This window comes from Ipomoea nil, unplaced genomic scaffold (genome assembly GCF_001879475.1).
Source record: "Ipomoea nil cultivar Tokyo-kokei standard unplaced genomic scaffold, Asagao_1.1 scaffold0465, whole genome shotgun sequence".
Taxonomy (NCBI): Eukaryota; Viridiplantae; Streptophyta; class Magnoliopsida; order Solanales; family Convolvulaceae; genus Ipomoea; species Ipomoea nil.
The window spans coordinates 1,167,918-1,240,006 of record NW_017616893.1 but is presented as its reverse complement, the minus strand read 5'-3'; the positions used below and the strand labels follow the sequence as shown (position 1 = coordinate 1,240,006).

The window sequence follows — 72,089 nt, the reverse complement described above, 5'->3', positions numbered from 1 at the left end:
TCTACAAAATACATTTGGCTCATTAAAACTTCTACAATATATTCCTAACATGGATGTATGTGCATGGTAACAATAGTGGAAAAGATAACAGAAGTTATAACGGTAGGGGTATGCTTGTCCAAAATATTGTAAAGTACAACTTTTATACCATAATGTATAAAAAAAACTTAACGGAAAAAACGGACATAAATGAAGGGTATAACCATCATCCACACTTATTATGTTTTTAGATAATAATTTAGTAGCTAAAACAAAAAATAATACATATGCATTTCTTTAATTTAGAATTATCGGTCTACAATGTCTTTATTCAAAAAAATTATTCATTATCAATAAATTAAATAAGATAAATAATTTCATAAGTTATATTCTCTTTATTTTTCTCCAATATAAAAATTCTTTACATTCAAATTCATCAATTGATTATATTCGCTACATTGTCCATACAATGTCTTTATTAAAAAAAAAAATTATTCATTATCAATAAATTAATTAAGAGAAATAATTTTATTAGTTATATTGTCTTTATTTTTCTCCAATGTAAAAATTCTTTACATTCAAATTCATCAATTTATTATATTTATTATATTGTTTATTATCTTTTTTGTGCACTATTTTTTTAAATTAAATATCAAAGTTATAATACAAAATAATGCTATATATTTATTTACCAAGTATTTTATTAATACCATGAAAAAATTTAAAAAATATAATTAATAAAGCCAATCATATTAACTATTTGAGGAATTTGTTGACAAAGAGAGTATTCAAATCACACAAGAAATTGAAGTAAGAACTATCTCGCAATGTCCTTGTTTGACAATCAGTAGTTAGCGGTTAACGTTAGCGGATTTAACCAGCGAATTATATCAACGGTTGGTAAAAAGATATTTGAAAAAATTAGATGTTTAGATTAACATGTAAAATGACCTAAGGGTATACATATATTAAATAATAATAATAATAATAATAATAATAATAATAATAATAATAATAATAATAATAATAATAATAATAATTGTTTTAAAAAAATAAAAAAAAATATATATATATAATTAAGTCAATCATATTAACTATTTGGGGGATTTATTGATAAAAAGAGTATTCAAATCACACAACAAATTGAAGTGAGAAACTACCTCGCAATGTCTTTGTTTGGCAATCAGCAGTTAGCTCTTTTTTTTTTTTTTTTTTTTGAAAACCAAAACCAACGAAATGTCATTAAACAATCAAATGAGCAATGGACTCAGGTGGGTAAACATCCCACACCCGAGTAACAGTTGAGTTAATAGTATCTGTTGCAAGAATATGAGAAATTCGGTTCGCAGACCGACGAATAAAGCTGATACGAGAAGAACCTAAATCATTAAGTAAAGCACAACTGGAATCATAAACAAAACCAAAGTAAGAAACAAATGAAAGACGTGATAAATTTGTACAAAGAACTTGGCAATCTGATTGGAAGAGCACGTTCGTAAGGTCCTTGTTCTTTACCCAAGAAAGTGCCTCTTTACAAGCTAAAGCCTCCGCCATGTGATCATCGTTGACCCCGTCCAAACGTCCGCTTATCGCCGCCATCCATTCCCCAGCCGAGGTCCGTAGCCAACAACCATATGTCGCAGTCTGCCGACGTAGTGCCACTAGCCTCCCCCCTTCGTTCCGCCACCTCCCTCCATTCCGTCCTACTGCGTTGCACAATCTTGGCCAAGACAGCCGGTGATTGCACAGTACAGTGGCTTCAAAGATAGCAGCATTCCTCACCGTCCACAACATATACAGCCCCACCGCCAACAATTCTGGCATATCAGTCCCTTGTAAATTCAATGCATGGTAAAGCCAGTCACCCCAACTTGTAGGCCCAGCTGGAATCACTACCTGGAGTTCATGCCACACCTTTTGGCATACAGACAATCAACAAATAAATGGTGTATAGTTTCCTCACCTTGCCTGCAAATGCAACATTCCGCCTCCACATCCACTCTCATTTGGCGTAAATTGTCAACTGTTGGGAGTACCTCCCTAGCCACCCACCACACAAGAGTATGACACTTAGGTAGCACATTCAAATGCCAAATTTTGTTCCATTGATTAAAAGTCGTATTTACCGCATCTAATTCTCCCATCAAATTACGGTATCCCCCTGTCACCGTATAGTTGCCTCTCAAATCCCCATGCTAAAACCACTGGTCTTCGATATGTAAATTAATCGGAGTACGTACTATAGCATCAACCTCCTAGTCATTAAATAAATCCCGTAATAAAGGCATGTTCCATTCACTAGAGTTAGGTATGAATAGATTGTATACCATGAGATCACGTACCTCCTGCGACTGTGGTGATTCAATCTTGCGGTTCACTAGACCTGCTAGCCAACTATGTTCCCAAACCTTTGTGTTTTGGCCATTCCCCACCCTCCGTCTGGCTCCGGACAACAATAAATCCTTTGCCTCCAAAGTGCTTCTCCAACAGTAGCTGGGATTACTTCCAATCGAAGCCTCCAGAAAGGAGCTACGAGGAAAATAACGAGCCTGAAATATACGGGCGACAAGAGAGTTCGGGTTAGAAAGAAAACGCCACCCCTACTTAGCCAGGAGTGCCAGGTTAAAGGCATGCAAACGCCTAAAACTGAGACCCCCAAGCCTCTTCGGCACGCTTAGTCTGTCCCATACCAACCAATGGATACCTTGAACTCGCCCACTTTCCCACCAGAAGTTGTTCATTCTCCTTTCCAACCCCATACAGAAAGTTTTCGGGATTAAGAACACACTCATGACATACAAAGGCATGGCCTGCGCCACTGTTTTTAGAAGGATCTCTTTTCCCGCCCGGGACAAGAATTTCTTATCCCATGCGCCGATCCGGTTGACTAGCTTCTCCTCAAAGTAAGCGAAAACTACCATCCGGTTTCTACCCACCACGGAAGGCAAACCCAATTACCGACCAATATCATCCGCCTGAGTGACCCCCAAAAGATTCGCCACCTGCGCCCTGGTATCAACCCTTGTGTTCTGACTAAAGCTGATGTTGGATTTATCAAAGTTAACCAATTGGTCAGATAACTCTTCATATTCCCACAAACAATTCCTAACCACCTTTGCCTCCTGCATGTTCGCCTTAAAGAACAATAAACTGTCGTCAGCAAAAAAGAGATGAGAGATCGGCGGAGCCCCCCTCGCTACCCTACACCCATGTATCCCTCCTCTGTCCTAGACCCGCTGTAACAATAAGGATAAGCCCTCAGCACAAAGGATGAACAAATAAGGTGATAGAGGATCACCCTGCCTTAGCCCTCTCGTAGGAACCACCTCCCCAACCACATTGCCATTAACCGTGATGTTATATTTGACCGTAGTCACACATAACATGATGAGTTGCACCCACCCCTCCCCAAACCCCAAACCCAGTAACATATGTCTGAGGAACTCCCACTCCATTCTGTCGTATGCATTGGCCATATCTAACTTCAACGCCGCCCAACCAACCTCCCTCGTCGTTTTCCTGTGTTCCTGTGTAAATAGTGGCCTACCTCCGCCGCCACTAAGATGTTGTCAGTTATCAGCCTCCCCGGTAAGAATGCACTTTGGGATTCTGAGACAATGTCTTTGAGCAGATTCTTCATCCAGTTAGCCAACATCTTAACTATCACCTTGTAAGTCACGTTACACAAGGCAATGATTCTGAGATCAGAAACCAGCTCGGGAACTTTCTTTTTCGGTATAAGAACAATATTCGCAGTGTTTAGCTCTGAAGGAAATTGACCCGATTTGAGGCATCCTAAGACAAACTCAGTTACATTCTCTCCCACCACCCCCCAAAAATTCTGAAAAAAATCACGGGTTCATACTGTTGGAAAAATAGCTTAAAATGACATGTTAAGTGGCTATTTTGTGGTACAATTATCAGTGGGATCCACTTCCGATTTGGGTCAGGTCAAAGTGGATTCAGATTCTTCGTAGTGAGACGAAGATATTGATATATTGTACACTCAAAACGGATGATGGGTGAATGAGATATTGATTCTCAAAGTATACCCATTTGAGTTGGAAAATGAAGGGAAAAAGTGAGTTTTTGTCCCACATTGGATTGGAAAGAGGATTTGCCCTCCTTATATACAAGAGCTCTTTTGAAGCTTGTAGAATTGTATAGCATAGATGCTCTCTTGCGCGGGGGGGGGGGGGGGGGATGCAAATCAAATTCTAACTAGACGAGATTGAAAAAGGCTTGATTCAAACCCCGAGCTCGTGTGCGCCAGCACCTGCGGGCACGAATGTCGTCCGGAAATTAGCAGGCCTTGCGAGCTTAGTTATGCCAAACTTCGGTATCATTTTCCAACCGGTATAGTTACTTGGTTCGGCCGAAACCGAGAGCACCACCCTCGTGCTACAGAGAGCACGAACTTTCGTGCAACGGTGACCACGAGAGGTGTAAAGGCCGAAACTGGGTAAGGTCGAAAGTTGAGACTCTGTAGCACGAACTTTCGTGCAACGGTGACCACGAGAGGTGTAAAGGCCGAAACTGGGTAAGGTCGAAAGTTGAGACCGAACCCTGCACGCCAACGGTCTGGAACCCGAAAGTTCTGACTCGGTATAGTTACTTGGTTCGGCCGAAACCAAGAGCACCACTCTCGTGCTACAGAGAGCACGAACTTTCGTGCAACGGTGACCACGAGAGGTGTAAAGGCCGAAACTGGGTAAGGTCGAAAGTTGAGACCGAACCCTGCACGCCAACGGTCTGGAACCCAAAAGTTCTGACTGTTATGGGGATTGAATTCATCTGTTACGGAATTAATATCCTATTAACTCCAATTTTGAATTCTGAATTCAATTCCCAGGTGCCTGCTGTTATAGCTGTTGGAAGTCATCTTTAATGTCAGTTTTCATTGCCATATTAAAAGCTATTGACTCCTCCACCCCTATATAAGAGAGGCAGTGAGAAGCAGATTTTTATACACATGAGCACAAGCACTCTACACGAAACTTTGAGTTTTCCAACCTTAAAAATTCTTCTTCTACTCCTTCTCTTTCTAAGCCTACTGTGTTCAAAACCTTGTCTTGCTCGCCGGATTCCTTGTCTGAGTGCTCAAACATTGAATCACTAGCAAGTTTTATCCTGGGAAGCCTAGGCCACAACGCTCCTAGCATCTTTGGGAGGTGGCAAATAAGGTTTTAAGGAAAGAGTGATCGCTTGACTCTTGCAAAAACCCAACACCAAACACGAGCCAAATTCTCCATCTTTCCTTCCCTTGTTTTTCCAAAAAATAATAATCTTATTTTTTATTATTATTTGTTTTTTCTACCAACGGTTCCAACACATACCATCCGGCCCAAGGACTTTGTCTGGGGCCATAGCAAAAATTGTCTTGCGCACTTCCTCCGCCCTAAAAGGCCGTAATAGCTCTTCATTCATGCCCTCTGTCACACATAGTCGTAGATTCTCAAAAAAATTGGCACCCCAACAACCCCCAGATGTGAAAATCCCCTCATAATAACTCACCACCAAGGATTCTAACCTTTGACCTTCCACCCAGCTACCCTCCCCATTCCTGAGTTTCAACAACCGATTCTTCATCTTTTTATTAAAAGCAGAAAGGTGGAAAAACCTGGGGGGCGTTTACTAACAGGAAATTTCTGTAAATTTAAAATAGAAAACAGTGGAGGTGTTTACCATTTTCTTTTCCCATTTCCAAATTAGAGAATTATTCTCTATTTTTGCAAGAAATCAGGAACACGCCTCTAAGTTGTTTTCAAAACAAGAAATAACACGTAAACAGTGAAAGATACCCGTGAACCACCCATCGACTCCAGCCAAGAGACCTTCTCCTTATTTTCTTCTTTCTTCCTCCTCCTCCTATTCTTCAGAGTTCAGAGAATAATGTCGGCATTTACTCTACCACCTACCACCCATATATTTTCCTTCTTTTCAGACCTTCACACCCACTCCTTCCTTTACATTTATTTCATTTTCCGATCTTAGTTGCTGCTGCTACCGGAGAAAGGTGCTGTCTGAGGATCCGTCGTCGTTGCCGACCTCCGGATCCACATCCTCTCGCCACCACGCCAGAAAACACACGAAAGAGATCACCGGAGTCCACAGACCACCGTTTGACACCCATCCGCCACTGTCAGTCTCACAGTCCACAAACCACCGCCAAGCTCCAAGTCCACCGCGAAGTGCTTCTGCCGGCCCGCCGACGCTCCAAGCGGGTAATTTTTTTATTTTTTTTGGTTTTTTGTTTTTCGATCTCTGTTGATTGATGTTTGTTTTGAAAATTTTTGCTTGTTTACCATAGTTGAATTGTGCTGCGAATTTAGCTCCTGCTTTTGCTATTCCATTTGCCTCTGATTTAGAGGCAACCTACCAAATTTATTAGCCTTATTACTTTATGAAAGGGAAAAAAATCACATAGTAGTGCACTGAAGCTAAAGGATTGACTATGATCCTGGTATGAAAATAGGAGCAAACATTTGCTGTAGTGTTTTGGATTTCTGGAATGCTTAAATGAACTTAGACTTTGTAGATAATTTTCTGTCCTAGATGAATTTTGGCACTTCCTATTATGCTAAATTTCAACCTTCTCTTATTTTATTTGTATTCATGTGGTGTTAAAGTGGATAACAACATTGAATGATCCAAGGATTTGTCTGATTTAGTTAAAGATTTGATATTGCTTTGCCTATGTGATTATTAGATTATGTGTAGAGGCACAATCACTTTAATTTGGAGTAAAATAGCATTGATTACTTCTGTTTGGTTGCATTTTAATGTGAAGATTAAAAGGAGTAGGGATGCTACTTACTTCCACCTGTTATTAATGCTTTATCTGTTCATCCTCTATGTGGTTTTCTGGTTTACATTTTCTAATTGTTTTAATGGAGCTAACTTGGATTTGATCAGCTGGCTTATCTCGTGATTATAAGATAGTTTATTCACTCCAAAAGACGGAGTCACCAAAATCATCGATTGGATCGTGCCCATCACCACGTTCCAGAGTAATGTCCTTTCTAAATCTGTTTTTTCTGTATGTATTTAGTTGTTGTTCTCTGGCATGTTATTTTTGTAATATGTTGATTGTGGATTATATTCTGTTGTTGCTAATATGTTGTTGTTGCTGTTTTTGTGAATATATTCTTGACTTAAAAAAATCGTATTGTCTTGGAAGAAATAGAGTAGAATATGGTAGCTAATATGGCAGCAGAATAGGTAGAATATGTTATGCCCGGTTTGCCTCTTCTTTAAGTATATTCTTTTTCTCAATTGAATAGGTTATTACTATGTTGTTGATGGTGGTTATCCAAATGCACCCAGTTTTTTGGCACCATACCGCGGGGAGCGCTATCACTTGAATGACTTTCGTGGGCAAGGGCGGATATGAAATAAGCAAGCCCTATTTAATTATCGATATTCATCATTGCGGAATGTGATTGAGTGTAAATGATACCATACAATTAGATATGACTATATGAGTCAACAAGACCAAATACAACAATTGCGTGAAGACATCGCAAATGCACTCTTCTGGATAAATTATAATCATTGATGGTGTATTCAATTTTATTTGCAATGTTTTGTAATAACATTTTGTCACGAAACAACTTATTTTAAATTACTGTACTTAATATGTTTTCTAATGACATTTTACTTTGTCACGAAATAACTTATAAATATATGTATGTAGTACATTTTTAATTTACTAAATGGATAATGGATTTCAAAAATAAGTACAGGCAAACAAAGTTTTCAATTTCAGTTTTCGAAAACAGAGAATTGAAAACAGAAAATTGAAAACAGAGAATAATTTCCTGTTAGTAAACGTGCCCCCTGATATTCCTGTCTCCCTCCCTCAGCCAGTGTTGTTTGGCCCTTTGTTTCCAATACACATCCTCCTGCTTCAACAGTAACTGCAATTCGTCTCCCGAGCCCCTGTACAACCCCTGAGTGGCCTCAATTGACGCCGGATCTCTTCAATCCTCTTGCCAAACCGATGGCACCGTTTCCCCCCCCCCCCCCCCCTCTCCCCAACTCACCAAACGCTCCCCCACACCAGGCCAGCTTCGCCTGTAAACCCCTGTTCCCTGTCTCACCCCATGCCTCCCTCACCACCCCTCCACACTCCTCATCCAGCAACCAGGAATTTTCAAACCTGAAGCCCTTATGTCCCCTCACCTCTCGAGTTTCATACACATCCAAAAACAGCACAGCATGATCAGACATAACGGTTTCTAAACAATAGACCCGAGCTCCCTTATGAAGACCCCTCCACTCCCCACTGGCCACCACCCTATCTAAACGCTCATCTATCCAATCCATAGTCCCCTTCCCTCGCTCCCAGGTGAAAGGATACCCCAGCGTGGGAAAACTACTCAAACCACAGTACTCTAATGTCTTAGAAAACCCCTGGAACAGGCCCAAAGGATGTGGTATACCCCCCATCTTCTCCGCCCAGGATTCCAAATCATTGGAATCCCCCACCATGACCCACGGTAGATTAGATCTGCCACACAAACCTCTTAACAGTTGCCATGCCTCTCTCCTCCTTCCTCTCTCAGGGAACCCATAGTAACACGTTAGCCTCCATCTCTCCTCCCCTTCCCTCCCCCTCACCTCTAAATCAATATGGTTCTTACTGTAACTCAAGAGACTCGCCATGTTATTCGTACACCACAACAAGGCTAATACCCCACTCCGTCCCACATTATCTACATGAAATAAACCCTCAAATCCCAGTCTCACCCTAAGTCTTTCTGCATGATCTCTGTTTACCTTCGTTTCCATTAAGTAAATAAAATCGGGTTTCTTAACGGCTGCAAGGGCCGCAACTTCCCAAACTGTCCGTGGATTACCCAAGCCACAGCAGTTCCAACTCAACACACTTATTGGGACAGGCGGTCCTGAGCCCCAGGACCCGCCAAAACAATGAAAGACCACTATCCCCCATAACCACATCCGCCTGTGACTCCCCATCTTCCCGGCGTCGTTTAGACGCTAATGAGATGCCAGTCTCCTCCTCACGAACCCGATCCCCACCCGTCCCTTCACCACTGCCCGAATACCCCAAAATCACACTAGCATTTCCTTTCACCCCTCCCAGCCCTTTCGAACCAGTAACCAGCCATTGGTCTCCAACCCCCCTCCCACCCCTACCACTGCCCGCCCTCAACCAATTCCCGAAGGGGAATTTGTCAGGTTCAACAGCTGCCCCCCTTGCGAGAGCACATAATCGATCAATGTGGCCAAGGATGCCACAATAAAAGCAGAATCAATGTAAATGCTCATATTTAAATAGGATCCAGGACCACATACCGTCACGTCGAATGAGTTTCATTCTGCACTTCACCGGTTTACGGACATCTAGGGCCACTCGAATCCGGAAAAAGCTTCTGCCCAAACCAGTGTTCACCGCGTCTAGCTTTTGAAATCCAGCAGTTAGCTCTTCAATATTAGTATATATTTAATATTTTATGCCCTAATTTTTATTTGTTCTCCCTTATGTCCCGTATTTGGTTTCAACCATACCTATACAATTATTTTATTGACAATTATAATCAATCTTGACTATATTATCTTGTATTTGTAAACTTAGAATTACCTATTTAAATACGCAAATTTGACATTCAATTATCTATGCATGAACAGTACAATTCCAATATAATCTTGCATTGATATACTTTAAAGTACTTATTTAAATTTAAAAAAAAAAAAAACATTGGGCATTATCCCAATCGCGCAATGCGCGTAAAAAACTAGTATATACTAATAAGAGCAAAGAGAGTTAGGCCTATAATGAGTAGAAAAAATGACAGTCAAATTTTTTAATCAAATGAATGGCTCAGATTGATTAGATTTTAATTTTTCCTTGAGATTTCCTAATTTATCCTTAATTATATGATTATCTATTAAATATTATCTTCTTCGTTAATTTTTGTTAGTTCGCCGTTAATTTACTCATTGATTTCAATAAGAAAGGTCTTAGGTTCGAACCCTATCCCAATCAAAGTTGGAATAATTAGTACTCTATTTTACTCTTATTAGATTATTATAGTTTTTTTTACGCGCTTTGCGCGAATGGGATAATGCCCAATGATTATTTTTAAATAAGTATTTCAAAGTATATCAATGCAATATTATATAGGAGATGTTTATGCATAGGTAAATAAATGTTCATATATAACATATTTTGTATTATATGATAACATATTTTGTATTATTTTATAATGAATATTTTTTTTTAATTAAAGGCATTATAGACATCTAATTTTAAATTACTTAAATACATATGTATTATTTTTTGTTGTAGCTACTAATTTATTTAATTTAATAAGAGTAATAAAGTTGTGTACATACTTTTCATCAACAATAATGAAATCATTGATTTTTTAAATTTCCATTCGTTGTTGAGACGAATTGTTTTGAGAGTTTGTCAAAATGGCAATTTTACTGTTACAATTCTTGTCAATAGAGGATGATAATAAATAATTTAAAATATATAGTTACAATAGATATTGTTATAATGATATAGTAAAAATTAACTTATAAATTTCTTTAGAAATTTTCATGCATTGATAAAATTTTGATGTGTAAACTTGTTCAATTGGAGCCAGTGGGATGTCAACATTGTCAATTCTTTGGAAATGGTTCTATCGTTTTAGAGTCCGGGTGTAATTATATTTATGATCAATAACTTTGTAGTTAGGTCGCGCATGTCTGACAATGATGTAAGAACAATTTTGTCCGATAAAAAAAATAATAGTCTAATATTTATAAAGTAATGTACAATTGTACCATTATAAAAATACATACAAAAAATATTAATACCATAACGACCTAAATCATTCAAATAATGCAAAATTATAATTGAAATATTAAGTTTTGTTCTAAATAATCAAAAAATTATTAATTAAACGAAGAAAAATAAAACTTAACCTAAATTTGTATATTATAATATGAAATATTATTAAGAAATAATAGTGATATATATATATATATATATATATATATATATATATATATAGTGAAAGGATCAGGTGCATTTGTTGCTTCCCGTGCGGATGTGCGGTGGACTAATGTGCGTGTGATTTGTACACAATGTGCGTGAGTGTTGTGTTTAATGTGCCTGAGATTTGTACTTAATGTGCGCGAATGTGTAAAATGCAGCAGAAACTATGAATGTCAGCTTCTTCTCCATCCCCAGTAGCCATTGCTCCCTCCCCGTTGATGATGATGTGGAGGCGGGCTATGGAGGTTAAGAATTATGGAAATAATACAACAGAAATCCACACTTAGCTACTGTGCAAATTTTACTGTGCGTGCGTCATTTATATAAACATTCAACTGCACTGGATGTAGCTGATAATGCAGAATCCATGGCCAAATTGAAGGAAGAAGTAACAAGAAGCCTGGGCGTTAATGTGCGTGAGTTTTCTGTTCTGCTTCCTTCTGAGCTCGTAATTCTGAAATACTCATGTACATTAAGCACAAATCTCACGCACATTAAACACAATACTCAGGCACATTAAGTACAAAACTCACGCATATTAACATGACGCACATTAAGTACAAATCTCAGGCACATTGAGTACAAATCTCACGCACATTAAGTATAAACCTCACGCACATTAATCCACCGCACATTCGCACGGGAAGCAACAAATGCACCTGATCTCTTCCCTATATATATATATATATATATATATATATATATATATATATATATATATATATATATATATAGAGAGAGAGAGAGAGAGAGAGAGAGTAATAAGAATTACTTTTCATTGACTTTAATTTTTTCTAATTACTCGAAAAGTAATTTTCAAAATCATTTTTCTAATTTTCATACACACAGAAAATAATAGAAAACCTATTACGGCTTTCCCTCGCAATCGTCCCCCAATAATAAAGATGGGGAATAATGAATAGAAACGTTGAAATTAAATATTATTAAAAACTTCTTTGTATACAACATTATTTGTGAATTGTGAAAGTACAATTGTGTTCAGTTTCATCACAAATTAATATCTTTAACCCATTGGGATTTGTTACTTTGGATGTAGTGACATACAACTGACCATGTCTAAAATACAAAGCTCTAAATTACATTGTTTGGTTGGAGGGAATTGCAATTGCAAATCTACATATTCTTTAGGGTTTCGACATGTTTATTTGTCATTTTAAAGTCTGATAATTATATTTTGCATTAAAAAAAAGATTTAATTTGAAAAAAATGACCCTTAAATATTCGTAATGTTAAACAAAAATTATTTAAACCTTTTATTTGAAAAAATAGACCATTTAAAAGTCTAATATTTATGTTTTCCCAAATAAATAATGATTTAATTTTTCCTTTTTTTCATGAAAAAAAAAAACTGTTAACTCTTTTATATTTGAAAATATAATGATATAATTTGAAAAAATTGAACCTTTAATTTTTGAAATTTTCCTTTTAATTTCGTAATAAATCTGTTAAACATACAAAATTTTAACCTTTTATTTGAAAAAAAAATAGATCATTAAAAAAACTGTTATTCGCCAATGGGAAAAGGGTCAAATAAGCCCCTGAACATTATACAAGGAGGCAATTAGGCCCCTAAACTTTTATAAGAAGCAATTAAACACATCAACTTTTGACTTTGGTGCAATTAGACCCAAAAACCTAATATTTACCTGTAATTGCAGGTAACCTCTTATGTGGCATCCTACGTGTCATTTTTATTTTAAAAATAATAATATTTAATTTTTTAAAAAATTAATAACTTAAAAAAAAAAAAAAAAAAAAAAAAAAAACGAACTAAACTTACCCGTCAAAGGCAGCCATGGCCGGCTGCCATGGCTGCCTTCCTCCTCCTTCGTCTCCAAATCTGGAGATGATGAAGGGTTCTTTTTCCCTTCTTTGCCTCCAGATCTGGAGACGAAGAATGAAATGATTGTTATTTTTTAAAGAAAAAAAAAAAAAAGTTGAAGCTTGAAGGCAGCCATGGCTGCCTTATTATGTGTTCCTTCTTCGTCTCTAAATCTGAAGATGAAGAAGGGTCCTCTTTCCTTTCTTCGTCTCCAGATCTGGAGACGAAGAAGGGAAAGATTTACACAAAAAAATAAATAAATAAATAAATAAAGGTTGATGGCAGCCATGGCCGATGGCTCGGCCATGGCTGCCTTGTTCTTCTCTCCTTCTTCGTCTCCATATTTGGAGACGAAGAAAGGAAAGATATTTTATAAAAAAAAAAAAAAAAAGAGAGAGAGAGAAGAGGATGAAGGCAGCCATGGTCATGGCTGCCTTCTTCTTTGGCTGCCGGCGGCGGCCGTTCGAACGGCGGAAATGTTTATTTATTATTATTATTATTATTTATTATTTATTTTGATTTTTAATTTTAATACTTTTTTTTTTAAGTTTGCATACGTGGCAAGCTCAAATGATGTCACATAAGAGGTTACCTGCAATTACAGGTAAATATTAGATTTTTGGGTCTAATTGCACCAAAGTCAAAAGTTGATGTGTTTAATTGTTACTTTTAAAAGTTTAAGGGCCTAATTGCCTCCTTGTATAATGTTCAGGGGCTTATTTGACCCTTTTTCCACCATCTTGAAAAGTTGTCTCGGCTCCAATTTGAACAGGGCGAGCAGCCAAGCTTGAGTCTTTGAGCATTTCTGGGAATCTGAAACCCATTTATGCACAAGTTAGATAGGGAAAATCACGCTGGCCATTTTCAACTCCCAAATGGTTGCATTCATCTCGCTCGATTTGCGTGTATCGGAAGAGAAAACAGAGCATGAAGAAGAACAAATGGTACAAGGATGGAAGAAATGACTTGAAATGACCAATTTGTCCTTAATGATTAAATAATTAAAAATGGATTACATTTTTCTCGCCGCAAGCAGGATTAAATCTGTTAATAATTGCCTAGTTAAAATATTAAATTGGGAGTTTTAAAAGTCAAGTACTTAAATTAACAACACCCCAATAGTCACAGGACTAAAAGTGCAATTTGTTCTAAATACAATTACACATGGACTCTAAAACGGTAGGACCATTTTCCAATTAATTGGCAATGTTGACATCCTATTAGCTCCAATTGAACAAGTTTACACATCATAATTTGATTAATGCATGAAAACTTTTAAAGAAATTCGTAAGTTAATTTTTACTATATCATTATAACAATATCTATTGTAATCTTATATTTTGAATTATTTATTATCATCCTATATTGACAGACAATAATTGTAGCATTTGTCATTGACAAACTCTCAAAACAATTTGTCTCAACAATGAATGTAAATTTAAAAAATCAATGATTTCATTATTTTTGGTGAAAAGTATGTACGCCACATTATTATTCTTATTAAATTAAATAAATTAGTAATTACAACAAAAAAAAATACATATGCATTCAATTAATTCAAAATTAGATGGCCAAACACCTTGTGCTCAGATGACATGTAGTGAGTCTCCCATATGGGAGGTCATGAGATCGATCAAGTCTCAGTGGAGGCTGTGTTGACTCTTTGTGCTTCAACAGGTTGAGAAAGTATAAATGAACAGATACTATCAGTAACATTCAAAAACAAATTTAAAATTAGCTGTCTATAATGTCTTTATTTTAAAAAAGTATTCATTATAATTTTTTTTAAAGAAATATAATTTCATTAGTTGTATTATCTTTATTTTTTACAATTACCTTCAAATTTATTAATTTATTATATTCACTATATTGTCAATTGTCTTCTTTTTATATTATATTATAATTAAATATTAAAATTATAATACAAAACATGTTAAATACTTTCACATGATAACCTACGACATACATCTCGCAACACATGAAACATGTAGGTAATGTAGGGGTAAACTACCACTACCAAATATCAATAGGTTCTTGTAAATTAAAGAGTTCATATTACAATTAAAATCTCAATCATATACACAACAAGACAAATCCAAAGCTTCATATACCATAATCTCATTACATGATAAATTTCTTTATGCTACCATCACTAACCTAATTGCACATGAGACACTACCAATAAAAAAAAAAAGAAGAGAACATGTACTGAAGATGAAGACAATGACAATGCTACCCAAATGAGAATTAAAAAGAATTAAAGAAATTTAAACTAAAAAAAATATTTATTTAAACTATCGCTTTAAGACTAAGTATTTAGATTAACATTATTACAAAGTTGCAAACATTTATTTTATGAATTAATACCCAAAATCGTCCTCGACTATAGTGGTTTTTCTCAATTTCGTCCTAACCGACTTTGGTGACCTAATATCATCCCAGACTTTTGTGTTTCGCTCAATTTAGTCCTAAATTTTTGTGTTTTTGCTCAATTTAGTTCCTCATTTGTTATTTTGTCCATTTGGTGTTAAATAAATAGACAATTCAGTAATTTTAATATTGGCATCTCTTTACTCATAGACATGTGAACTGCAAAATCCCTTTTTTTTTTTTTTTACGAATTACTTCCAGAATTACTCCTAAAACTGCAAATATAAAATTTGATTTGCAGGTCCGGGAGTATTTCTGGGTGTAATTCGTACAAGAAAGAGGAATTTCGCACTTCACAAGTTGAAAGTAAAGAGAGATCAATATTGACATTACTGAATTGTCCCTTTATTTAACACCAATTTGACGAAATAACAAATGGAGGACTAAATTGAGCGAAACACAAAAGCCTGGGACGATATTAGGTCACCAAAGTCGATTAGGATGAAATTGAGAAAAACCACTATAGTCGAGGACGATTTTGGGTATTAACTCTTTATTTTATTGACAATTATAATAAATCACTCATATATTATCTTGTATTTATATACTTTAAATTACCGATTTAAATAAACAAATTCGACATTTATTTACATATGCATAAACATCTCTTATATAATATTGCATTGATATACTGAAATACTTATTTTAAAAAAGTCATTGGGCATTATTTCATTCGCGCAAAACGCGTAAAAAAAATAGTACTTATCTAAACAGATATATAATTAGAGACTATATTAATCATGCAAAATTTTAATTTTAATATTTTATTCTCTAAAATACATACCTGACCAAATATATGTGAAATCTAATTATATTATTATAGTGTACATTTCAATATTTTTTATTTTAACATTTTTTATTTAAATTTATGATAACATAATTTCTTATGTTTCTTATATGGTAAAACACTAGTTAGTTTTGAAATAAAGGATTATTATTATTATTATTATTATTATTATTATTATTATTATTATTATTATTATTATTATTATTATTATTATTATTGTTTATTTATTTAATTACGGAGTATTATTTTTTTACTTACAACCTACTAACCGAGTAAATAGAGGGTCAGAATGTGTGAGTTTGGAGTTCCAATTTCATGGCCGCCTCCAAATTGCTGACTTTCTCCATAGCTCTTGGTTTAACTTCTCTCTCTGCATCCTCGGCCATCGCAGGTAAGTGTCTCCTCCACGGCTCCACCCATCCTCCCTCCCCCACCCTGCGACTTCACCCTACTCAATGAATCGTTTGAAACCTTGCCATTAATATGGCTTACAGTTTATTTCTGGATGAGAAAATGGAGGGTGGGTCCTGATGAGAAACTCCGAGCGCTTGAACAAGCTCTGCAAACTGCCTTAGAAAAGTGTGCTGCTGAAAGGCGAGGCCGCATTAGAGCTCAGCAGGTGCTTCTCCTTACCTTTTTTTTTTTTTTTTATTTCGGTGATTTTGAAGAAGATTTAAGAAAGGCCCAAATCAGGAAAAAGTAGTAAAAGAGAAAAATGGGCTGTTTTAAGGAGTAATCTTTGTCTTTATTTTTATTATCACATTCATTTCAATTCATGATTATGACTTGCATTGGAATCGTTAGCCATGAAGATATTAGAAATATATTCATAGAGGCAAAATGAATGGGTGATGGCAAATAATGGTTTTTAAATTTACTTGATTGAAAGAAAATACTATTTAATTGGTTGAATTTAGTGGTACAATTGTCTCTATAGCTCTGCAAATTTTACTGTGGACCGTTGTCCACGGAGCAACGTGGACTAGGTAGAAAAACAAAGTCGTTTAAAATTTTTTCTGTTGTAACAATGGTAGACGGCGAATTCTGTTATGGTCCATGTAGTAACCTCTCCCTTTAGTAGTTTTATTACATTACTACTAAAGTATAATTCTACTTTAACTACAGTTTCATTTGACAATATATACTCAATATGTGAGACATGCTATTCAAATTTCATTTTATACACAATATAGTTTTATTACAGCATCACTAAAGTATCATTATTATTCAACTATAGTTACCCTGTATCAGAATGTTTTGTTGACATTATTTATTTGAATTTTAAATCCTGCCTTGTAAAATCAGTCATATTGTATATTTTTTGGTCTTCTACCAATCTACCATGTTATGAACTTATGAATTATCGGCACTGAACCTTGAGGGGTGAATTGTCCATGCAACATTGCGAATTATTTTTATTGTTTTTGTCTTCTACCATATTATGAATTAAAGTTAATAGGCATTGAACCTCAAAATGTAAATTTTCCAGCCCTTGTTGAAATGGTATTTAGTTAAACTCATTCTATGGCAAACATAATAGTATGTCATAAATTATTGATGCTGTGATCTTCTACCATGTTATGATGAAGTTTTAAATAAAAATTGTAGGCATTGAGGGAAGAATTGGCTATGGTCTGTTCTAATGATTCTGAGTTAAAATCATATCCTATGACACCTATAGCTACCGTTCAGTCATGCTTCTCTACAAGGTAATCTTGGAGTGTCATTGTTAATACTATATAAAATATAAAATTTCCCTTGGCTAGAATCTTTGAAGTCAGGGTTGTTCTATTTTGTTCTCTCTCTTTTTATTTTTATTTTTGTCATCTATTGCTATTTTATTTATTTATTTATACATATTTTTTGTCATCACTCATCTCCTAAATGTAAATACTTTATAGAACTCTTTTGAGGTCATTCAACATTTTATTCATATGTAGATTCAATCATAGAAGCACCAAAGTTATGCATGTTTGGACAATAATACTTTAGGATGGGTCACATTACTTACTAATAAAATAAAAATTAGATTATTATTATATATTGGTGAACTGATTAATTAATTAAATTTCAACATTAGTCCTGCACTCTTTGTCTCAACTAGCTTTTAAGGGGCTCTAATTTGAATATAAAATCAATTACTCCGTAACCTTTATTTTTATATACTTGCAGTAGTTCTTGATGCATAAAGACAGCAAAAGCCTCAATATACTTATTTATTAGTCATGGATTGATCAAAGTGATACTTGTTGAACCACTTTGTATCTAAGTAAAGAAACAAATACTTTATCCTCATTTCCTTGTGTTCCACATATTTAAACTTTGTGTGCATTCCAAATTTTTTAATTTTATTTTCTTTTCTCATTTCAAATCACTGACCGCAAACTGTGTTGTTTTTGTGTCCTATTAATATTTTTGTATTTGTACAGAAATGGAACTCCAAGACAGCCTCTATTAGTACCTCTTTCTAGAGCATGCTTAGTGTTTAATACAACGCGGGTTCCCCCAGCTGCTCTTGAGGGTCTTGAAGGATATTCACATTGCTGGATCATTTATGTGTTTCACCTAAACACAGATCTTGAGAAGTTGTGGAAGAATCCATCACACTCAAAGTTCAAGGCAAAGGTCAGTTATGTGATTTTCAATTTATTAGTTTCTCCAGCACTGAGCCACTGACTGGTACAGATTTTATTAAATAAAATAGGTAAGGGTGCCAAGGCTAAAAGGAGGGAGGATGGGTGTCTTTGCAACAAGATCTCCACATCGTCCATGCCCTATTGGGCTCACAGTTGCGAAGGTACAATTGAATTCCTTACTTAAGATCTGCACCTCATCTGCTCTCATTCTTAACATTTTATTTTTGAACATTGGGAATATATTTTCATCAATTATAGTATAGGTTGGTGTTTGGTTACCCATAAAAAGAGATTGTATATTTGGAAAATGCATCCATTAGGAAATAGGAATTGTTGTAAATACCTTTTTTTTTTTTTAAACACTCATGATTTTTTACAAGGTAGTATCTGTTCTATACTTTCTCAAACATTCTCAACCCAACAAATCTATGCCCCCACCACTGGGCTTTGATCCTGTGACCACCCATTTGGAATGGTAACTGAGGTGCCATCACACTACATAGTAGTTGGCAATCGTTGTAAATAACTTAATATGGAGGTTTCTTGGAGTAGGGAATAAGTCTTGTATTCTACATAGCCTTGTCTTTCTAATGTTTCTCGCTTTCTTTTCAGAATTTTACTCTCTCAATTCTCATATTGATTTTGCACAAGTCTTGAGTGGGGAGGAATTATAATTGATATCTAGGAGTTCTCATTGCTGAGGCATTCTGTCCTCCCACCTTGTAAAACTAATCTAAAACTAGATAATGCGCATGCTGAACTTTTAATTCTCCAATAGTAACTGGTGTATAATTTTTATACAAGAAGGCTACTTTGTAAAATTAAGTCTTGTTATAATTTAAGATTGGGCAAGCTCACTCAATTGGGCTATAATGCACATGAGCCAAACCACACTAAAAGACTGAATCCAATCAATTAGCTAGTCTAACCCATGACCTTATAAAGTATAAACCCATATATTCTCTCTTATTTTTTCAATGTGGGAAGGACTCTTAACAAGTCCAATTGAAATTACGTAGAGAGTTAAGGTTTACAATGCATGGATTTGTTTGTTCTGGTTCAATATGCTAGTGATGGAATGTATTCAATTAATTGACCACCTGAAGCTCCATTTAGCAGTTATAGGAAATTCAAAATGCATTACCACTTGTTTTGTGTAGATATGCATGTATTTTGGTGCGTGCACAATTTTGACTGTGTAGGTCTAGTACTCTAACTTTGACCTCCAAGCTGGCCTAGGCTCAACCTAACCAAGGTTTGTGCCAGTGAATGAACAAGCCATGTCAATCTGTGTAGTCTTGCTTCCTAGTTGGTTCAACTGATGAATTGTGAATTGGGATCCAAGAATCATTGTTTGAAATTAAACTTTGAATCCCATAGTATGTTAGCTCAATTTCAAAAAAGAAAAAGCATGAAATTTTGAACTGTCAATGCTTCATTTGAGTTGATCACTTTCACTGAAATTCTTTATTCAACATTACACTTCTGTCGCAGTGAATATTAAATATTATGTATTACTTCATTTTCTCAAAAGGCAAGGTGAAATCATTTTGTGAGATGAGCTAGGTTTCCTTTTGTATAGGTGGAGTCAATACAGGGGAGTACTGTTATGCTTTCTGGCATAGATCTGGTTGATGGCACAGTAAGCATTCTCCTTTGCCTGTGATGTAGTTATAGATCTTTCTATTATCCTACCTTGTGTGATGCTATGTACCTATGTATGGTGTTTAGCTCTGCAACTCTTTTGTTTACTTGGTCTGTATGAACAGCCTGTTCTTGATGTTAAACCCTATCTTCCATACTGTGACAGCATCACTGGAGCAACAGTGCCCGATTGGGTAAAGGTATTAACTTCTTACTAATGCTTATACTTCACATCATTTGCGCAAGAACTTTAGATTTTATTATTAAATGCTATAATTTTCAGAGTATTATGGTTGTTTCATGTAAAAGGAAGTTTTTTTTTTTTTTTTTTTTTTTTTTTTTTTTTGAAATACTTATGATTCTTTACAAGGTAGTATATGTTCTATAGTGATCATTCTGTAGTGTAATAGATGTATAGCCTCGTGAGATATGGTATAAAAAACTGATATTCTCTCTAATTTATCCTGCACTACATAAGAAATAGCTAATCAAGAAGTGAAACTGGTGGCTTTGTCAGTAGTCTAATTAGAAACATTAACTGTATGTATATCGAAAAGGAGCAAAGATGTACGTGACCTGGACTGTACTTTATGGATGAGACCTTTTGAGCTAGTTGAACGATTTAGATCCTATTTCATGACCCATCCAAAATAAACAGACTACTATATTGTCCCTCCATCTGCCCAGATTGATTAGGGAGCTAGTAAAAAAAAGCACTCTAGTAATCAACATTTGGAGTTAAACATAATAAAGTTGCATGTGATACTTGAGGCTAACCTTATCGTTTTCTGAATGAACTCTGAATCTATCTTTTTCTTGTTGGATTAATTTTTCTAGAGCACTTATTGAATTCTCTGGACAGGTGGATAAGCTATTGGCTGTATCTTCTGTTATCTTCTCTGAGGACTTCTCCACTAGTCTGAGTGATTGTTGGTCAATCATGGTAATAATTGTGATGGAATCTGAAGTGTTCTCTATTATGGTTTTCTTCTATCAGTCTTCTGTATCAACTTTATTTTCCCGATTTAAAGTTGATATTCTCTTTGTTCTCCTGAAGTAATAGATTCTGATTGACTATTTAATTTAATTTTTTTTTTTTTTTGAATACGTTGTAGGGAGAAGTTAGTTGTCTTTTTTTTGGGGTTTTCAAAAGAAAGAACCATGATCTGTATCTCAGATTCAAACCAGGTTTGCCTGGGCTTAGAAAAGTGAAAAAAATGCAACATTTTCATGCTAATCAGAGGAAATTCCAATTTTTTTTTTTTTTTTTCTGAACATGAACTTGTGGAAATGATACTATTTGAATATGTGAGGAGTGTGATGGTTAAAACTGGACTTTACAGGTAAATTAATTAGTTAAGAGGACTTGATTCTCAGCAGAACCATAAGGAATCATAAAAATTATATTATAGGAACTGGAAATTAAAAAGGAAAATGCAATAAATGATGCACTTATTGACTTATATATCCATCTGCCCTCTTTGAGAAATTTTAGTTTGCTTGAGAGTTCATCTGTCAATGTGGTGTATTTCATGACCTAACTTATAAGAACTCTCTATATGCACTCTATGACTGTAAAGCATATTTGTTTTTCAGTCTATAAGAAATCACTAATACATTGTTCTCTAGACAACCCATAGAAGTGATATACTGATATCATACTTTAGTTTAGTTTTCAAATCAACGTTATCTTGCTCTTTTAATTTATTTTTGAAGTTTATTGCTCTGTTCTTTTCATGCTCTCTTTCATCTTCAATTTTCTTTCTACAAAATGACTGAACTCTTTTTTTTTTTTTCTTCAGGAAAAGAAGTCGCTCTATAAATCAGCTTGTGAATTCCAATGCTTGATTAAACAAGTGCTTTCTTGGGATATACGTTCGGTCTCTCAAAGAAGTAGACCTCAAATTTCCAGAATGAAGACCGATAATGGTATTACAGATTATGACATCCTGGAGCTGGAGAACAGCCCTGATAAAATGTCGGAAGAGAACAGTGAAGAAGTGAACTGTTCTTCCAGTGATACAATGTATCACCTTGTTTTGGAAAGCCTCGACGTTTCATACAGAATCGACTGCACTGGCAATGTTCTTGTTGAGAAAGTAAGCCTTTTGCCTCAATCTGAACTTCGTAGTGTGGACACTAAAATTTAGTAATGAGAAAAGTATTTTGGTCCTTAAATTGCTAAACCATTTTTGTCGTAGCTATATAGCATGTTATTGGGCCGTGGATCTTCCATTTGTGTGTTTCATACTTTACGTCGTGGATTATGTATGTAGGGATTGACTCATCACAAATGTGTAATTTGCCATTATCTGGTTTATGGTGCTTGACAAGTAGTTTTGGCCATTTTTACACAAGTGATTGTTGTATGCAAAGGTTTTTGGGTTTAATGGGTTGTGCCAGTATGTATATCTTTGAATGAATGAATGAATTATTTTGATGGATTGAATGTGTTTAAGATGTCTGTGAGATCCATGTCATTTTTCTTATATTTTTGGTACAATAGTGGAGGTCAGAATTTGAACTCAGGGGTTCATATTCCAATCTAATTTTTGCTTGTTTTTAATGTTGTAGAGGACAATTTCACTTCAGCTTCCCAAAGTATTAGAGGATAATAATTGAATCTTTATCTGATCTAAAAACATAATTAATAAGTCTCAATTCAAGTTATATCAGTGGTTTATGTCCCTTTTTTTATGCTAATAAATGTATACATTTTACTTACAAAATTATTTCTACTACATTTTTTTTTGAGAAATTTTTACTACTCCCTCCGTCTCATTTTTTGTGTTTGGTTTATTAACGAGGGAAGTTATTTTTAATTTAAATTTTCATAATATTAAGTTTAATATTAGTATACAAAATTTATATATTTAAAAATTACATTAAAAGTACTATTAAATTTAAAAATTAAATTTAAAAATAAGTAATAAAGAAAATAAATAAAAAAAGAAATAGTTGGCTTAACCAATGAATAGTAAGTAGGATAAATAAAATAGGACAAAGGGAGTACGTTTTTATTAAATAAAACTAGTATTTGCACCCGTGCGATGCACGGAATGAATTTGTTGTAATATATTAAGAATATATGAATCGATATATAATTATTTAAATTAGAACATCAAATATTATATAGTGTAATTAAATATATGGTTTGGATCGTTTATATATTTTGATGTTATCATTGCTTGAATTTGTGCAAATAATTGCTCAAATTAATAGCTAATGTCTAGATGTACGCATGCGGTGCTATAAGCTTATAATAACTTTGAAGATTTTATTTATCATTGTTTAGTATTTTCATAAATTAGGCAAATGTGCTCGTTCTCTAACAACTCAGTTATAGAAATGAATTGCTATCCTTCTTTCCAAACTTCACCTCTATGACCAGTTGAGCTGCCAATGCAGGCAATGAATTGCTATCCTTATTCATTTGTATGTAAGATACATTTTTTTGTCTAGATATATAGCAATTTTTTCATTTTAAAAAAACTTAATATCACCGATTATATTTACACATTATTGAAACCTCTTTGTAGAAGACATTGGTAGTGACAACACAATCTTGTTCATCTTCGTCTAAAGCTAACACCTTCCATCCATCAGAAAAGGTTACTTGGGTGAAAATATGTAATGGTAGAATATTAGTCAATTAATTATCCTTTTATATTTTCAGTCAATTAGTAATATCAGATTCATTTTCAACCAATTATTATTTTTTATTTTCAATCAATTAGTCAATTAGAATATCAAATGCAGTGATATTTTTACCTAATTTCCGTTCCATTTTTAATTGATGATGTAGATATTATTATTGAAATATTTCCGTTCCATTTTTAATGTACAATTACTATTGTTTAAAATATGCATTTACTATTGATAATGTAGAATATTATTATTAAAATATTTTCCTCTAATTTTAAATTTCCATTTCATTTTTAATTAAAATGCAATGATCTGGCCATTTTTTTTATTTTAGTCAATTATAAATCATTTGTTATTTGCAGTCAATTATTAATATTCATTTCTTTTTATAATTTTTCAGTCAATTAGTAATATTAGATTCATTTTCAGTCAATTATTTTAGCCCAACCAATTGAAATATTTCCGTTCAATTTTAGTTTCCCTTCCATTTTTAATTAAAATGCAATGATATAACCATATTTTTTTACATTAGTCAATTATGGATCATTTTTTATTTGCAGTGAAGTATTAATATTCATTTCCTTTTATATTTGTGAAAGATTTTATGACACAATTGTGATTTGATGTATTATACTGTGTAATATTATTGTGAAAAATTAAAATGCAATGATCTGACCATTTTCTATTCTATTTTAGTCAATTATGGATCATTTTTTATTTTCAGACAATTATTAATATTCATTTCTTTTTTCAATTAAGCTAATTTTTGTTCCTTTTTTCTATCTTGAATTTTCTGTCAATTATTAATGTTTATTTCTTTTTCCAATTTACCTAATTTTCATTCCATTTTCAATTGACGATGTAAAATATTATTGTGAAATATTATTGTTCTTTTTTTTTCCATTTTTTTTTTAATTTACCTGTATTATTTACTATTGTTAGGGCGGAAAATCAAGTAAATAAAATATTGTTTTTTACTTATAGTATAGATTTTTTTCTTTTTTCTATTGATTGGGCGGGAAAGTAAGGAAAGAGTATTTTATTTTTAATAGTAGTATAGATTGATAATCCTTTTATATTTTCCTATTTAACTGATTATTATTAATATTAATGAGTGAATTTCGTTTCTTTTTCCATTTTTAGTAAATTAAGGATCCTTTTTTTATTTTTCTATTTTACTGATTTTTATTAGTATTAAATAATCAGTGATTCCGTTTCTTTTTCTATTTTTCGTAAATTAAGGATCTTTTATTATTTTTCAAATTTTTTGGTAAGTTTTTTTTTTTTTTACTGTTATCCTTATTATGACCTTTTTTTTAACAACCATTCGTTTCCTTTTTTCATTTTTATTGAATTAAAAATTCTTTTTTTATTTTTCAATTTTACTGATTATTATTAGTATTAATCAGTGAATTCCGTTTCTTTTTCAATTTTTAGTGAATTAAGGATCTTTTTTTTTTTTTTTTTTTTTTTTTGTATTCGTATTTTATTGTTAACTTTTTTTACTGATTATGATTACTATTAATTAATCAGTGAATTTCATTTCCTTTCCTATTTCTCCTGAATTAATAATTTTTTTAATTTTTTTTTTTGGTAGGATTTTTTTTTTTTTACTATTATCCTTATTATGACTTTTTTTTTTTTTTTTTTTTTTTTTACACAGCCTTCCGTTTTTTTCCCATTTTCATTGAATTAAGACTCCTTTTTTATTTTCCTATTTTATTGATTTGTTATTAGTAATAATTAGTAAATTCCGTTTATATTTCTATTTTTAGTGAATTAAGGATCCTTTTTTATTTTCCTATTTTACTACAAACTTTTTTTTTTTTTACTGATTATTGTTAGTATTAATTAATTAGTGAATTCTGTTTCCTTTTCTATTTTTTGTGAATTAAGGATTTTTTTCTATTTTACTACTAACTTTTTGACTAGTTATTATTAGTATTATTAATTGGTAATTTGTTTCCCTTTTTTATTGTTTGGGCGAGAAAGTAAGAAATGATGATTGTGTTTTTAATTAGTATAGATTTTTGGTGAATTAAGGATCCTTTTTTATTTTACTATTTTACTGTTAACCTTTTTTAATGATTATTATTAGTATCAATTAATCAGTAAATTTTGTTTTCTTTTCTATTTTTCGTGAATTAAGAATCTTTTTTATTTTTATTTTTTATTTTTAGTAGGAATTTTTTTTACTGTCATCTTTATTTTGGCATTTTTCACAATTTTCCGTTTCTTTTTTCCATTTTCATTGTGTTAGGAAAATAATATGTGGCTCTAAATCCTTGTAGACCAACATGATGTCTGACCAACATGATGTCACCATGCCTCACACGTTTTCTCTGTTCATTGCGGTTCTCCTCTTTGTATTGCCGCATGCCCTCATTTCTCTCCCAATTTGATTGTATAAATAGCTTAATGTCTTTTCTTTGTAATGCATCTCAATTCAACATTGAATTCATTTACTTCTGATCTTGTATTCTCTCCTCACGTAGCATATATATATATATATATTTACTTTGTTTTCTCTTTTTAGAGATTATATATATATATATATATATATATATATATATATATATTTATTTATTTATTTATGCTTTTCCACTTTATTAATTCCTTTTGTCATTTTATATATTTCCCTATTATTTAACTTCTATAATTCTCAATTTTCGATTCTTCGCTTCCGCATTATTTCCGCTATATTCCTAACAAGTGGTATCAGAGCGGTTTAATTGAGAGTTATTTTTAAAGATGTCGACTGTTACCAAGTTCGATATCGAGAAGTTCGACGGGAAAATTAGCTTTTCTATCTGGAAGGTTCAGATGGAAGCCGTTCTAATCCAGAACGGTTTGAAGAAAGCTCTAGCTGGTAAGAAGAAGAAACCGGCTAAAATGACAGATGAAGATTGGGAAGATTTGGATGACAAGGCACGTTCAACCATTCTTTTGTGCCTGTCTAAAGAGGTTCTACGTGAGGTAGTAAGTGAGACGACTGCGTCAGATTTATGGTCCAAGCTGGATACGCTTTACATGGCCAAAACTCTGGCGAACACGCTGCGCCTGAAGGAGCGTCTGTACACAATCCGTATGACGGAAGGTACTTCTATTAAGTCTCACTTAGATGAATTCAATTCTATTTTATTGGACTTGGAAAATATTGATGTCATAATTGACGATGAGGATCGTGTTGTTTTATTGCTTGTTTCTCTCCCTAAATCATACAAGCATTTCAAAGAAATTATGCTGTATGGTAATAGTAGTGATACCCTTACTTTCGACAATGTTAAGTCAAACCTATTGTCCAAAGAAAAGTTTGACTTTGAAATTACGTATGAGGACAAAGGTGAAGGCTTGACTGTAAGGGGTCATTCACTTGAAACAGAGAGTAGCAATAAAAAATCTAGATCCAAGTCCAACAAATCCTGTAAGTACTGCAAGAAGCATGGTCATGATGTGACTGAATGCTTCAAGCTGAAAAACAAGCAAGAGAGAGAAAAGAAGTCCGCTGAAGCTAGTGTTGTTGAAAGTGATTCAGATGGTGATGTGTTGTTATCTGTTAGCTCCGGTGAGAAATGGAGTGAAACCGAGTGGATTTTGGACTCTGGTTGTACATCCCACATGTGTCCCCACAAAGATTGGTTCATTTCTCTGGAATCGGTTGATGGTGGAGTTGTCTTGTTGGGTAATGATACCCAATGCAAGGTTAGTGGAATTGGAAGTGTTCAAATTAAAACTCATGATAACGTTGTCAGGACTCTTACCAATGTTCGGTATATTCCTGATTTTAAATGCAATCTGATATCATTGGGCACCTTGGAATCTCTGGAGTGCAAGTACACAGCTGAAGGTGGAGTTCTAAAGGTCATCAAAGGCTCTTTTGTTCTCATGAAAGCTTCTCGTTCTGGAAGCTTGTACGTCTTGCATGGCAGTACTGTGACAGGTTCAGTTGCGGTATCCTCATCAATGTCTAGTGTATCTACTAGCATCGCACCTCTCGTCGAGCCACAACGAGAGTATTCCATTGCGCTATGGATCGTCCTAGGAGGACAATTAAAAAACCTGCTAGGTATGCTAGTGATGATGAAACCAACATGGTTGCTTATGCTCTTTCAGTCACACAGGAAGTTGATGGTGATCCATCCTGCTATTCTGAGGTTCTTCCTATTGCTAAGTTCAAGCAGTGTTTGAGTTTAGTCGACTGTTCCAGTTGTTAACTCCCACAAATGGATTTGATCCAAGGTGGAGATTGTTAGGAAAATAATATGTGGCTCTAAATCCTTGTAGACCAACATGATGTCACCATGCCTCACACGTTCTCTCTGTTTATTGTGGTTCTCCTCTTTGTATTGCCGCATGCCCTCATTTCTCTCCCAATTTGATTGTATAAATAGCTTAATGTCTTTTCTTTGTAATGCATCTCAATTCAACATTGAATTCATTTACTTCTGATCTTGTATTCTCTCCTCACGTAGCATATATATATATATTTACTTTGTTTTCTCTTTTTAGAGGTTAAAAATATATATATATATATATATATATATATATATATATATATATGCTTTCCCACTTTATTAATTCATTTTGTCATTTTATATATTTCCCTATTATTTAACTTCTATAATTCTCAATTTTCGATTCTTCGCTTCCGCATTATTCCGCTATATTCCTAACACATTGAATTAAGAATCTTTTTTTATTTTCCTATTTTACTGATTATTATTAAATGATTATTATTATTAGTAATTATCAGTAAAATCCATTTATATTTCCACTTTTAGTGAATTAAGGATCTTTTTTATTTTCCTATTTTACCACAAATTTTTTTTACTGATTATTGTTAGTATTAATTAATCTTATATTTTTCTCAATTTTATTAATTATATTTACCAAATATTGTGACAATTACCATAATAATTTCATTAATTATATTAATTATAATATTTGTTCTTTTTCAATATTTAAATACATTACCATAGTAATTACACGAAAGAAGGAAAGAAAAATTATTAGAATAATTACCATTAATAAAAATTATGAAATTATATTAAAAATTAATTATATATTAAGGTAATAATAATTTAGTTTGTGCCAATAATATTATATATTAAGTATAAAAATAAATATGTATACAGATTACCATAATAATTACATCGAAAAAGGTAACAATACATAATTATTAGGCAATAATATTAATAATTAATTATTAAGGCAAGTATAATTTATTTTGTACTAATAATATTATACATTAACTCTATACACACACACACACATTAAGTTTATATTATATTAATTATAATATTTGTACATTTTGTACTAATAATATTTGTTAGTTTAGATCCGTGACTTAGTCCTCGATCTCTAACCTTAACTTCTGTGTTTTTGGTGTTGAAATCAGGGTTCTGTTTCATTTTTTCATATACATCTGGTAATTATCTCAGAGATATAAAGATAAAAAGAAAAAAAGAATCACTTCCCGATTCGGCAAAGCGCTTCGTTGCCTGCGAGGAGAAGAAGAGTTTGATTTCTGATAAGAAAAACACTGGCCCTTCCTTGATGCCGAAAAATTAAAAAATCAACTTTGTAGTCAATGTTACCAGGGTCTCCATCAACGCCCAATCCGTTGGATCCAGCGGCACTAAAAACGTTTCAAGCTACAATTGCAAAATAATAATAATAATAATAATAATAATAATAATAATAATAATAATAATAATAATAATAATAATAATCTTTAAAAGTGTAAAAAAAAAAAAAATTACTTACATTTTCATGAGTGGAACACCAAGATATGATTTCACATAGAGAACAGGAAGAAGAGGGAAACCGTGCAAAATAAAAAATTATGATTTCCAAACTCACCAATCCATTGTATTTATAGGTAGAAAATATGAGAATTATAAACTTGTATAATTTTTCAAAAAGGAAAGGTGTAATTATGCAATATTACCAATTAATAAATTTTAATACATTTTCATTTTACATTTGCTTACCAAATAATAATATTTTTGCTAACTAATAATATGTAAAATATTTTTTATTCATACAATATTATAGACGTGTTCATAAGCCATATGTAAAGTATTTGACACGTGTTCATAAATTTGTGAACTTTGTATGAATTTGTAATTTGTGCATAACACAATAATTTGACAGGCTTTTTTAATTGAATGGATTGATCCTTTTCAATTTCTTGGGTGTGGTAGGTATTTATTGCATTTTTTCTTTATTTCGGTGAAATGAATGATTTAATAAAATGTAAATTTAAACAAATTTGTAAAGATTTAGTTTGTATGGCTTTGAATAAATAGTGATATAAGCTATTAATTAGTGATATAACAAATTGATTTGTATATGTACGTGATTTCTCAAATTGATTTGTATATGTACGTGATTTCTTTCTCTAATTAATTGCTTTCTTTAATTAATAATTAATTGCTTTCTTTAATTAATTGAATTTGGATATTACACAAATGCCCTTAAATTTTCGGGGGAAAACTTGCTAGGAGGATTTTACTTTTATATATATATATATATATATATATATATATATATATATATATATATATATATATATATAGACTACCCTTACATCGTTTGACTATTATAATTTCGTTACTATTTAATTCTAATATTAATGACTCCATCATTTTTTTTAATGTTAATAAATGTATACATTTTACTTACAAAATTATTTCTACTATATTTTATTAAATAAAACTACCCTTACACCGTTTGAGCGTTATAATTTCATTATTATTTAATTCTAATATTGATGACTCCATTATTATTATCATACTCTTATAATTTTATATCTATCATATCTTTTTTTTATTTAATTATCACTTTATTAAAATCATTATATAATTATATAATTAACTTAATTGTTGATGGTTGATTATATTTTAATTATATTTTTATGAATGGCAAATCATAAGTGTGTGTATATTATTATATTTGCGTAGACATTCCTTCTCTGTCTTCTTAAAAATCAGAGTAAGGAAGGATGAAGCCTGAGAATTCTAAAAGCTTGTGTAACTTCTATAATTAAGTCTCAGGTTCCTTACATGAGACCAGATTTCTCATTCATTACTCTAATTTTTAAGAGGATAGATGTGGAGATGTCTAGTAATGAATATATAATAATAAAATTTTCGTATGCTGCTAGGATATACAATTCTTAACTAAGGAGTTTACAAAAGAATTTGTACATATTAAAAATCTCAAGTTACCCCTTGGTGAATTTCTCATAAAAGTAACATATGAAATTTAATCACCCTTGTTGCTTATTAAGGAAAATAAAAAAATTTTAAAATAGTGTGTTTCACACGCCGAAAGACAATGATCAAGTGTTCCAATGTTTGTACTGAGTTTCAAGTTCCTTATACGAGACTCATGTTCTTAACAAGTCATGTGAGAGTTTTTGGATTTTTCATCAGGTTGAGATGGAAACCAAACGCCGGGGACCAAACTAGCCACTTCGCTCATAACTGAGGGATAAAAGATAAATATGGTCATAATTGAGATATTGAGTCAGAATTTAAGTATAATTCAAAGATCAAAGATGCAAATTTTCGTTAATATAATTAATATCTAAAAAAGTAAAAATATTGGGACTTTTTTCTGGTAACTATAAACTCAGTTTAATGACATGATTATAATATAATAACAAAAAATTAGATAAAGCAGATAACGACCGGCTATGAATATGACAATAATGGGACTGAGCAAGTGGGATAAAAATATTGCAGAAACTACAACGAGATTGTACCACAACAACAAGAATTAGCCAAAATATATCTTTCAGTCTTCTTCAATTCAATAACGATGTGAAGAAAATGATGTATTTTTCAAGCAGCATGACATGGTGACTACGTAATACTAATATATATATATATATATATATATATATATATATATATATATATATATATATATATATATATAGACAGAGGATCAAATGAGGTCATGTTTCTACATGAGGTTTGTGGTTGAATTCCCACCTTTGATTTTAGTTTGATCTATGGCTCTTGTTTTTTGGGTTATTTTTGGGAGGATTTTTTCCATTATTGTCGTGTCTTTAGTTTAGGGGTTTTATTGTCTTTGTATTTTTTTTTTTCCTTTTTCGTTTCATTTTTTTTTTTTGGCTGATTTGCATATTTTTAGCTTACTTAAATATGATAATTAGGGATAGATTTGATTTACATGGTGATTCAGCATGGAACCTTTTCTATTCTTTACCTTTTTTTTGTTATTGATTTTACTGTTGCTTTTTTTTTTTTTTTTTTTTTTTTTTTTTTTTTTTTTTTCCGCATTGTCACTAGTTTAGCTGTTTAGTATAGCCAACGCGTTTACATTAGGTGAAGTAAGACTAAATCCATTTCTCCCAAAAAAAAAAAAAAAGTCTAAATCCATAACACACCATCATCTATTGATTGATGTACGGTCCTAAAATTTTCACATTAAAAGTGAAATCTGCTTCACTGTGTACCTTCTTCTCTCTCTGCGTTCTTTCCAAAACGTTTGAAAAGTATAAGGGAATTAGCCGTTGAAAAGTCTGGATGTCATCAACGTCAATGCTAAACTTGTGAAAAGTATGGCCATAATAGCCGTACCTGCCCGATGCGCAACGGAAACATATGAGGAATGGGTCGCACTTGTCTTTAAATTTTATTTTTTGTTTAAACACATTTCTATTGGTTTTACTTCTCCATTCACATGTTCCTTTTCTGCATTTTGTCTTGGTTTTTAAATAATGTATGTGTTTTGTTTTGTTACTTATAATTTTTTTTGAATATATGGAACAATTTTATCCCACTCGGTGTTTTTTAAAATTTCTCGATTGCGGTGTTTGTAGAATTTCTCCATGCGCTGTGTCTAATCTCGTTGCTTACTTTGTTCTTAAAATAATGATATGGATTTATTATTGTTGTATTTTTTTTCCCTTTTTTTTAACATTCCCCTATTGCACAGTATAGTTTCGTGTCTTGCACATTGTATCTGGATTTGTGTGCTGACTTGCACATTAGCATCCTTTGTTGTTGCACATCAATAGACAACTACTGTTGCATGAAACATAATAAAACTTAATTGTTACATTGGTATATTAACTTCGCAACAACGAAACATCGTAGGTTGCACATAATGGTCTCCCAAATTCTTACCGTGATGCATTAACTATTGCTACGTAGGTGCACATAAGCATAACAAGTAAAAAATTATTTAGCCAACTTCAGGTTACTTGTAATTACACTTAACATTGCATTACTACATACACCGTCGATGCACATACCGGTTCTGTCAGTTATATCGTATTTGCACAATGTCGTACACCAATGCTGCACGAATTCGAAATGTAGAATATCAATTCCTCGTTAACAAGAAATTACATACACATTCACATATTCACAGGGACAGATGCATAGAAACACGAAACTATTCCTATGCACAGCCACTAGTCATTTTTCTGCACAAATATATACGGTTACATACACATTCACATATTCATCATGTTCTTGCACATTATGCCCTTCTCTAAATCCCTAAACTACACAATGTCGTTTTTTACACTCCAATACAGACCATTTCTTCAATCATTTTTCTGCTGCCTATCATCTACCCAGTTTTTACCTCCCCTAATAACACATAACATAAACCTGCAAACACAAAACTGCTTAGGAAACACCAACTCTGTCCTCGTCAAGAGCCCCCTACTTCGCACCCTCAATTCGTAATAACTCCAAAAAAAAAAAAAAAAAAAAAAAAAAAAAAAAACTGAAAACAGTAGTGCAATGTTGCTCTTATGCATGAAGGATTATTCAACTTGGCAACATCCACACCCATGTTCGCCCAGTTTTTATTATCAAAAAATAAAAAGAAAAAATAAAAAAACCATACAATACCACTGTCTCTGGTCATTCTTCCCGTAAACCACCCCCCGTTCCCACCGTCGATTTGCCTAACTCCTTCTCCGGCGACATTACATCAAAGTCCGATGAAGTTGCGGCCATCAACACCCAGTTTTCATCAATTTTATTTATTCCTTTAAAAAAAAACCCACTCTAAACCAATATATTCGAGCATGGAATTGCACAGACATGCAATACACTTGTGCAGATAATCGATCAAAACAAATACAATTCTTTTAAAAAAAAAAATCCCTTACGCAGTCTACTCGTTGCCTCGATCAACGCACGCCACTGACTCCTTCTTGCTGTTCCGTCCGCCATAGTTTCCCATTCTGTACTCGCCCCTACAACTTCACCTAATCATCGTTCATTCCTTCTGCTCCCACTATGTTGACTGCCTTCCCTATACTTCCACCGTTTAAACCCTACGCGTACAGACCCATACTCTTCAGTCTTTCCTTCCTATTCTTGCACGATCATTAATCCATTTACCCTTTTACCCCCATTTTAATTACTCCTTCAGTACTTGACAAATTTAATGACCTTTTAATTTCTCCTATTGTGCACTTACAGCCGTTAGATGGCCAGATCTGATGGTTGGAATTTGACCACAATCCTCACCTAACACAATAGCCTCACTTGAACCTCACCCTATATATATATATATATATATATATATATATATATATATATATACACACACACACACACATACGAAGATAATAAATTAATAAAAACTTACGGCCTAGAATTGGATTCGAGTCAAAATCCATGACAAAATTTGGCTAGCACTCTTTAAGCAATCGTTATACCCTACACTACGGCGCACATAGCACTGTGCGCCGCGCGCCTCCCAAAACGACGTCGTTTTGGGGTCATTTTGAGAGGCGCGGTAGGAAGTTGCTGGGATTATGTGTATTTGTTCACACAGTTATGTGTCTTTGCTCATACAGTTATGTACATTTTTTATACAATTATGTACATTCTTTTTATACAATTATGTACATCCGAATCAGAAAATTTGTGTGTATTATGTTAATAGTTGATGTGTATTATGTTAAAAGTTTATGTTTATTATGTATTATGTTAGATTATGTGTATTATCTTTTTAAAAGAGTATGTATATTTTGTTATATAATTATGTACATTCATGTATACAATTATGTGTATTCTAGTATAACATTATGTACATTCTTGAACAGCGGGTTTTTTTTTTTAAAGAAAAAACTACTGCCATTCACTGGGGCGGGAAATTTCAAAAAACAAAAAAAAAAAAATTAAAACGACGTCGTTTTGCATCTGGACGCATAGTGCAACGCGCGCCGTGGTGTAGGATATAAATTGCCTTCTTTAAGGGCAAATTATGCTGTGCATCCGTAAGCACCATGCATGGTGCATACGGATGCAAAAACGACTTCGTTTTAATAAAACGCGCGTCTCCCCTTAAAAAAAAAAATCAGGTTCGACTCCCAGCAACAACATATGAACTAAAATTCCATACTCGATGAACTATAATTCCATAATCGATGAACTATAATTCCATAATCGATGAACTATAATTCCATAATCTAATCTATGAACTAAAAATTCCAGAATGAATGAACTAAAATTCCATAATCTATAAACTAAAATTTCAGAATCGATGAACCACAATTCCATAATCGATGAACTATAATTCCATAATCAATGAACTATAATTCCATAATCTATGAACTAAAATTCCAGAATGAATGAACAATATAATGTTGTTGTTGGGAATCGAACCTGAATTTTTTTTTTAAAGGGGAGACGCGCGTTTTTTAATAAAACGACGTCGTTTTGGCATCCGTATGCACCATGCATGGTGCATACGGATGCACAGCATAACGATTGCTCTTTAAGTATATATGGATTAGACTCATATAAAAACTTATTCCCAAGAAAAAAATAAAAAACTAGAAACTAATTTTAGCCGTTCATCTAGTTATATTTAATAGTTCTAGATCAATGAGTAAAAAATGTAATAATATTTTTATAGTTCTTTTAATTTTCCTCCTCTTCAAGTTCTTTTAATTTTAAAAGTACATTTTGCAACACTATATTGTACATTTTGACTAATATGAAGCGCAATGCACTTAAAGTTCACTTTTTAGAATTTATGATTTAGAATTTATATGCCTTTCAAAAAGAATTTATGATTTATGATTTAGTTTTTTTTTTTTTGGTGATATTTATGATTTAGTTTTGGTTTAGTTTAGGATTTACTTTTTACTATTTAGGATTTAATATTTATGGTTTAGGTTTAGGCTCTAATGCTTTATCAATAAATGTACTCTATAATGTTAAAATCTAAAGGATCTAATTCAATTTGAGGGTATATACATATAAAATTCGGTTCATATGAGAACCACGTACTCCCTAGATGAGAACTTGTGGATAAATTAAAACCATCGATCTGCAAGATCTAATGGATATGAAATCAAGTAAAAAAGGAGTGATATATATATATATATATATATATATATATATATATATATATGTCTCTCTCTCTCTCTCTCTCTCTCTCTCTCTCTCTCACACACACACACACACAATATATATATATATGTGTGTGTGTGTGTGTGTGTGAGAGAGAGAGAGAGAGAGAGAGAGAGAGAGACATATATATATATATATATATATATATATATATATATATATATATATATCCAAATTGACAATACATGTAATATTGTATTGTATTTTTTTTTTTTAGATTTTATAGACAATATATGTTACATATACAAAATTGTCAATAAATTTTAATTTGAAAAATCAATCATTGTTCTTTCTTTTTCTTTATTTGTCTATGGATTCATGTATGATGAAATTTTTACCAAACATATATCACATTATTTATTACCACATTCAAATATCAACATGATAAACAAAAAACAACAGTTGCAATATAGAATGTACACCTTAATACATCTGACATGGTTAGCTAAAACATACACATCACAACACATACAATTGTAATGCACTATTCCGTCCAAATCATTACACGGGCAATTGTTATGCCGTGGAACACAACGCCGTTTGGTAATTTTAGAGTAACGGTGTCGTTAGTGGCACCGTTTTTCTCCACTAATCAGATTTAAAAAAATTGTCAAAACAACTCAGCGACATCAAAAATAGAGTTCAAAAATTATGAACATAGAGTTATGTAATTTTGAATATAGAATTCAATAATTGTGAATATGAAGTTAAAAAATTGTGAACATAGAGTTCTATAATTATGAACATAGAGTTCAGTAATTATGAACATAGACTTCTAGAGTTCAAAAATTATGAATATAGAGTTCTATAATTGTGAATATAGAGTTCAATAATTGTGAATATGGAGTTCAAAAATTATGAACATAGAGTTCTATAATTATTAACATAGAGTTCATTAATTATGAGCATAGACTTTCTAAAGACAAACGCCATTAATGGTGAAAGAAAGTAATTTTTTTTCAATTGACACGGCGTCGTTTTGGAACCGTGTCCATCTTGCAAGGTGGACACAGTTCCACAGCATAATTTGCCTTACACGGGTACCACACCTCACAATCACCATACATGTGAATTGATAGTGTTATTTGACACATTTGCCCTTTTTCAAATAATTACTCTGTAAAAAAATCCTAATTTAGTGAATTATACTTTTAGTTAATAATGGTGAGATCATAACTTTTGATTACTAAAGATGGAGAGCGTGAATTTTCCCACACTTTTTACCGGAGAGATGTTATATATGTGCCAAAAATGGAATTCAATTTTCAAATGAATTGAGTATTGACCCTTCCCAATGCCAAAATGCAAGTTAATAAAGTTTGGAGCTACATTCTTTTATTTTGTATTAATTACAAAAAACAACATTAGACTGTAAGAAATTATAGTTCATATATGCAACAATAGTGCAGACAAGTAAGAGCACTAAAATGTAAATGGTTTACACCAATCTTGTGTTTATTGGTAATGGAGCTGTTGTCCTTTAATTTAGAAGGATAGATGCCTCTAAAAGTTGGAAAAAGAAAAAGAAAAAAAAATTAAATCTGCTACATCCATGAGAGAGTCATCTCTCCAAAAGAGTAAAACCAAACCTTATATTGGTTGGGTGCAATGAAATTAACTAGAAAGGCAAAAGTAAAACAGACAAACAGAAAGATTATGATGATCATAACTCTAACCCCTCTCTATCAAGACTCCTCCTCAGCTCCTCTGTATTCTTCTGAGTTAGTTATCATAGCTGGCTGTTGTTGCTCGCTCCAGTGAAAGGCCGACGACCAGTTTCAACTCGATCTTAAACCGTGTAATGCTGCTGGATGGTTTCGATATCCAACCCTTTAAGCTTCACCACTGACTCAACATGACCCTTAAGAGTGTGCAACTCCCGAAGCCTAATTTGACATTAAGGTAAATGCAATAAGATGAGTGTTTGAGCATGCATTCTGCAGTTTATATATGTTGGGCAGAGGCCGGTAAAGGGCCAAATCTAACACCCTGCCTCTTGAAAATGTGTGGCGATATAAAGAAATAAAGTTGCGCTTTCACTACCAGCTATAGCTTTTGGCATAGTGATAAGCGTTTGATCCTAACAGGTATAAAGTAACATTATTCCATACCTGGCCATCTCAGCACGCCTCTTTGCTTGCTCCGCGATTTCAGATAGTTCCCTGTAGCTGTTCTTCTCGTTGAAGACGTTTGATGCCTCGGGTGGTTGAAGGCCATGAAGAGTCCTTTGAGCAAGAGCCCACTGAGCTTCCCTCTCCTCTTTGCCGTAGTCTTTCTTGGTTGTGAAGGCAGTCTGAACAGAATAGCAGCAGTTTGATATTTATTACACAAACAAACAATGATGGAGAAGAAGAAAGTTAAAGTTCTCCAATGAACTAACTACCTACCTTGTTCTCCAGCATGTTAACCCAAGCCTTTCCACTCAAGATGTATCGGATGGCAAACTTCATCAAGTCAAGTGGCACATAGAAAACAATGCTGTAAAGCCACACCACACCAGCCCATCCCCACCCACATCCCTGTATTCTTGCAAATCCCCAGTTTGCATATACAGCAATCAAAGTAGCAACCTGAAATAAATATTGCGATAAGTTTCAGGGACGTAGTAAAAGCACAAACTGGCACACATAGTGTTGGGTGGAGGCCGGCAAGGACAAGTCCAGCACCCTGGCTGTCTATAAGAAAATAAAGTTGCGTCTTTGCTACTATCTAAAGCTTTTGGCATAGTGGTAACAGTGCATTAAAGGAACAAAAAAAGTACTTACCAGTTGTGCAATGGCAAAAGCGACGACCAATAGAAGTCCAGGTCGTTCAACAAAAGACCAGCTGCGGGAGCGAGTAACAAAAATTAGAGCCTGGCTCACAGTACTGACTTGGAGGTATAATGCAGCCATCATTTCCTCTTCATTGTGCCTAATGGATCTTACTCCAAACTTATCCTGTGAATAACCAAACCAAAGGAAAAGAGAATAAATTAATCGCCAATAAATCAGTCACCCAATCAAAATAAATAAGAAATTAGGATTGCGCCTTACAGAGAAGAAGTCAGTATCATGCATAATCCAGAAGAAAACAACAGTCATCAGTGCAAGGTAACCTCCAAGAACAACACCAGTTGCAAAAATTTCTTGCAGCTTCCAGCTGTCAGGCATTGGCGATGGTTTCACTCGATCCTTTGAGATTGTCATAATGGTTCCTGCAAAGAAACTCAGATTCAACTAGTCTGACGTTGGGTACATACGAGGGGGGAATGGGATTAAATATTGTTGGGCATAAATCACAATACATATAAGGATATATGATTATTAACTAATAAAGGCAGATTCAAGAAGAAACATGGAAGGTACCATCGTTTAGTATTGCAATGATCAGAACCATAAAGGCTGAGAAGTCATATTTCCATATCAAAGCAATAAGCATGAAGCCAAACTGCAAAACGAGCAGTCACTGGCATAAGAAATGAAATAATGGCAACAAAGTGGAGGATAGGATATCCAATTTCAAAAGAAAATATTCAACATACCACAATACGTATTGTGATGGATACCGCATATATCTGTTAAAATAGCGAGTACATAGAGAAGTTAGACTAATAATAGGTAAAATTTCAAAATTCTGAAGGAGTTGAAGAATGGAAACTTACAGTGTAGTTCTTCATCCTCTGGAAAATAGCCCTACTAGTCAAGACTGCACTGATAATAACACTTAACCCGGGTTCAGTAAGCACAATGTCAGAGGCGCTTCTCGCAGCATCAGTAGCATCAGCAACTGCAATTCCAATATCTGCCTTCTTTAGAGCGGGAGCATCGTTTACTCCATCACCAGTCATTCCAACAATGTGCTTCCTCTCCTGCAACTTCTTCACTATTTCATACTTGTGCTCTGCAGAACAAGGGTAAAGATAAATCGATTTGTTTTTCCCAATAGAAGATATGAGATTGTAAATATTCCATGTAGTAGTAACTATTGGGCGGAGGCCGGTATAGGGCCAAGTCCATCAATTGGTGACTAGGGGGATTGTTGGGCAGAGGCCGGTGAAGGGCCAAGTTCAGCACCCTGCCTCTCAAAAATGTGATGACGGTTTATAAGGAAATAAAGTTGCGCCTTCGTTACTAGCTATAGCTTTTGGCATAGTGGTTAGCGTTTGATCCTAACAGTAACAGTGGTATAGTTGGTCACCAACCTGGAAATACACCAGCAAAACCATCTGCCTTCTCTATCAATTCTTCCACTGGAAGGGCAGCAATAGATGCATCCTTGTGTTGACCAAGTAAAGAAGCAGATGGGTACATGTTAGTTCCCATTCCAAGTCTACGGCCAGTCTCTTTACCAATTGCAAGTTGATCACCTAAAAGACAATGAACAAGAATTTGAATTGCAATATATAGTTAGTCAAATGAAGACATTGATGATGGATGATTTCACTTCACAGGAAGTTGAATAAGTTTATTACCAGTAATCATTTTCACATTTACACCAAGGTTGAGAGCCCTGCGAATAGTCTCAGCACTATCATGTCTGGGAGGATCAAAGAGGGGTAGCAATCCAACAAATTGCCATGGGCCACCTGGACTCTCTTTTGATTTCTCAGGCACTTCCTGGGAATATAAAAGTATTAGTAAAGGTGATTATGATGCACCTTCATTTGCACCCAAGAATGTGTAAACGAATGCATTCTGATGTTGGAATTCCAAACCTGTCTAGCTACAGCCAATGACCTCAGGCCCCGTTCAGCATACTTATCAATCACAGAATGAACCTTTTTCCTTAGGTCTTCCCTGGCATTGCAGAGGTTCAACATCTGATGCAATAAAAGAGAAAAACAAAAAAAAAATTAGCAACATCATTTTTCGGTAACTTGGAATTCATATACAAAGTTAATAGCCAAAGGGGGAAAATGTGAAAATGAGAGCCCACCTGTTCAGGAGCACCTTTGCTAACCCGATGCCAGTTGCCTTGATCATCAATGTAAGTTAAAGCAGTCCTCTTGTCCACTGGATTGAATGGCAGGAAATGAACCTCCCGAATGCCAGCTCGTGCCTAACATTGAAAGTACATTGAGAATGAGTGTACTTTCTAATATTTTAATTGTTGAAAGCCTATGAAGATGTAAGAAAGAAGGGCATTTACCTCCTTTGGATCAGCAAGCATCCCAACCATGGCAGCATCAATAGCATCCTGATTTTCAGTTCTAGAAGCCCTGGCAGCAAAGAGGACCACTTGCTCTTTGTCGACACCTTTTGCAAACACCTCAATTAAGTTCTTATCCACGCTCAACTTGTTAAGAGTTAACGTCCCCGTCTTATCACTGCAGAGAACATCCATGCCGGCCATTTCCTCAATTGCAGTCATTCTCTTAGTGATGGCACCCTGCTGTGATAGCCTATGGGATCCAATAGCCATCGTGACAGACAAGACAGTGGGCATAGCAATGGGAATGCCTCCGATTAAGAGAACAAGGAGGTTGTCAATCCCGTCCCTGTACTTCCTATGCTGAATTGGATACATGACAATAATCTCGGCTAGCATACCCACTGCAATGGAACAGATGCAGAAGTTTCCAATGGCAGTGAGCACTTTTTGGAAGTGCCCCACTTGGTTGGTGCTGTCGACAAGATGTGCTGCCTTTCCAAAGAAAGTATGAACCCCGGTAGCAATGACAACAGCTTCAATCTCACCTTGTTTGCATGTTGAACCAGAGAAAACTTCCTCACCAGGACCCCTGGTCACGGGGAGGGATTCTCCCGTAAGAGCAGACTGATCAACCTTCAATGCATCACCTTCAAGAAGACGAGCATCAGCAGGAATGATATCTCCCAATTTGATACTTACAATATCTCCTGGAACAAGAATCGATGCTTCTTGTTCACTCCATCGACCATCTCTAAGCACCTATTGCATCAAAATGTTGAAGTCGATTATTTTACAGTAAGAAACAATGATAAAATCTATGATCTTTGTTCTACTATGTTGACCAGGGTCACTCTGGACACCACGAAAGCTTGGATGCCAGCAACTGGGTGAACACAAAGTGGACCGAATAGGCTTTAATACCATGTTATAATCAAAGATTGGACCAAAGTCACTCAACTGAGCTATATTTTCAATATGGAACTCTTAACAGACTAGAAATAGAGATTTCGAAGTTATTAGAATCAAGTCCAAATATCTATATCATCCCTATGTGACTACTGCAACAAAATCACAAATGATGCAAAACTAAGAAATTAAAGCTCAAATGTTACAAGTTTCTATACCTTGGTCTTAGGTGCAAGTCCAGCCATAAGAGCTGCAGCAGCATTTCCAGCATTGTTCTCTTCAATAAAACTGATGGTTGAGTTGATGACAAGCAAGCAAACAATACCAACAAAGTCTTGCCAATCTGGGGGTTTCCCATCACCATTTGCCAGCGCAATTGCCATAATAGCTGCAGCTTCCATAACCCATGAAAGTGGATTCCACATAAAGCCAAGGAACTTCAGTACCTTGCTTTCCTGTATTCCCCAAACGTAGTGTTCACCATTAATTACAATAATCTTGGTACTACTTAAACCTCATGAAATGTATATGCAGTAATTATTATAAACAAGAATTTACAGCACCTTTTTTTCTTCCAATTTGTTGGGACCAAAAATTTGAAGCCTGTTGGCCCCTTCGGCTGATGTCAGACCCTCTCGAGTACATTTCAGTTGCTCGAACACTTCCTCGATTGGGATTTTCTCCTACAATCCGTAATTAAAAAACATCAATCACTCAACACCCATGTACAAACAATCATTATTTCATTGAACATGATCCGCGCAACTGTGTGAACCATAAATAATAAGTACATTTTTAATAAAAGTTACACATCCAAAACCTCGTTGTAATCCTTGAAAAAAACAAATGTCAACATATTTTCACCTAACCATTCATAACATTGATTTATACTTATAAAATCTTATATGTCATATCATTATCACATAAAATAAATAATAAAAATCCCTTGTCACTTAGGTATAGTAGCTCATTGATGATTGATCTAACCTTAAATTTTCTCTATTACCAAATAACTCTCAAAAATCTCCAACTAAGTTTACATTACATTAAATTGGATAAATAACGGTTCCCAAACCTCAGCAAAGAAAAAAAAAAACAAAAAACAAAAAAAGCAAAAAACATTATTTCGCCAATCACAGGTATTCTACCCCACGTGCAAGAATCCACAAGACGCGTGTCCTCCAAGTTGACCTTCCACTATCCTAAGAAGTGGACCCCACAATGAGAGAATTTCCCCCACCAATCCAAGTAGGCAAGTAGCCTCATTTGGACGCAGTGAAGAATATATCCCTTCCTGTGGGTGGGTCCCGAGCCCCACTAAAAAGGGCATCTTTGCAAATTCGTTGGATTGCAGTGGCGAATATTTTCCCACTAGTTTTTGTTCTACCCAGACTAGTGAAACCTTTACAAAATTGTATTGTTAGTTACCTATAATGTCCAGCCAATTATATATTTTATTTTCAAAGTATATTATGTACTTGATGTATATTTGTTCTAAAAGAACACGTCTTTTCTTTGTTAACTTTTCAATCAATAATAAAAATTTGTTAAATAATTATAACATGCTACATAAACAATATCAACTATTACAGTAAAAGGTTGTTTTTGTTTCTTTCAATTAATAAGTTACATTTGAATGAGATAATTACAGGTCGAATAATCTAGAATAATTATTTATTACTTATGATATAATCATAAAATTTATTATAAAAAATTTAATACTACTTTCAAATAAATAAAAAATTATTTATAATAGATATTTTAATATTAATATGTAAAATTGTGATACTATTTAAAAAAAAAAATTAATACTAATAACAAATATTGTAATATTTATAACTGAAATTGTGGTACTTATAAAGTGTAATTAGAATTGCTAATATAAATATTGTAATACTTATAATTCTAATATAAATATTGTAATATTTATATGTAAAAAATGCTATTTATAAACGAAATTATAATATTTATTTTAGAAAATTTAATATTAATTTTAATTAAAAATAAATCATTACTTATTATAGATACTGTAATATTTATATGTGAAATTGTGATACTTTATACTATTTAGGTTAAAATTTATTGTCACTAATACTAAATATTGTAATACTTATACCTAAAATTATGATACTTACTACAACCTATCCTGTCTCATAGACAAAAATTCGTCAAATTGTCTCACACATATTTTTGTCTTAATTAATAAATAAATCAGATATATCATATAAGTATCCATATTAATTTTTTTACTATTATATGTAACCGTCATTATAGTGAGAGGCAATAAAAAAAATCAGATATATCATAAAATATTTTTTTTTTTTTTGAAAAATACGCCATCAGTCAGAGCCGTTAAGAAAGTTGAATTTTCAGAACACATGTCCATACAAGACACAAGTTGTAGTACCACGGAAGACGTACCATAAAATTTTCCCCAAAAGAATAATAAATTACACAAAAACCAAGATACCTGCCATAACAATTTAGGGTTTGCATAACAAAATTAACAATATTAATTTCAAACATTCTTATTATTTATTCTCCACAAACTTTTACTGTATTTGTATTTTTTATTTTTAGAATATACACACACACACACAAATAAATAAAAAAAGGGTGAAAATTCCTTGTAAATAATGAAACTATTCTACTTACAAAAATAAAATAAAAATACTACCACTTATAAACATAGTAGAATTTCCCATTTATATCAAATTTTATTTAGTTAACTTATATACTAATTATTACTTAATTCACAAATAATCAAATATATAGAAAAGAACTTTTGAGAATAAGATTTGTTGTATCTGGTGCCATAATATCAATATAACTACTACGCACCCGTTCAGTACAAACATATAGTTAAAATTAATTAATTATTAATTTAAAATAAAGTAAAAGAAAAGAGGTAATTAAGTGGGTGAATTATAATCAGATTACAAAACTAAGATTCCCAGCCAGTAATAATTTAGAAGGAATATAACTGAATAAATATACTCTTCATAAAATTAATTCAAGCAATTTTTTTTTCTTTTTTCTTTTCAGTAATGAAAAGGAAGCTCAGCTTTAGCAGTTAGAAAAAGTAAAAGCGGAGCAAGTAGCAGCAGAGAGAGCGAATGGAGATTTTCCGATTTTATCAAAAACGAAGCCGGGAACCCTATGATCGATCGAGCGGTGGTTTATTGGTATAGAAGGTCATCCGTTGGATCCTCGAAATCTCAAATACAAGAAGAACAATAAACAGAAACCAAACGATAATCGAAGAGAAGAAGAGCAAGAGAGAGAGAGAAGGTTACCAGATCAACAGTCTCATTCTTGATCTCTTCAAGGCTGAGAGACTTGTCTCCTCCCATTTTTGGTGATCAAAACAGCGCAGAAACGAATCCAAGCAAAAACTCTCTCTCTCTCTCTCTCTATATATATATATTTTAATTTTTTTTCTTGGGAAGAAAGCTAAAGGGAGAGGTGTTAGTGATTCATTGAAGGGAGAATTTGTATCCCAGTAAGAGACTATACTAGACGGAAGAGAGAATTGAAGTAGAAAAAGAGAAATAGTTTTATGTTGGGAGATGGGTGAAGAAGAATGAAGTAAGGGTGCGAAGGCCTCCTTTTATTAGGCAAAGGAAGGAAATCTTAACCCCAACGGCCCCCTACGGCCTACCCCACTCCCACCCGTCTACGGAGTATCTCACTTTTTTCTTTTATTTTCATATTTATATTTTCTGCAACACATTCATTTGTCTTAATGGCTTCAAAGAAAGTGAAGTAAAAAATGGAAAATATTACAAATGAATAAAGAAAAAGAATAATGACCTTTTGTTTTTGGTACAAAAAATTGCACCAAAGATAAGATACAAAATAGAGGATGGACCATACGCTTTAAAAAAGAAAAAAAAAATTATATTCAAATTGATAGATCATACCACGAGACCACGAGTTATATCGTAAGGCTATAAATTTTTACCTCTGTACGGGCTTAGTTTATTGGTTCAATAGACAATATTTTAGAGAAAAGATCAATGTTTGAACTTGAACAGATTTGACATTTGGCAATGTCTGTTGAGCTAGTGAATTACCTCGGAGTTGTGGATTCAACCTTTTGGGAGAATGTCATAAATTATAATGTCTAATGGATAATATTATTTATGGTGAAATATAATTTATGCTAAAATAAATGTTTAATGTGAGTTGGTAACATGTAAAATAATTTATAAGGATATGAATATATTAGTTTTTTGTTTAATTAATTTTAAAGTATTTTATTTTTAAATATAAATTTTATAATAATTTCTTTAAAATTATTACAAGAAGAATGAAGTCTAGTGGGAACTTTGCCAAGAATGAGGTCAAACTGATAGGCAGCCGCTCTAGTCAAAGTATGAGTAACTCGATTCTCTAATTTCCTAACATGATAATAGAAAACAGTTTTGAAAGATAACATAAGATTGGCACATGAATAAAAAAATGTGACTTGAATGAGACCGATCATAAACTCTCTTCGACAAGCCGCTAACAACTAACTACCATGAAATCTGACTACAACCAAACCCTTTCATCAATGCCTCGATCCTTCAGCCACGAGAGAGCTTCTTTACAAGACAAGGCCTCCGCCATGAGAAGAACCTGGGGGCAACACATGAAGTCGTTCACTGTAGCAACAGAGTGCTCGTTGTCGGTGAAGAGGACAACGCCATATGCCACCTGTGCTCCCTGGGAGAAAAGGGTCACATCAACCTGACAAAATAGGTCGAATATATGATAATTGCTTGTTACTTATGATAGAAATCATATATTAATACTTATTACAAAAAAAAAAAAAAATTAATACCAATTTGAATTAAAATAAATTGTTACTTATATATCATATATATTGTAATACTTATTATATATGAAATTGTGGTACTATTTATGATAAAATTGATTGTTATTGATGATAAATATTGTAATACTTATAGCTAAAATTGTGATACTTACACACCAGTTGTCTACAATTCGACCCGTTTCACGGACTCCCGCCTCGCGGATAAGGATCCGTAAAATACTCTAACACAAGTTTTTGTCTATTCTTCTGGTTTGATTGTCAATTCTTTTTTTAATTATTATTAGTATTTTCACCCGTGCGTTGCACAGAATGGATTTATTATAATACTTTAAGAATATTTGGATCGATATACAAATATATATTATAACAACGAATATTATATAGTGCAGTTGATGAAATGAGTTGTATCGATTATGTTTTCTGATGTTATCCTTACTTGAATTCGAGCAAATAATTACCCAATTACCCGTGCGATGCACAGATAAAATTTTTTATTATATATTTAGATAATAAAATTAAAGATGAAATTATAAACAATTCTAATGTTGAACCAACATCGGGGCCCATGAAAGCTTTGTCGGGGTCTTCAACAATAGGGAAAGAATGCCTATCATAATCAAGAAACATGACAATCTTCTTCCCTTTGGAGGAATTTACTATATCATCAAACATGCTTATAACAGAGGGACGACTCAATTGTTCCTTCCCAAAAAAAAAAAAAAGAAACTTAATCCTTAAAGTCTGCTAATTAAATTGCGAGGTGAGGAAGCTAGGGAGTATATATGAATTCTGAGATCAGACTCATGATCTAAGACTTGTTAGCATTGTCAGATTCAAAGGATCTTCGGGTTGGCAAGGAATCCCTCATGAATTCGAACAATGCATTGATCCGGCAGGGGCGGGGAATGGAAATAAAACTCCCCGCTCCGGCGGGCTGCGACTTCGTCACCGCGTGTGGGAACAACGACGGCTCTAGCACCACCACCCTTATGACAGTGACTGTGGATTTCGGTCGAAAAGCACCACATTCTAATTAGTCATTTTTCTCTTGTCTTGGGTCAACATCGATTTACAAATATAAATTATAACAACGAATATTATATAGTGCACTTGTTGAAATGGGTTGGATCGATTATATTTTCTAATGTTATCCTTGCTTGAATTCAAGTAAATAATTGCCAAATTACCCGTGTGATGCACGAGTAAATTTTTTTATTATATATTTAGATAATAAAATTAAAGATGAAATTATAAACAATTCTAATATTTGAAAGTGTGCATTTATTTGATTATAAGATTAGTGCAAAAGTATCACTCAATTAATTGAATAATATATGACTCGTTTGTCTGTAAATATCTTAAGTGTTAAGCTTGAAGGAAACTCAATGTCCATACAGAACAGACACCTCAACCACACAAATTATAATCAATGAGTTTCCAATATTAGAATAGGAATGTTAATGTAGAATTATAGTACGAATAAAAAAGTAGGAAAGAATATATTCTATTAGGAATTGTATTACACTATTTTACAATATTAGAATAGAAATTTTTATGTAGCATTATAGTACGAATATGAAAGTAGAAAATAATATATTAAAATTTGAGGATTTTGGGCGAGAAATTAAGTTGAGGATTTTGTTTGTATAGATAGTATAGATTATTATTATTATTATTATTATTATTATTATTATTATTATTATTATTATTATTGGTGTAAAATCAATATTGAAATTATTATTTTCTGTGTAAATAATAATTAATAAAATATTATTTTCTTATAAAATTACACAGAATTTCTAATGAATTTTTCATTTATTACGCAGAATTTGTTTCCATTATTCTCACAATTATAATGGTTTAATTATTCCTAGAATTTGGTAACCACTTTTCATTTTAAGTATATATATATATATATTGACTTTAATTTGTGGTAACAATTTATTAGATATTAATTAATTTTCATATAAAATTTTGTTACCAATCATATTAAGCTTTATTAATTTTCTTACCAATTAATTAATATTCATATTAGTTTGAACGGGAAAGTTGAAGATGGTGATTTTACTTTTATTAATAGTATAGATTATTATTATTAAGATTGGTAATTTTAATCTAGAATTGTATTAGGAATAAGAAAGTAGGAAAGAATATATTATATTATGAATTGTATTACCATATTTTAATGTGCAATTGTAGTACGAATAGGAATTGTATTATCATATTTTTACAATATTGCGCAAACCTTAATAGGGCATTTGGTTGGAGGGATTTTAAATTCCCTTCCCACTTAATTCCCACCTAATTCCAAAGGCCATTAAATTCCGTAGTTTGGTTGGAGGGAATTGCAATTCCATGTAATTGCAATTTCCCCATTTTCATGGAATTAAAATCCCATGTCCCCCCCTGGAATTTTAATTCCTGGGAAAAAAGATAGTGGTGAGTCAAAATTACCCCTTCCTTTTTTAACTTAAAATTAATGTCTAACAACAATAATGGACATTTTTGACTTTATACTACTTATTCCTTTTCAATTCCCATGTATACCAAACATTGGAATTGAAATTCCTAATAATTCTATTCCTGTCAACCAAACACTGGAATTTAAATTCCCACTTTATTCCCAGTAATTCAACTCCCATGGAATTACAATTCCTTTCCCACATAATTCCACCCTCCAACCAAACGCCCTGTAATAGTATAGAAGTCTTTTGTGCAGGAAGTTAAATTGAGGATTTTGTTTTTATATATAGTATAGATTTGAGTAGTGACGAAATAATATTGTTGAATAGGAATATGAATAATAATATTGTTGAATTGGAGTAGTGATGAAATAATTTTATTATTTTATTTGCAAAAAAAATGCTATCATGCCTTCTGATTTATAATGATTAACATGTAATATAGTTACATTATATGGAGTGTTTTCATAATTTTTCAATTTTAATATTGTTGTATTATATTACGAATAGAAATTTTAATGTAGAATTGTAGTACGAACAGGAAAGTAGCAAATAATATATTCTATTAGGAATTGTATTACATTATTTTACAATATTAGAATAGAAATTTTAATGTAGAATTGTAGTACGAATAGGAAAGTAAGAAACAATATATTCTATTAGGAATTGTGTTACACTGTTTTACAATATTATGCAAACCCATAGTATATGACTGTTTTGGAGAGAAGTTAAAATGGAGAATTTTGTTTTTATTAGTGTTATATATTTTTGTTATTGTTGTGGACCAACTGAATTGTCACATACATACGGAGCAAAAAGGTTTTAGATTTTACATATTTAATTATTATATAAATATAAATTATTTTGTAAATATAAATTAGTATTATAAGTTAGTTGGAGAACTAGTCTTTTTTTAAAAAAAATTACTACTTTTAGCATTTTGGCCTCAACTAGCTAATGCAATTTATTAAAAATTAGTTTTATCAATTTGATTTCTTTTTAAAAAAAAACTTTTTTTTTTTATTTGGTTTGAATATGAGTGTAATACATGCATATCAAATTAATATCTAATTATAATATTTGCTTTTCCTACCATGGTTTCAAAAGTCCAAATATTACATTAAAATTAGAATTAATGCATGTAATGCAAACCACATCCAAATATTTTTAAGTAGAATTACATTAAGAGGGAGTTTAGAACTTTTTCATCAATTAAATTCATGAGTGTTATAAATATTATTATTATTATGGTCATTATCACAAGACCTTTCATTTGCCTTATATTTATTCCATTATTTATGTTATAGAAAATGAAGGGTTATATGGATGTATATATATATACATGTTCAAGGCATAATGAAAGAGAGAACTTGTGTTCTTGAGTTCTACATTCTTGTGTTATATTTTTCTCTCTACTCTTCCATTCCATATTGCAATATTCTTCATACATACAATCGATGCGTTACCGTACAACTATCACGCGAGAACTAACAAGTTGATAGGCCGAATTACAACACGTTATCAGCACGAGTCTCTATCGTAATCTTCGGTGAACGGTATGCCTGAATTTGTTACAATACATGTTTTTATACTAGGTAAGCATGTTCATAGGATTCATATAATACATGTTTTATATGGCACATGTTGATTCTACACCTCTTGATATGATTATGAAATGCATGATTGATACGATACATTTTTTTTTTTGATAGTGATTGATATGATACATATTGATTCTAAAATTTGAAATATGAATTGCACATACACTACAAGAAAAATGCACATAGACAACACTAGAAAGACAACAGTTTTTAAGAAAAGTGTTGTCTTTTGTATAAAAGACAACAGTTTGGTCCAAAACCGTTGTCTTTGATGCAGCACTTTTGTCAAAGACAACAGTTTTTACTTAACCGTTGTTATAAGTGTGTTGTCTTTGTGCATTTTGTGAAAAGACAACACCACAACAACAACGGTTTTTTAAAACCGTTGTCTATGTGCGTTTTTTTTTTTTAAAAAAGACAACGGTTTTTTTAACCGTTGTCGTTGGTGTGTTGTCTTTAAGCTCACTAGAATACACAACACTAGAAAGACAACGGTTATTTAAAACCGTTGTCTTTGTGCGTTCTTTTTTTTTTTTTTTTTTAAAGACAACGGTTTTATTTAACCGTTATCGTTGGTGTGTTGTCTTTAAGCGCACTAGAATACACAACACTACAAAGACCACGGTTTTTTAAAACCGTTGTCTTTGCGGATTATTATTTTATAAAAGACAACGGTTTTATTTAACCGTTATCATTTATGTGTTGTCTTTAATAGCACTTGAATACACGACACTACAATGACAACGGTTTTATATAACCGTTGTCGTTGCGCGTTCTTTATTTGTTTAAGACAACGGTTTTATTTAACCGTTGTTATTGGTATGTTGTCTTTAAGCGTATTTGAATACACAACACTACAAAGACAACGGTTATAAAAAACCGTTGTCTTTGCGCATCATTATTTTATAAAATGAAAACAAGGATGTTAACAACAAGAGTTGAACCTATGACCTCAAACATAACAAATAAGGTTTAACCAACTAAGCAACACAAACTTTTATGTACCAAAGTGCAACATCTGATATATAACTGAGTTGCTTCTGTGTAAACCAAGACAACAATTTTATAAAGTAAGTTAAAAATGCCTCTAAGAAGAATTAAACACAAGACTTTTAACATAATTTAACATAACAAACAAAGCTAAACCCACCAAGCCACACCAACCCTTATTTATTCAAGTGCAACATTTAAGATATAACGAGTTTGGTTCTGTGTTGTCTCTGAGAACCAAGACAACGATTGTATAAAATATAGGTTAAAATGCCACCAAGAAAGATAAAACCCAAAACCTCTAACATATCAAACAAAGCTAAACCCACGAAGGCACACTTACTTTTGATTACTAAAGTGTTACACCCTATCTTTTACCTATAATTTGGACCTTCATTGTTTTTGTTACGAGATGAAAATAGATGTTTAGAAGATCTAGAACAAAAATAAAAATGTAATTAAATTTTTCTGTCCAAATATAATGATATACTACTACATAAATGATATACTACGTCATTTAATAGAATACGGTTTTTTAAATAACCGACTTATGTTATATGTTGTTATACTACGGCACATAATAGATAACGGTTTTCTAAATAACCGTCTTCTATTATATACTATGTCACTTAATACACATCGGTTTTTATATAACCTCCTTCTGTTATTATTTACGACGTTATATTAAATAACGTCACTATATATTTTGGTACAGACAATAATTTTTTTTTTTGTAATATTTGCTGACGAAATATAATTTTTTAGTCAGTAAAGATATAGAATCAATGACGTTTTATAATAAACGTCCCTAAATGTTTTATTTTAAAATTTAATTTTAACATAAAACGTCAGAAAAGTAAAAATATTTTACAAGAAAGATTTTTATCATTTGGCACTATTAAAAAGTAATATCTTCATAAAATAAAAAATATATCCCTAAGATGGCGCCATACCCAAATTTTGGCCTCAAAATTTTCACTAAGTGGCGCCTTCTCCCTAAACCTCCTCCCTCCTTAGTCCTTACGACTTATTCCTTCATCGGAGATTCAAGCTTATAGCCGGCAAGCATCACCTCAAACAGACGACGTTCCTCCTTTCTTCACCCAAATTTATAGATCTGCTGGCAACCTCTCTTCAAATCTGAGACCTTAGCCATTTCCGCCCGCCACCAATAGATCTGAAACCACAGCCGACGCCGACGCCCTTCCTCCGCCGTAGCTGCCATCCGACGCCACCGCTGCCTTTCCTCCACCGACGCTGCCTCACTCGCGACCGCTACGTACCGACGCCAAACGCCACAACCATCCCCGAAGCCGCCATCCTTCACAACTGGTAAGTTTATTTATTTATTTTATATTTAATTTATTTCAATTTTTTGTTGATTTATTTCAAATATTATTGTTATTGTGATATTTTAAGAAATTTATTTTGAATTTTTGGATATATGTTTTGTACTGCATCAGTGCGTGCGCCTATGTGTTTGTATTTGAGTTTTTGGAAAAGGGATTGTCATTAGATACAAGGCCATATATTCTGTGTGTATCCTTGAATGCATGTTTTATTTATGTATGTGTATATGGTGGTGGTTTTGTTTTGTAATCTTAACTGTAGAAGTAAATTGTATTTGTTGCATACTTGTAGTGGCTACTTGTGGTTTCCAATTGATTTTTTTTAGTAAAATTTGTTAAATGCTGCAGATATATGATTGTTTTTCATATTTAATACTTTTTAGGTGGAAAACAATCCATATGACCCAAAGTTCACTCTTTAGAAGCAGAATTTCCAACCTTTCTTTAAGCAATGCCCATGTCTGATACACTTGCTTAATTCTAACCAAGTGTTCACCTCTGCTTTCAGTATTTCCACAGCAGGCATAGAAAGGCATATATCTCTTTGAAAATGTGTAAGTATTCAGTGGTAGAGTGCCAAACTTTTTCGACAGAGGTTATGGTAACAGTGTGCAATCTTTACTAGCTGTTATCAAACTCAGACCTTTGATAACTGTGCATTCCTCCGGACATCCACATTCCTGCTTTCATATTTTGTATTTCATATTAGTTCAAAAGAGTGCATATGAACTTTTAAATGAAAATTATGATCAAATGAATGACCTTGTGATCTTACTAATAAATTGCATGCCTTTTCTTTGCTCGTAACTTTGAATAGATAGAACAGAGTTACATCAACAGCACAGTTCACATTTTTGCAGAGAATTGACGGGAACAATTCTGTTGAGAAGAGCTTTATTTCTTCAAAACTAATCACATTCATTAATGTTGTGTGCTTAGCTTTCTTGTGGAACTGCAGAAAGAACTGCTTCTCTCATATTGATGCCATAACAATTCAATCTCTCCTTTTGTGTTACAGCGTTAATGTGTTTGAAGGGGAAAGGGAAGAGCGGATGATGATGACAGGAATGCACACTGTTGTTGACATCTGTTGTGTGGGCTGCTGCAGTTGGCTTGGCTGGAAATATGTGAGTTTCTCATTCGTCACGTGACACACTTGAATCACCTATTGTTACACATGCTTCTGACATGGTTTCTCCAATAGTTTGTGGTGATAAGTTTGTGTTAATAACTCTAGGAATCTGCTGAGGACAAAAGCCAGAAATACAAGGAAGGGAAATTCATCCTGGAAAGGTATGTATTGCACTGATCGATACCTTTGGAATTCTCCTTTCCTTGTGCTTATATACCATACCAGATCAAGCTCTTTCTCCCACAATATGCTAGTTTCAATGCTCAATGGAACTCAATGCCCATTCTTTTCCTTAATCACCTAAGAGATATTTCAGGCTCAACTGGATCAGAAAACTTCAAATAAGAACTTCAATGAAGTGTTATACATGTTCATCACTAGTCCAAACTATTTATACGTTAGCAACTTAAAGAATGTCAAGTGATTGTAATGTTTTATTTCCACTCGATATTTCATATTTAGGTAATTGTGCCCATGAAATCATCATGGTGAGTTTTGAATGGTGTGGGATAAATGCTTTTTTTTTTTTTTTTAAAAGGCAGTGTGCCAGAGTGGTCCAACTGAATATTTCATTAGTATTGATAACTAACATGCATAACCAGGAGAATTCCCTTAGCACACTGCTTTAGAAATGTGAAATGTGATAGTTGGATAAATCATTTTCTTTTGTTTTCTACTCAGTGTGGTCCAGCTGAATCTTTTATTAGTAGTGGTAACTAACATGCATAACCAAGAGGCATCCCTTAATAAAAATGTGATAGTTTATGATGGTGAAAAATTATCTTGATTATTACCATATGGATGGACACCGTAATTCAAGCTAAGCAGATGAATTTTATACACACATTGTTGAGAGTGTGACCATTGTTCAGAGAAGATTTACTATTATGTTTTAATGTGGCATTGCATATAGTCTATCTTCTTCTTATAAAAAAAAACAATAGACTATCCTTTCTAAGACTTCTACAAATTAGAAAATATGAAGTACTATTAAACACAACAATTATTGGCTGTTTACATCTCAATTAATATACTTTGTTTTAGCATAAACATTGTTTACAACATTTCTAAAAATTTTTGTTCTAGTACTGTTAATTGGATTTACCTTTTTATGGTTCCATACACTCACTCATTTGATCACAATGTTGCTTTTTGTTAGCTGAGAGATGTTTAACAAATGGCAAGCACAAAGATGGTGGGCAGATTGTCACTACCATATATGGGTGTAACATCTTGGAAGTTCAATGCTCGTTCGTGCAAATTCGAAGGAGTTGGGATAGCGTAACCGCGGCCAAGTTGGTCTGAGAGCAATGTTAAGTGTGACTGCAATGTTGGGAATATCACTGTGTGTCGTCACATTGTTGGAATGTAAGCCTTCTTGATCTTAATTCTTTGTGTAAACTAAGTTTCATGTTTATGACCATTGAGCTTGCATGTGCGATATAGTTTTAATATGGGAAGAATTACATAACTACATTGCACTAGCAGTAATGATTTTCATGTTTCAAATCAAACAATCACCTAACTTAAAATGGTTTCTTGGGGTGATGGGTGATTATATGATCTTACTGTTGAATTGTGTGCCCTACCTCAACTAAAAGCTTTAAATTGTTAGAGAATTGAGATATTTTTTGCTTTATTTATTATATTTGTTACTGAAGTTCATAAATTTCCAGGAGAGAGAGGGACAACTCTGAAGCTGAAAGAGCTCAGCATATTAAGCAACTTCATGAACTTCAGGAACATATTCAAGAGAAAGAACATCAGTTTATGGAATTACAGGAACAGGTCAATTCATATGTACCATAATTTCTGAAAATACTTTCACTGCTTTGTAGTATGGTAACATGGAGAAACTGCATTATGGAATGCATTTGATACTTTTATAATTTAAAATATTTAAGTACTTGTGCAACATTAGCTGCTGATTAGAATTTTGCAGTCTGACAAATTGAATATTCTTCAATCTTCAGAACAGAATTGCAAAGGAAACCATTCTTTACAAAGACGAATAGATGAGGGAGGCCCATGCTTGGATGACTCGTCCTCAGGAGATCGATGCCTTGCAACAAGTTGAACAACGTGAACAAGCTGAACAATATAATCAGCTTTGGCTTGGTTGTCAGAGACAGGTTGCTTAGCATTTTTTTTAAAGTTTTTTTTTGAATGACTTAGATTTTTAATGCATCAATAGGGAGTAGGTATGATTTGATCATTAGAATGTTGTGATCATTTAGATTTGGTTTGTGGAATTGTTTTTTGTAGTATTATAACTTGGATGATATATGATTCAATTTGAATTGGTCATGGAAGTATTTAGACTTGTTAATTAGTTCTTTTGTATTTTGAACCATAGCTTGTGCAAAATTATGTAACTACACTTGGCTATGGTGAATGGATAAATTGATTTTTTATACGATTAAAATTTAAGCAGGTTAAAAACGGTTAAAAACCGTTGAGACAACACCGGTTTCAACAACATTGAATAGACAACGAGTCAAAAACCGTTGTCTTTGAAACAAACGACAACAGTTTAAAACCGTTGTCTATGTTCGTGACTTTTAACAACACCGGTTTCAACAACACTTAATAGACAACGGTTAAAAAACCGTTGTCGTTTATAGAAAAGACAACGGTTAAAAACCGTTGTCTATGTGCGTGACTTTTAACAACACCGGTTTCAACAACACTTAATAGACAACGGTTAAAAAACTGTTGTCGTTTCGAGAAAAGACAACGGTTTAAAACCGTTGTCTATGTGAGTGACTTTTAACAACACCGGTTTCAACAACACTTAATAGACAACAGTTAAAAAACCGTTGTCGTTTCTAGAAAAGACAACAGTTTAAAACCGTTGTTTATGTGCGTGACTTACAACAACACCAGCTTCAACAACACTTAATAGACAACGGTTAAAAAACCGTTGTTGTTTCTAGAAAAGACAACGGTTAAAAACCGTTGTCTATGCGCGGGACTTACAACAAATCCAGCTTCAACAACAGAAATTTTACCCCTACGACAACGGTTATTAACCGTTGTCTATGTGCATTTTTCTTGTAGTGATACTGGTTCGTATATATATATATGATTGTGTAAATTCCTATATATATTTTCAATTTTATTTTTGATTCTTCAAATTGAAAGAAAAGCATGTGATATATATGTTTGTGTAAATAGAAGTGGCTTTTCGTATAAAGATGCAATGTATGTATACATATTATTTTCATTCCGCATACTTTGTATGTTATATACCCTATGCTATAGTGCATTATTATGTTTTTATGGTATGTCATGTGCATGTGATTAGCAATTCATTTTTGTGCCTAATTAGGCGATGAATGAATGGTTTTTAATTAAGATTGTTAAAGTTTATTTTGTGGAAACTTAAGAGTGAGTGAGACTTTAAAGCTTAATTGATGACTTGGGAGCATGAATTCGGTGTATTGGAGAGTGAAGCACCACTTGTTGCCTGTAGCACAAGTTGATGCTATAAACACGAGTCGATGCTTGCTGCATCAATTCGGTGTTTTCGCACCGATTCTTGCCTTGTTGCTTGTATCACGAGTTGATGGTATAAACACGAGTCGATGCTTGTTGCATCAATTTGGTGTTTGCCTCACCAATTCGTGTTGCACCATTTCGGTTTTTGTGTATATTCGAAATATCAATTTGTTTTCTGATTTATCTTTTGACTTCATCTCGGAAAGTTCACTTTGCATCTAGAAGATGTTAGATTCCTTATTTTGCTATAAACATGTGATATTATGAATGTATATGAGAACATATGATATATGTTTTGTAGATTACGTATTCAATTGTCAAATGTGATTTTATTGAGCTCGCTCATGTCGATAGCAATTATTTCATTTGGGCTTTGGATATTGAAATATATTTGGCATCTAAGAAATCGAGCCAAAATTTTGTTGCTAAGTCATAGAGAACCGATGCCCAGAAGGCACAAGCTCTCATTTTCATACGTCACTACTTGAACTACGATCTTAAAAATGAGTATTTGATTGAAAAAGTCCCTATTGCGTTATGTAAGTCCCTGAAGGACCATTTTGACTAGTAGTCATCTATTGTCCTTCCTCGGATACAATTTGACTAGATTAATCTTAAGTTTAAGATTATAAGTCAGTAACTGACTATAATTCAGCTCTGCACAAAATAGTCTCAGAAGTGAAACTCTAAACAAGAAGTTTTAGAGAAATATTTAATTGAAAAGACATTGTCAACTTTTCGTGTGAGTAATTTGTACTCCAGCAGTAGTACAAGACAACAAATTATGCAAAGTATCCTAAGCTGATTTTAGCACTCCTTGTGGCTAAGAATCATAACTAGTTATTGATGAAGGATCAAAAGTGCATGTCTGGTTGATTTTGCACAGGTGCTTGAAGCACATAATGTTACCTAGTTGAGTAACTTTATAAGGGGTTCCAGTCGAGATTATAATCGGTGTGGTATGAGTTTCGAGCTTAGAATAAGAAACAAAGTGATCAAGATATTCAAGGATGACCAAACTTATCGAGGCAAAATCTTAGCCAGAAGCAGATTTGCTAACAATGTAGGTCTGAAGGGCATTGATCCCTATGTGCCGCACACCAAAGCATTTGGTCATCGGAGAATGAACATCATCTTGATGATTCTAGCTAATTTGCCTGAAGCAAATATTGCGATAAATTGTGATAATGAAATGATAAGGTATTGATGAAGAAATGATTAGTGTCATGATAATGTTTGAGTAATTCATGAAAATATATTCATGGACAAAAAGGTTAGCTCATGCCTGAAGCATGACATATCCGAGAAGTAAACTCATGCTTGAAGCATCCGAGAAGTTAGTTTATGCCTGAAGCACTCGAAAAGTTAATTCATGACCGCAATAACTTATTGCGTAACCGAGGAGTATATACACTCCAAATGTGTTTTTGAGTGCAAAGTTATTTTTGGAGGCAAATTATTATGAGTGCAAAGTGACCTTACTTTGCTGATTTTTCTTGCTAATTTTACTACTCGAATTGACTATTCAAAAAGTTTACCTCTCTAAGCTTACATCTCTAAGCTTACCTCTGTAATCTTGCTTCTCGATTTACTTCTTGAAATTTTACTTTCTGGAACTTTATTTTCCAGAGGAAGTTTACTTCTCAGATTTAATTCTCTTAGTTTGCCTGCTTATTTATATATGGAAATTTTTCTCATGCATGCAACATAACTCTCGTATGCAATTGACTGGCTGCTAATTCAAAATTGAATTATTATTTGTTCCATAAATCTTATATCAATCCCAGAAGGATTGCTATTATCAACAAATTATGATAATCATCTTTTGACTAAATTTAAGATGTTAACATGACAAATCCCTCTCCGACTATGGCTTAGTGCAATTCTGTGTTGTTTAAGGAGTGGTATACTCCTTTATAAGAATGATCTTTGACTTATGCCATACATGATATGATTGATTTAGATGTTATTGGTTTGGAAGATAGAATGGATCACATCATATCAATTTGCCTAAAGCAAACGAAGGACTAAATTATTTCATATTAGTTTGCCCGAAGCAAATGAGGGAATGAATTATATCATGTGAATTTGCACGAAACAATTCCCAAACCAGTGAGTGAACTAATGTAAAGTTGAGGATAAGGATTTTTGGAAGATCTTGAAGATATATTTTATTTGACAAGCTTCACAGCTTCCCTATGATTATTGTGTACCCTTGTAATATCAATTGATATGTATGCTTTCATATCTGATTATATATTTTTTTCTTGTTGCGGACATCAGTTTTATATGCTATTGTGGTTATCACAATCTGACCTACTGCATATCATAATTATTTCCCCTAGAACCTAGTACGTGGTATAAAACCAAACATTTCCCATCTGCGTTTTATTCACAGTGTGCAGCCTTTTTCCTATATCACCACCATAGCGTACCTTTGTGGGCATGTATATGTTGATTATAAACCTCCGTCTGTTATTTAATTTCTTAGAGCCCATGATAAGGGATCAATATATAATTAGGTACGCTGACTGCACACTTTATGAAGATCATTTCACGGCATTAGGGGGAGATAAGATCTCAAATTTTATAGAATGCCGAGAAATTCTATGAATGATTGATCTTCAATATTTAAATCCACGTACTAGGTAGACTGAACTAGAAGTTCAGAAGAAGTAAACTGAACTAGAAGTTCAGTAGATAATTAATCTGCCAATATATATACTCATGAGTGACTAGGTCCTATATATTTTCCCCAACTTGGGCCATATATATCTACCAATGCTCCTTGACGCCAGAAGCGTGGAGACATGTTGGTATAATCCGCGGAAAGCTAAATCTAGTAGAAAATGGTGTCATTCTTGAAATCGCTTAAAGAAGTATGTCCTGCAGATATTCGTCCAGAAGACATTCGTCTGGAAGGCGAAAAACCCCAGTAAAATTATAGGTGCACCCAAAATCATAATACTGGGATGCGGAACGACCAGATAAAAATACCTTTAGGAAATGGCTAGAGTCTAGTTGAATTAGAAATTGCCATTATTTTATATATATGGGAGAAATTTATGAAAAAAGTTATAGTTGTCGACAACACAATTGCCTTATAAATTGCTCTTAGTATATGAGAATCTGGATCCAGAGCTAGGCACCAGTAGTGCCTTGATTTTTTTTATGTATAAAAGAGCAATTAAGGCATGTACAGCTCAGCTCGCTAAAACTGTATTCTCTTTATAACACGTACACCATTTAATGTTAACCCTGTAGGTTACAAATGGGTGTTTGTACGAAAGAGAAATACAAACAATATGGTGGTATGATATAAAGCGAGACTGGTAGCTTAAGGGTTTACGCAGAGACCGTGAATTGATTTTGATCAAATATTCTCTCCCACAACATATGGCATTACGTTCCGCAAATTAACATTATTGGCAGTGAATTATGAATTTAGATATGCAGTTGATGAACGTCATGACCGTAATTTACTGGTCATTAGACGCTAATATTTATTTGTAAATCCCCGATGGATTCAACACTTTTGGAATGTGGAAAGTGAAAATCTCAACGTGTATCATTAAACTACTAAAGTCTTTGTATGACTTAAATATTATTGACTGAGTGTTTTCCTCCCGAAGAAGGAATGTATAAATAATATGTACCATTATGTGTTCGTTAAAGAATTGCTAATGGAGTTATTTATTTATCATCTTAGTCGATATTGACGGTTTAAATATCATTGAAACACATAGAGAGCTTGGTGATATTAGCTCATGCCGAAAGATGGAGTTTTAAAATAAAAGACTTGGAAATCCAAGTATTGTCTCGACCTGAAGATCGAGCTTCTCCTTGAAGAAGTTTTATACACCAGTTAGCCTACTTGAAAAATATCTTGAAGATGTTTTATAAGGATAAGTATTATTTACTTATCACACAAACGGTTGTCCAATAATCTCTTGAAGTAGATAAAAGACCATTTAGACTCGAAGATGATAATGAGGATATTTAGGGACTGGAAGTCCATTACTTCATTCCTATTGGAGCACTATTATTGAACTAGAAGTTCCATAATCGCATCAGGCCTGATATTGAATTTGCGATGAAATTGCTAGCAACATTTAGTGCTTCACCCTACAATGAAAATTGGAATGGTATTTAACATATCCTCCAGCACCTTCGATGTACAAAGATTTTAACGTTTATGTGAGAAACCAATATGTGGTTTTGATGGGCTACTTGGGCAATGGCTCTTTTATTTTATCCCTATGATGCCAAGTCCAAAACTGGTTATGTTATATTTTTACCCCCAATGTCCCATATGAGGACAAATAAGATTGTGTTGCACAAGCAAGTAATAGGTTGGTTAAGAGGAACCTTACAAAACATATTGCACCTAAGTCCCTCTACACACATGAACTCTAGAAGAGTGGTAAAATTATTTTTGAAAAAGTTTACCCCAGTGAACAATCTTGCAGATATGTTCACTAAGTCTCTGCCTAAAATTGGGATGCATAGGCTTAGAAGATTGTTATCTTCAGGGGGAGCGACAACCCCTAGCTACACTGGAATGGACAACCTAGAAGGTCTTTTGAAATCCTGAATATTATGCTACGAAAGCATATGGTTGTACTCTTTTTTCCTTAGCTAAGTTTTTCCCCACGGGGTTTTCTTAGGCTAAGGTTTTTAATGAGGCAATCGATGTTGGTGCACTTGAGTGGATAGTCCTGAAGACTCTTAGAATCTTGAAGATTATGCCCGGAAGGCTTATGGTCGTACTCTTTTCCTTAGCGAAGTTTTTTTCCCACTGGGTTTTCTTAGGCTAAGGTTTTTAATGAGGCAACCGGTGCAACACATTGTTTGACATACTTCGTGTACTCTTTTCCTCGTCTATGTTTTTTCCACTGGGTTTTCCTAGCGAGGTTTTTAACGAGGCATGAGTATAGTTTGATAATGGCCAAGGGGGAGTGTTATAAATATTATTATTATTATGGCCATTATCACAAGACCTTTCATTTGCCTTATATTTATTCCATTATTTATGTTATAGAAAATGAAGGGTTATATGGATGTATATATATATATACATGTTCAAGGCATAATGAAAGAGAGAACTTGTGTTCTTGAGTTCTACATTCTTGTGTTATATTTTTCTCTCTACTCTTCCATTCCATATTGCAATATTCTTCATACATACAATCGATGCGTTACCGTACAACTATCACGCGAGAACTAACAAGTTGATAGGCCGAATTACAACAATGAGAAAATATTTATGAGGATGTATTTGATCGGAATAACTTTACAAAAAAATTAATTAACATGTTTGGTGTCATTATAGAAATATAAGAATCAAATTACCTAGAAAATTAATTAAGATGTTTGATTCGTAAATGTCTAATACATCCTTGCTATATACAAATAGTAAAAAAAAAAAAAATAACAAATAATTGAGACATACATTAATAAATTACTTGTAAATTAATAAACCATATGCTAAATAATTTCAGTTTACAATAAGAATATTCAAATTTCAAAACAGTATGTATGCAAAAAAATGCATTAAGAGAAACAAATTTCTTTGATAAATAGTGTTGTTATCCTTCATAGTGATGGGAGACACACATTTCTTATATTTATAAGAGACTTTTAACATGATACGAAAAAAGATAAATATGTAATTGAGTAAATTTGATAGATTTTCAATCACCCATAAATAAGAATCATACCTTGTTTAAGTGAGATTTACTTTCCTTTCACATAATGAAAGATATTGATTATTGAGATATCTAAAGGGTACACAAAGTGTGGGGCTTTTGGTATCCGAAAAGTGGCTTATTTTTAACTCGTCGGTTATTCAGACGTAGACTTCAATTCGCTGGTTGCAAGATAGATTGCAAAAGTACTTTAGGGACATGTCAATTTCTCGAAGGAAGCTAAGACTCATCTCATTGTTCAATAAGAAGCAGGATTTGATAATTACAAGCACGTCAGAAGCTTAATATGTAGCAGCTAGAAGTTGTTGTGCTCAAGTTTTATGAATGAAACAAAAATTAAAGGATTATGGAGTTAAAACCACGGAGATAAACATTAACAACACGTTTGGTTCACGGAATGAATTTTGAGGTAATAGGAATGCTATTCCATAAGAAATGGAATAGGCAAGGAATAGAATAAGAATTGTATTCTATTGTTTGGTTCGCATAAGGAATAGACTTTAGGAATTATATTACAGTGTTTGGTTGATTTAAGGAATAGAAATGAAATATGTTTTAAAAGACATAAATACCCTTATAAAAATATGTGATGGTGGCGATGGTGGTGGTGGTGGTGGCGATGGTGGTGGCGGTGGTGGTGATGGTGGTGGTGGCGGTGGTGGTGCTGGGGTGGTAGTGGTGGTGGTGGTGGCGATGGTGGTGGCGGTGGTGGTGCTGGGGTGGTAGTGGTGGTGGTGGCGGTGGCAGTGGTGGGGGCGGCGGTGGTGGTGGGGGCGGCGACGGTTGTGGCGATGGTGGTGGTGGCGACGACGGTGGTGAAATAGGATAAATTTATATATAGGATAAAAAAATTAGGTTAAAGAAAGGGGTAAAAAAAGAAATAGATTCTAAAATCTATTCCTAAGCGTTCAGTAATAGGCTAATGCCAGGGGAGGCCCTAGTAATAGCTATTACCTTATTTGAGGTAATAGGCTATTACCAGGAATATTATTCCTGGTAATAGAAATGGTTACCAAACAAAGGAATAGGCCTATTACTGGGAATGCTATGCCATTCCCGGCCTATTCCGTGAACCAAACGGGCCATTAGTGTGATAACACAGTGCTATTGTCATTACTCACAATCCAATGCTACACTCTAGACAAAACATATTGACATCAAATATCTACTCATACATATATATATATATATATATATATATATATATATATATATATATATATACATAAGAGTCAATAAGGTTAGGCCTATAACGAGAACTAAAAAATGTGCGTCCAATTATTTGATGAAATGAATTAATTCTAGTATTCAAGTATAATTATATTCATTCTTAAAATTTGTCTTATTCAGTTGTCTTAATTGCACATGTATATAGAAATTAAAATAGGAATTATGAATTATCTATATTTATATATAATTAATAACTATATAAGCTAAATTGTTATTTTTATTTTAAACTATATATAATTAAAGATTATATTAGAGTTATCAATAATTATATATTTTATTAATTAAAAGTAATTTCTTTGTATTAGGTAATTCTAATTTGCCGGCCTAATTCTACCTCACAAGATCTTACTCCTAGAATTAAAAGTAATTTTTTGTTGTTAGTTATCTATGTGGTAGATGGAGAAGTATTTTAAACGAAAAGCAACATTTGATTAGTTAAATTGTGCGTAATAAATAAAAATATTTATCAATAAATGTAATTCATATTTGTATTTCTATGTCATTAAAAAATAATACTTCGTATTAAATTAGTGCATTAACACCACTGAATTACAATCCTGACTCCGCAGTCTGCCACTCCGTGAAAGAGAGGATTATTCGAGCTTTTCTGGTATAATAGGAGGAAAAGATTGTGAAACAAGTTATGAAGATCCAAAAAGCATAATAAAATTAAAGCTAGCTGCCAAGACCTGAAATGTGATCCGATCCGATCTTTACTTCGCATTCAGATTGTTACAAATTATGCACAACCAAAGTGCAGATTGCAACATGTACTATATTAATTTGATTTTCTGTTAGGAACTATACTACCTGTCACTCTAAGTTAAAATGGTTTCATGATGGGCAAAAACTTATATGAAATCGTTTCACGAATCTTTGTTCGTGAGATGAGTTGGGTAAAGATGAAAATATAATAATTATACGGAATAATGTAATACTAATGATGAATAAAAGTGTTGGTTACGTATAAGGTAAAGTGTAATACTTTTGAAAAGAAAATATAATACTTTTACATTTTGATTTAAAAGTATTACATTTTCTCTTATAAGTAAAAAACATTTTATTCTTGAATTGTGATTAGTATTACATTTCTATCTTGACCCGACCCGTTTCATGAATAAGGATTCATGAATTTCGGTTACGGTTCCAAATGAGAGTATTTTAAAAAAATTATTTTTTTTTTATAAAAAAGATTATTTTATTTTATTAGTAAAGAAATAGATTTTTCTTTTAACTAATGGTGTATTTAGGAGACCAATGAAGTTATTATGATTAGATCAGAGTAATGTCATTGAAATATGAATGGTAACACTAATTACAGTATAGTCTGGTAAGTCTGCTCCCCTTACCAAATCTTTAACCTTCCAAGTAATTGAAGATCGAGCACTTTGAGCATGCATTTATATGTTACGGGAGGACTTATATATTAGCCGATGTAATACTAAAATTGCACTTTGAGCATGCATTTATATGTTACGGGAGGATTTATATATTAGCAGATGTAATATTAAATTATGAATGAAATGTTTATTTTTTTGAATCTCCACACTGGAGGTTGAACCTAAGACCTTTTATTTGAGAGGCTACAACTATGCTGCTTGACACAAGGCTTTTGGCAAATAAAATGTTTATTATTTTTTTTTTTTTGAATGTAAATAAAATGTTTATTAATTATGGAAAAATGTAATATTTTTTAGGAAAAATGTAATACTTTTTACAGTTTTATATAAAAGTATTAAATTTTTTTATAAAAAGTATTACATTTTCCTTTATAAGTGTAACATTACTTATAAGGAAAAATATAATACTTTTGATGAAAAAAGTAATACTTTTATATCAAAATATAAAAGTATGACATTTGTCCTCAAAAGTATTATGTTTTCTCAACAAACATTTTACTCCTGAATTAGTATTACATTTGCTAGCTAGTATAAGTATTATATTTAATTTGCATATTTATTTGACTTGATTAATCTCTTCTCACGAAAACGGTCTCATACAAGTGTGACTCTAGTTTAAAAGGTAACAGAAAGTGTTTTGTGGCAAAGTTATATCTTCTTTAATCTATCCTTTTGTTGAGGTTACGTTATTACGTCAACCTTCAATTCCAATGTGAGTAGATAATTTTAAAATTTGCATCTACCCCAATCTATATTTATATAGTTCTGAAAAATGTCGTTGAAGACATTCATTTTAGTGCGCACTTTTATGATGGATGGATAATTTAAAACTTATATTCATCCTAGTTTCTAAGATTATATTCTAGAAAATGTTATTGAAGATACCTATTTTAAGGCGCTTTTCAATTAAAGTATAGAACAGATACTGTCTTGTAAAGAATTTTGAGTATTTAGAAAAAAAAAAGAGCGTTTTTCCATTACTAAAAAGAAAAGAAAAAGTTAAGATATATAGATAACTGTTAGGATCAAACGATTATCATTACTTTAAAAGTTTCAAGATTATAGCTAGAGATCATAAAATTATGAGAATTGATAAGTGCTTGTGGTATAGAAGAAGAAAAATAGGAAAAATTAAATTTCATTCTTTTATGTTGAATCTATAAACTTGTATTTATAATGGAAGAACTTGAATATAAAGGCTTAAATTACAAGATGAAAACTAACTCAGTTGATGTAATCTAACTCAATCTCTCTCTCTCTCTCTCTAAACTCACATGTAGAACGTAACTCGATCTTAAGCAAAACTAAATCACAGTGGCTATATATAGACAAGTTGAGTCACAATACAATCATCTAGAAAACCCCTCTAACAAATTCAATGTCATATATGTTAAACCACTTCTAACAGACTTGCTGAGCTGGCTACGAAAAGAAATATAAAATGTTCTAAAATCTAACTGTTCCTCAATATGCTTGGATTGTTAACCGTCCAGGAACAGTATTGAAGTACTGCTCCTTATCCTCTAATAAAAAGTTATATTTCGTTGTGAATGTGTAACTTTTTTTCCTTATACTATCATCACATTTTATAAAAATAAAATATTTAACTTTTTCTTTCAAGTCTCTCCTTAATAATCTCTCTAGTCACTAATTACTAGACTTACCGTATTATCAGCATCCACTCAACAATAACACTACATCACCGCAATGCTAAAAGTCAAATGGCTGAGATATACATTTTTATCTCTATTCGACGGCTATGCACCATGATCTAAAATGCTTATCAGCTTTTCCACCAAATGGGTGACACATTTCCTGAGTTGACGAAGCTTACATTCGCGGGGTGTCTCGCTACAATCGACCTTAGGCTGGTGAAGTGTACCTTTTGGGAGTCAAGGTAACTTTACAACTAATATCTATAGAAGCTATACGATTTTAATTTTTAAAGACTAAGGGTGTTTGAAAATTTAGAAAATAACTTTCGAAAAATATTTTTTAAATTTTTGGTGTTTGACAACAAGAAGGTAAATGATGCCCTAGTCAAAAGGAAATAGGTATATTTTAGGGGAAATGCCTTTTTTTTTTTTTTTTTTTTTAAAGTCATTTTCCAAGGATACACATACAAAATGTGTCAAAATAGCGGGGTTTGCGAACCGGCCCATCGCAGGCTTTTGCAGACCGGCCCACCAAGTCCACGGGCTAGGGTTCATGCAACAGTAGCCTGCGGGCCGGCCTGTAGGTTTTTTTTTTTTTTTTTTTTTTTTAAATTTTATTTTCTTTTATTTAAAATTCACAAGGATAAGTAAAGCCTACAAATATTAACATTGTGAATTTGCAATCCAACTTTAAAGTCCAACAAAAATGAATTCAAAGTTGAAAGAAAATAAGTAAACTCTATAAATAATATTACTTTTTTCGCATTTAAAAATTTAAAAATGTTTATATCTATCTACTATTACTATACTATACTAATAAGAGTCCAAGAGAGTTAGGCCTATAATGGGTAGAAAAAATGGCGGTCACAGATTTTAATCAAATGAATGGCTCAGATTGATTAAAAGATTGATCAGATTGAACTTTTACACTAAAATTTTCTAAAATACCCACACACCGTTACTAATTCCGTTAAAATTTTAAGAATTGCCGTTAGTTCACCGTTAACTTACTCATTGATTTCAATAAAAAAAAGTCTTAGGTTCGAACCTCATCCCAATCAAAGTTGGCATAATTAGTACTCTATTTTACTCTTATTACATTATATATAAATAATAATTTAGTAGTTACAACAAAAAATAATACATATGCATTTCTTTAATTTAGAATTATGTGTCCACAATGCCTTTATTCAAAAAAAAAATTATTCATTATCAATAAATTAAATAAGAGAAATAATTTTATTAGTTATATTGTCTTTATTTTTCTTCAATATAAAAATTCTTTATATTCAAATTTATTAATTGATTATATTCGCTACATTGTCCTTACAATGTCTTTATTAAGTGAAAAAAAAATTATTAATTATCAATAAATTAATTAAAAGAAATATTTTCATTAGTTATATTGTCTTTATTTTTCTCAAATGTAAAAATTTTTACATTCAAATTCATCAATTGATTATATTCACTACATTATCTATTATCTTTTTTGTGCACTATTTTTCTAATTAAATATCAAAGCTATAATACAAAATAATGATATATATTTATTTACCAAGTATTTTATTAATACCATGAAAAAATTAAAAAAATATAAGTAATAAAGCCAACCATATTAACTACTTGAGAGATTTTGTGACAAAGAGAGTATTCAAATCACACAACAAATTGAAGTGAGAACTACCTCGCAATGTCTTTGTTTGACAATCAGCAGTTAACGGTTAGCGTTAGCGGATTATACTAGAGGATTTGACCAGCGAATTTATTTAATTATTAACATTGGGTAGAAAAAATGATCGCCAAATTATTAAATCAAATGAATGGTTCATATTGTTCAGGTTTTAATTTTTTTCTTTTAAGATTTTCTAATTTTTCCTTAATTATATGATTATAACTTTTCCGTTAATTCACTGTTAGTCTAATTATAATATTAAAGTCTAATATAGAATTATAACTACACCATTAATCTAATTCTAATATTAAAGTCTTAATAGAACTTAACCACAAATACTAATGTCGGAATCTCCTCAAACAATATTAGTATATATTTAATATTTTATGCCCTAATTTTTATTTGTTCTCCCTTATGTCCCGTATTTGGTTTCAACCATACCTATACAATTATTTTATTGACAATTATAATCAATCTTGACTAAATTATCTTACATTTGTAAACTTAGAATTACTTATTTAACCCGCACGGGCTTAGCTCAATGGTTTAGTGGGTAGTATTTGGGAGAAGAGACCAAGGTTTGAACCTCGGCGGCGGCAGTGCGGGAATTATGTCCAAAGTGGCAAGATTCCTTGTGCGTATCAGCATTTGACCCTGTCTGCTGAACCATTGAGTCACCGTGATTTACAACTTCCCACAATGCTCTGCCGGGTCGGAGTGTGGGGGCCCTTGGGGTTGGGGACTCAACCTTTGGGAGAAGAATTACCTATTTAAATACGCAAATTCAACCTTCAATTATCTATGCATGAACAATTTCAATATAATCCTGCCTTAATATACTTTAAAGTACTTATTTAAAAAAAAACATTGGGCATTATCCCAATCGCGCAATGTGCGTAAAAAAATAGTATATATATATATATATGTGTGTGTGTGTGTGTGTGTGTGTGTGTGTGTGTGTGCAGGGACGGAGGGAGAGGGGGCAGGGGGGTGGCTGCCCCCCTCACCCCACCCCCACCCCATATATAGTATTTGTATGTATATATGTATATATAGTACATGTTTTAGTATTAGTATAAAAAAACTATAAAATATTAACAAGAAATGAGTTAGAGTAGGTGGTAGAGCACAACTTTGGTAAAAATGAGGTTAAGGGTTTTAATTTTAGCATCAACATAATTTCACAATTCTTTTTTAATAGCTTTTTTAATATTACACACACACACTCTATAATAAGATGTGTAATTTATAATGTGTTTTCTATTCAAATTATTTAATTCATTATGTTTCATATTTGTTATGAATATTTTTATAAAGTTTCTATGTGTTTTATTTTTCGTCCATATTCAACAATATTTACAATTATATTTCTTAGGTAGTTTATTTATTTATTTTTAAATGATCTCTTTTGTTTTAATGTTTCGCCTTTTCTAGAAAAATTTTCTGAATCCGTCTGTACTGTTTCGCCCCCCCCCCCCCCCTCAATCGAATTTCTGGCTCCGTCCCTGTGTGTGTGTGTGTGTGTGGATTTAATTCGCGAAATTTATAATATATTAGACGTTCAAAACAGATAATGAGTGAATGAGAAATTGATTCTCAAAGTAGATTCATTTGAATTGGAAAATGAAGTATACAATTCTGTTCATTTTCCAGTTCATTTTTCGAAAAATGAACCAAACACAAAAAGATTGTTTTTCGTTGTGCAGCCAAACATCGAAAAGAAAAATATTTTTTGAAAAATGACTTATTTGTCAGAAAACATTTTCCAGAAGTCATTTTCCTGCTTTGGAGCATATACATACATATACAAATGTGTATATATATTAAAATTTCACTAGTCTCTCTCTCCCTCTAGACTTAGAACTCTCTCTCTTCTCTCTAAAAAAAACAAGAATATACAATTATGAATAAGAGACGGGACCCCTTTGAGCGACTCTCTCTTGTCTACTCCATTGTACATACATTCTGTATATACTCCAAATATACAGAAATTAACCATATCAAGTGCGATAAATTATTATTATTTTGTGGTACGACTAAAGAAGGCCATAGGAAGAGCTGCTACATCCTAATTCGGAGAATATGTGCGCCAGAAGCCCCAATGCAAATTAAACTAATAGATTCA

At 32.8% G+C, this 72,089-nt stretch overlaps 2 protein-coding genes and 1 long non-coding RNA gene across 4 annotated transcripts in view; 2 read left to right on the top strand and 1 right to left on the bottom strand.

Annotated features, from left to right (window-relative positions):
• LOC109173112 overlaps window positions 1–7,393 on the top strand; it is a 15,138-nt gene extending 7,745 nt beyond the window's left edge. The window contains exon 3 of the long non-coding RNA XR_002052846.1: window positions 7,263–7,393. This is a non-coding gene — a long non-coding RNA (uncharacterized LOC109173112). The remainder of the gene's footprint in view (window positions 1–7,262) is intronic.
• An 8,932-nt stretch (window positions 7,394–16,325) lies between these two features.
• On the top strand, window positions 16,326–22,779 carry LOC109172993 (tRNA (adenine(37)-N6)-methyltransferase). The gene is made up of 9 exons (XM_019322238.1): window positions 16,326–16,444; window positions 16,548–16,672; window positions 17,662–17,762; window positions 18,483–18,678; window positions 18,758–18,850; window positions 20,272–20,331; window positions 20,459–20,533; window positions 21,196–21,276; window positions 22,136–22,779. The coding sequence occupies exons 1-9, from the start codon at window positions 16,369–16,371 to the stop codon at window positions 22,481–22,483; spliced, it is 1,155 nt and encodes a 384-aa protein (XP_019177783.1). The 5' UTR covers window positions 16,326–16,368; the 3' UTR covers window positions 22,484–22,779.
• A 15,028-nt stretch (window positions 22,780–37,807) lies between these two features.
• LOC109173131 (plasma membrane ATPase 4) lies at window positions 37,808–46,033 on the bottom strand. 2 transcript variants are annotated; one of them, XM_019322395.1, is made up of 16 exons: window positions 45,739–46,033; window positions 43,006–43,125; window positions 42,661–42,897; window positions 41,534–42,295; window positions 41,321–41,443; window positions 41,100–41,204; window positions 40,857–41,001; window positions 40,587–40,751; window positions 40,047–40,285; window positions 39,927–39,959; window positions 39,751–39,832; window positions 39,439–39,599; window positions 39,169–39,342; window positions 38,791–38,973; window positions 38,515–38,696; window positions 37,808–38,289 (listed from the first exon to the last, which is right to left on the bottom strand). In XM_019322395.1, exons 1-16 carry the CDS (start codon window positions 45,793–45,795, stop codon window positions 38,193–38,195), a joined length of 2,865 nt encoding a protein of 954 aa, XP_019177940.1. In that variant the 5' UTR covers window positions 45,796–46,033; the 3' UTR covers window positions 37,808–38,192. The 2 variants fall into 2 exon arrangements, with proteins under 2 accessions (XP_019177940.1, XP_019177942.1); XM_019322397.1 differs by lacking the exon at window positions 45,739–46,033 and having other exon boundaries at window positions 42,661–42,899; window positions 43,007–43,070.
• Window positions 46,034–72,089: the final 26,056 nt, after the last annotated feature.

What these genes read in the sequence shown, in the direction of transcription:
- LOC109172993 (XM_019322238.1), top strand. Translation starts at nt 16,369, where the DNA reads ATGGCCGCCTCCAAATTGCTGACTTTCTCCATAGCTCTTGGTTTAACT. An exon ending in TGCATCCTCGGCCATCGCAG is followed by an intron (nt 16,445 to 16,547) that starts GTAAGTGTCTCC and finishes TATGGCTTACAG; the next exon opens with TTTATTTCTGGATGAGAAAA. An exon ending in TAGATCTGGTTGATGGCACA is followed by an intron (nt 20,332 to 20,458) that starts GTAAGCATTCTC and finishes CTGTATGAACAG; the next exon opens with CCTGTTCTTGATGTTAAACC.
- LOC109173131 (XM_019322395.1), bottom strand. Translation starts at nt 45,795, where the DNA reads ATGGGAGGAGACAAGTCTCTCAGCCTTGAAGAGATCAAGAATGAGACT. An exon ending in ACAAATTGGAAGAAAAAAAG is followed by an intron (nt 42,898 to 43,005) that starts GTGCTGTAAATT and finishes TGGGGAATACAG; the next exon opens with GAAAGCAAGGTACTGAAGTT. An exon ending in ATGATACTGACTTCTTCTCT is followed by an intron (nt 39,343 to 39,438) that starts GTAAGGCGCAAT and finishes GGTTATTCACAG; the next exon opens with GATAAGTTTGGAGTAAGATC.